This window comes from Oncorhynchus kisutch, linkage group LG14, assembly GCF_002021735.2.
Source record: "Oncorhynchus kisutch isolate 150728-3 linkage group LG14, Okis_V2, whole genome shotgun sequence".
NCBI lineage: Eukaryota > Metazoa > Chordata > Actinopteri > Salmoniformes > Salmonidae > Oncorhynchus > Oncorhynchus kisutch.
The window spans coordinates 70,536,329-70,608,417 of NC_034187.2; the positions used below are offsets into that span (position 1 = coordinate 70,536,329).

Below are 72,089 nucleotides of genomic sequence, written 5' to 3' on the forward strand. Positions count from 1 at the left end.
ACGTTGCAAAAATGCAACATTGTGCTTCAATGGTAGGAAACATTTGTGGAAAGAAAACTGTGAAATGTTATGGAAATCACATCAAAATGTGATGGGACATATGTTCTAGTGGTATATACAGTATATCACAAAAGTGAGTACACCCCTCACATTTTTGTAAATATTTGAGTATATCTTTTCATGTGACAACACTGAAGAAATGACACTTTGCTACAATGTAAAGTAGTGAGTGTACAGCTTGTATAACAGTGTAAATTTGCTGTCCCCTCAAAATAACTCAACACACAGGCATTAATGTCTAAACCGCTGGCAACAAAAGTGAGTACACCCCTAAGTGAAAATGTCCAAATTGGGCCCAAAGTGTCAATATTTTGTGTGGCCACCATCCTTTTCCACTGCAATGCAGTACCCTAGACCACTGCGCCACACAGGAGGCCCCCCTACAGACGGAATTTAGACCAAGTAATTCACACAATCTACATACAGTATAGATCACAGGATGTTGGTGGCACCTTCATTGGGGAGGACAGGCAGGTGGTAATGGCTGGAGCAGAATGGTATCATATACAGTACATTCAGAAAGTATTCAGACCCCTTGACTTTTTCCACATTTTGTTAAGTTACAGCCTTATTCTAAAATGGATTAAATCATTTTTCCCCCTTCATCAATCTACACACAATACCCCATAATGACAAAGCAAAAACAGGTTTATAGAAATGTTCACAAATGTATTACAAATAAAAAACAGAACATCACATTTACATAACTATTCAGACCCTTTACTCAGTACTTTGTTGAAGCACCTTTGGCAGCTATTACAGGATTTAGTCTTCTTGGGTATGACGCTACCAGCTTGGCACACCTGTATTTGGGGAGTTTATCCCATTCTTCTACACAGACCCTCTCAAGCTCTGTCAGGTTGGATGAGGAGCGTCGCTGCACAGCTATTTTCAGGTCTCTCTAGAGATGTTAGATCAGCTTCAAGTCCGGGCTCTGGCTGGGGCACTCAAGGACATTCAGAGACTTGTCCCGAAGCCACACCTGTGTTGTCTTTGCTTAGGATCGTTTTCATGTTGGAAGGTGAACTTTCACCCCCAGCTCTAGGAAGAGTCTTGGTGGGTCCAAACTTCTTCCATTTATGAATGAGGTCAATCTGTTCTTGGGGACCTTCAATGCTGTAGACATTTTTCGGTATCCTTCCCCAGATCTGTGCCTCGACACAATCCTGTCTCAGATCTCTACAGACCTCATGGCTTGGTTTTTGCTCTGACATGCACTGTGAGACAGGTGTGTGCCTTTTCAAATCTTGTCCAATCAATTGAATTTACCACAGATGGACTCCATTCCAGTTGTAGAAACATCTCAAAGATAATCAATGGAAACAGGATGCACCTGAGCTGAATTTTGAGTCTCATAACAAAGGGTCTGAATGCAAATAAGGTATCTGTTTTTTTAAATTTGGATAAATGTGCCAAAATGTCTAAAAACCTGTTTTCACTTTGTCATTATGGGTTATTGTGTGTAGATTGATGAGGAAAATGTCTTATTTCATCCATTTTACAATAAGGCTGTAATATATCAAAATGTGGAAAAAGTCTGAATACTTTCTGAATGCACTGTAAATCAAACACGTGGTTCCCATTAAAATGAGCCGTCCTCCCCTCATCAGCCTTCTGTGGTATAGATACAGTAAAAACAAATGAGCCGTCCTCCCCTCATCAGCCTTCTGTGGTATAGATACAGTAAAAACAAATGAGCCGTCCTCCCCTCATCAGCCTTCTGTGGTATAGATACAGTAAAAACAAATGAGCCATCCTCCCCTCATCAGCCTTCTGTGGTATAGACACAGTAAAAACAAATGAGCCGTCCTCCCCTCATCAGCCTTCTGTGGTATAGATACAGTAAAAAGAAATGAGCCGTCCTCCCCTCATCAGCCTTCTGTGGTATAGATACAGTAAAAACAAATGAGCCATCCTCCCCTCATCAGCCTTCTGTGGTATAGATACAGTAAAAACAAAACAATTATACATCATAAAAAAAGTCTATAATAAACTAATTTAAAGTAGAGGATATACAATATAAAGTGTTCAAAATATTCTAAACTAACTACGTTACTCTAAAAATGCGATGGCCCAGATTGATCTCTATTAGGTTATTATCGGGTTAAAACATTTTCATTTTCAATTTTTTTATTAACCCCTCCACCGACACCCCTCTTCAAATTTTCTGCTACATATACATACATTTTACATACACAGTACTTATATACAGCAATCACATAACAATAATACATTACCAAACATAAAACTCTGTAATCCCACCCCTCAGGCCATCCCACCTATCACCATAGACCTCAGCTCTGTAATCCCACCCCTCAGCCCCTCTCAGCCCATCCCACCTATCACCATAGACCTCAGCTCTGTAATCCCACCTCTCAGCCCATCCCACCTATCACCATAGACCTCAGCTCTGTAATCCCACCCCTCAGCCCATCCCACCTATCACCATAGACCTCAGCTCTGTAATCCCACCCCTCAGCCACTCTCAGCCCATCCCACCTATCACCATAGGCCTCAGCTCTGTAATCCCACCCCTCAGCCACTCTCAGCCCATCACAACTATCACCATAGACACCAGCTCTGTAATCCCACCCCTCAGCCCCTCTCAGCCCATCCCACCTATCACCAGACCTCAGCTCTGTAATCCCACCCCTCAGCCACTCTCAGACCATCACAACTACCACCATAGACCTCAACTCTGTAATCCCACCCCTCAGCCACTCTCAGCCCATCACAACTACCACCATAGACCTCAGCTCTGTAATCCCACCCCTCAGCCACTCTCAGCCCATCCCACCTATCACCATAGACCTCAGCTCTTTAATCCCACCCCTCAGCCACTCTCAGCACATCCCACCTATCACCATAGACCTCAACTCTGTAATCCCACCCCTCAGCCACTCTTAGCCCATCCCATCTATCACCATAGACCTCAGCTCTTTAATCCCACCCCTCAGCCACTCTCAGCACATCCCACCTATCACCATAGACCTCAACTCTGTAATCCCACCCCTCAGCCAATCCCTCCTATCACCATATACCCCCCTCGTTTGGTTTCCATGTGCCATATATTTTTCAGTTGAAAGGGTACTTCTTTAAGTTTAGTATTAGATCAAGGCATTAGCTTCACTTACAGCCAGTAAAAAACATCACGGAATGTTATGAGAAACAAACCTTGCATTTCATCAACACCTCCTCATCCTCTCCATCCTTCTCTTCCTGGAACTTCCTGCTCAGGTCCAGGTCTCTCCTCTTGTCAAAGTAATCCCCCAGAAGCCCTTGCTGCTTCAGGCTTTGCCGCTCGTCCGTGCAGAAAGTGCAGCTCTTGTATGAGACACTGCAGAGCGGCATACAGTGTGACCTTATCAAAAACACAATGCAAAAAGAGTAATAAACACATCATCCAAAAGATGCACAGTTGCATAAACTGATCTAGAAATATCAATGTCTTTAAACATACTCCAAGCACCATCGGGTTAACAGCTACAATAACAGGCCTATCAGACCATGTAACTCTGGTAACCAGGAGCCTCTTCAGTACCTTTTAGATGCTCTATGATACAATTTGGTGCTATATTTGTGTAGCCTAGTGCTGGTTAGAGTTCTTAATAGTGGTATATAGTGCAGGCTTTGAGCTGGTACAGCTTGGTGCTCTTCTGGGCCACCACTCTGCCATGCAGGAACTCACACACTCGGTCCATCTCGTCCGGGGTCAAGTCACCGTAGGAACGAAAATAGAAGGACAGGTTGGACAACTCCACCAAGACTCCTGGAAGACAGGATATACCCTATGAAGGACAGGTTGGACAACTCCACCAAGACTCCTGGAAGACAGGATATACCCTATGAAGGACAGGTTGGACAACTCCACCAAGACTCCTGGAAGACAGGATATACCCTATGAAGGACAGGTTGGACAACTCCACCAAGACTCCTGGAAGACAGGATATACCCTATGAAGGACAGGTTGGACAACTCCACAAGACAGGATATATATGATACGGAGATAGACGTATAATTATTTATCTTGAATGGATTTTTATCCAAACGTAACACTCATTCAGGCAGAATGTGACTCACTATGGTTTATTAACACACATTGTAATAACCAGTGCACACAATTGTGTGTGATACACATTTTTGACTATGCTCCACTGTAAATTGCATTTTTTCAACTATAGAAAACACACACACACACACCCGTTTGTGGCCCATTGTAGTTGTCTGAGACCTCTCTTCACCAGACCCAGCTGCCAGCCCATAGTGTCTGCCACCTCCACCACGTCAAAGCCCAGTGAATCACAAGCCTCCACTCCCTCCCCTGCCATCCATTTCCGGGCCAACACCACGGCAACAGGTGGGCAGCTGCCAATCAGACGGCACACACCAATCATCAACACCCCTCACCATAAACATTACTTATCTACAGCAAAGCGGTTGAAGCACCTGGTGAACATTAGTAATCTATTGCCTGAACATGAAAATAACAAACCACATGACAAACGTACCTGACTTTACTTGACCACAAAAACGTCACATGAGCAAATAATACACACCTACATACTATACACAAACACAACCTATCCAACACGACTTTGTTTCTTACAGGTAAACAGTCTACTGTAACAGACTGGCCAGGTGTTCGGAGTGAGTTTGCAGTACTTGTCGAGGTTCTGCAAACTGAAAATGCACACAGTTTAAAAATAAATATATACGGTGTGCCCTAATGAATGAACATGAGCCGGGTGTTGTGATGTTGCCCTACATCTAGGTGAGTTTGCAGAGCTGACCATCTTACAGGTGGAGAGGGTGGGGTGGAGCAGCTCTACCCCCTGCTGACAGTGCAGCTCCAGGTAGCACAGCAGAGTCTCCAAACCTGACAGACACACAGAGACAGAGGGGACCGTCTTTGACTTACAATGACTTACAAGTTACATTGTTACTCTGATGTCTGAAGGGCACTGGTCTTGACAGAAAAATATACATTAAACTGGGATTTCATTCTAATTACATATTTACTGTTTTCTGATCCTTGAATCAATTATCTGAGTGACACAATTGGCCGTTTTATTGAATTAAACAACAGACAAGACATTTCACCTGTCCTGTGTTAGGTATAGTGAGGTACTCACCTTCCTCAGTGATGTCCAGGGCTTCCACAGTGTCCTGCATAGGGATGGCCCTCTCACACCCTAGTCATGGGCCAATCATCACCTGCCCCTGGCCCCTCCTCCTCTTCCTGTTCGCCATCCCCTCTCCGGGGAAGTGGAACACTCAACTCTGGTGGTTCTTTCTGCTTCCCCTCTGATGGTTGAAGAGTTGGTACATCCTTGTCCTCAGTAGGGACTTTGGCCTGTTCCAACTGCTCAAAGGGGGTGTTTTGACTAGTCTCCTTTGTTTGTTCTGGTGCTGCAGCAGAGGTCTCATCACAGGTGTCCATCAGTTCCACCATTTCGGAGTCGTCAACCTCCTCCAGAGCCTAAGACAACGTGAAAGAAACAACTCCTCAAAAAGATATGCTTGGTTTATGTCCTACACAGAGACAAATTACATTACAATGAAGGAATTCTATTTCATTCTATGGTGCAATAAAACTTGTTCAAATAAACATTTTGACATGAATTCTAAATCAAGTCTTGCTTTTTTTAATGTCTTATAGATCCAATGCAGCCCTTTTAATTTTAATATCTAATCATTTATGGGTAACAATTAAGTACCTTGCTGTGAATGCAATTTCTCAAGGAAGAATTGAGCTAGTCTGAGTGGGTAGGGAAAAACGGAAAACGAGCTCTTGGCAGAGAGGTTTGGAACTCTCTTATTGGTCGGTTAACTAATTTGGTGACGTCACCAGGCAGGCCAAAACTCCATCCCACCAAAACAGGCTGAAATTGCAGGTGTTTTTTTTCCAAACAGCTCTTATACTAAAAAGGGCATTATCATCACAATTTCACAGAAGTATTCCAACCTCATAGTGTGGAAATATATATGAAACACAGGTGGCAAAATAAAATAAATAAATCAGGTTTCAGTGGACCTTTAATTAGGGTTCATATAATGAGTGTAGATGGAGAAACACAGCAGAGAGAGGTCAGGGCCCGTATTCAACAAAGCGTCTCATAGTAGAAGTGCTTCAAAACTCCTAATCTCCTATTGTCATCAAGCCAAACGCAAATCGATAGGTACCCACAAAGCTTTCTTCTTCTTCCCTATAGGGTTGTCATCTTCCTCCTGGCTGGCAACAGCACCCCCTGGAGGCAGGTCCTGAGCAGGGCAGATATACGGGTCGCCTCGTCTCTTCTGGTGCAGTAGACGATGACGGACTCCAGAGACCTGAACCTCTCTCCCTTCAGCAGACACCAGGGCCTGGACAGGGGAAAGGCACACGCAGCATCAAACCTGGGTTCAAATACTCAGGGCTTTATTTTTTTTAAGTTGAAAAATGTAAGAGCACACAAAGACATTTAGGAGCAGAATGAAAGTATTTGAGGAAGAGTGTTTTTATGATAAGAAATGACAAAAAGTTAATGAATAAAAGGTTTTTGGAGTGTTCCATGCTCAATCAAGCACAATGTATTCTCAAACATTTGAGTCACTTAGGTGAGACACATTTTTAGCTTCCCCTTTAAAAGGTGGGAGGTTACCGTGGTATGGGGAACTGGCATGTCTTGGTGCTTTCAAGACAATTGGGAGCTCGGGAAAACCATGATGTCAGTGATTTTCAGGTTGTAAAGTCAGCACTCTAGAAAGATGCACAAGTTTCTGACAGAGTTCCAAGTCAGGAGTTCGCTGTATTTCCCCGTTCACTCACTTCATAATTTCACATGATCATGAGAAAGACCCCACTGAACGATTTAGAAAATTAAGAATCATGTTTCTGGTCTGATCATTTAGATTGCTGCTGCCACCCACTATGATTAATCACACCGTAAGGGCGGTTTGCTATCAATATATCAATGAGCATAATATCTAACAAGTGGGCCAAGGCTAGGGAAAAAATATGAAACATTGGCAAGCATTCTGACTAAGTAACAGCAAACTTGGCTGCCCGCTGGAAGTTGAGGACAGACACACACCCCTCCGCTCGCTGCTACTAATCTGCAGCTTTTTTGCAGTGAGAATGTACAGGGAGGTATTTTGCCAACATCTATTTAGGAATATTAAAACACTTATTTTTTTTACAATTACAAGTATCATTTGATCTGCCTATCAACTGTCAATTTATGGATACGATTACGAGTATTTGCATGTCAACACCGCTAACCGCTAACCTCAATCGTATGCGTGTGTGTGTGTGTGTGTGTGTGTGCACGTTGCTATCCAACCTAGTCCTTGTCTCGGTCCATGGAGACAGACAGCTGCAGGTTGTCAGGCACGGCGGCCGAGCGGACAGCGATACCGTCCTGGTCAGTGATGTCCAGGTGTTGAGCGATGTCCAAGGCTGTGGACAGGGTGGCGGGGGCAGTCAGACCCAGCAGGCAACGCACGCCCAGAGGGTCCCTCAACACCTAGGAGATGGAACAGAGGTGGTTCAGTTAAAAACCTACCTGAGAGCTGAAGACTGGCGTTAGCTCCTTGAGCTACAGTAATGCCTAGGCTTTAGCTCAGCAGGCTAATATCGTCTAGTGGTGTGTAGATGACCTGGACGGTCCCTCAACACCTAGGAGACTGAACATACACTAAGAGGGCACTTTAACACTGAGGGGAAGAATGGCATTTACTGTATGTGTGTAACCATGTACAGCTATAATGGTAAGAGACATGCTCCTAATTTAGGAAAGGACTTAAAAAACATTGAGTTATTATATTCATTTTAAATGAGTTGTTTTAAATGTTTTATACAAAGAGGCCATTGGCGGTTCTATATATGAGAGAAGAGATGACATATCATTTGCTCCTACCAAAAATCTTTGGTTTTGCTTGTTTTTTGAGTTGAGTGGTTTTAGAGATTCCTGACAGTGAGTTACAATGGTTCACTTGTTTTGTGAGTTGAAAGTGGTTTTAGAGATTCCTGACAGTGAGTTACAATGGTTCACTTGTTTTGTGAGTTGAGAGTGGTTTTAGAGATTCATGACAGTGAGTTACAATGGTTCATTTGCAGACATGGAAACTAAGTGGAAAGAACAGAGCTTCTGCTCTTCTCTGATCTGACACTTACTTGACAGTTGCTGTTTATCATATATTGGGTGGTCAATGACCAGATCTCACCTTGCAGAGACGCAGGTAGCAGGGCCTGAAGTTGTGGGACCACTCTGAGACACAGTGGGCCTCGTCAATACAGGCAAAGGCCACCCGGGGGAGCTGGTCAGCTGGGGGCAGACAGCCAAAGCCAGAGTGACCTCCACCTACCAACGCCTCAGGGGACAGGAGCAGGAAAAGGACCTCACCTGCCTTAACCTGGAGGGAACACACAGACAGAGATACCCAAAGCATATACAATCAAATCAGGAAACGTTATTGTCATGAAAATCACCACCAACATCAATGCAAATATGACTGACACCATTGTAGTAGCAGCTTCATGGCATCACACAGACAGATGACACAGACAGATGACACAGACCGGTTATACATGAGCAAAAAGACATCACTGAGAGATATAGAACCCTAATGCCAGATCAACATGATAAACAGCTCAGTTGGTATGGTAGAGCAAGATTAACTAAGTCAGTTTGGATAAAAGCGTGTGGCATATTTAATTCAGTTCAAGTCTGAAATATATAAATGTTATGCAAAAATAGAGAGGATGTCAATGTTTAGGACTAGATAGAGCATAGTTTAACTAGGCAGATTGTAATCGGATGTCAGTACCTATTCAATGGTTGCCACCCTCTGTATTTTAGACATATTGGAGTGAATAGCAGCTGCTTTCAGTTTGGATGGGAGTCTAGATAGCTAAGGAGACAAAATAATTGACTGTCAGTATTTCATCCAATGACCTTTATTGAGACATTCACAAGACAGTGTCCGTATCAATAATGTGTTGTATAACTAGGGGACAGATATGTTACCTGATCGTCCATAAGAGATACCAGTGGTGATACCACCAGAGAGATACTGTTGGACCTCTGGACATAGAGGTAGGCAGGCAGCTGGTAGCACAGAGACTTCCCCATGCCTGTGGAGAGCACCACTAGAGTGGACAGACCTGGAGGGACACACACACAAAGTGAGCATCATGCTTGTAACAAACACAAATCTGCATGTGAGGAAGCGACCACTTGTTCGATCTCGACAATACCAATTTACCGAGGTAGTAAATTAAGTACTGTATAATTCTGTTCACTGTGTTTTACCCTCTACCTGCATACCTGATAGAATTCTCATGATGGCCTGTTCGTGCCCTGGTCTGAAAGACTTGTACCCAAAGTCTTTGAGTGCTTCAGAAACTTCAGAACGCGCCACTGCAGAAACAAAGTAAGAAAATAGGTATATAAACCCTACTGTACTAGTTATTTGATTCGCTGAATCAATCAACTAAATCAAATGTATTTTATAAAGCTATTTTTACATAAGCAGTTGTGCTTTACAGATACTAGGCCTAGAAACAATTAATTGAATAATTGTATTTACAACAAACAAACAAAAAAACTGGGTACCTTGTACTTTGTCGTCCTCCCCTAGGGGGTAGAGGGGCTGCATGGGGGGCGGAGAAGGAGGGCGTTTGTAGTCTGGCCTGATCACATTCAACAAGACCTCATCACCATCCTCCTGCTGCTTCTCTCCCTGACACTCATTCTCCTCTTTAACACTGGGGGGTGCCACTGTGTAACAGAGATAGACAGGTTACGTCCCAAATGTTACCCTATCCCCTTGATTTTACAATTATAAAAATAATAGGGAGTACTACACAGGGAACAGGGTGTACCATACAGGGAACAGGGTGTACTACACAGGGAACAGGGTGTACTATACAGGGAACAGGGTGTACCATACAGGGAACAGGGTGTACTACACAGGGAACAGGGTGTACTATACAGGGAACAGGGTGTACTATACAGGGAACAGGGTGTACTATACAGGGAACAGGGTGTACTATACAGGGAACAGGGTGTACTATACAGGGAACAGGGTGTACTATACAGGGAACAGGGTGTACCTATGAAGGGAACAGGGTGTACTATGAAGGGAACAGGTTGTACTATACAGGGAACAGGGTGTACCTATGAAGGGAACAGGGTGTACTATGAAGGGAATAGGGTGTAATATAAAGAGAATAAAGTGTACTATAAAGAGAATAGAGTGCACTATAAAGATAATAAAGTGTACTACACTGGGAATGGGGTGTAATATAAAGAGAATAGGGTGCACTATAAAGACAATAAAGTGTACTACACTGGGAATGGGGTGTAATATAAAGAGAATAGGGTGCACTATAAAGAGAATAAAGTGTACTACACTGGGAATGGGGTGTAATATAAAGAGAATAGGGTGTAATATAAAGAGAATAAAGTGTACTACACTGGGAATAGGGTGTAATATAAAGAGAATAGGGTGCACTATAAAGAGAATAAAGTGTACTACACTGGGAATGGGGTGTAATATAAAGAGAATAGAGTGCACTATAAAGAGAATAAAGTGTACTACACTGGGAATGGGGTGTAATATAAAGAGAATAGGGTGCACTATAAAGAGAATAAAGTGTACTATAAAGAGAATAGAGTGCACTATAAAGAGAATAAAGTGTACTACACAGGTAATAGGGTGCCCTATAAAGGGAATAGGGTGCACTGTAAAGAGAATAGGGTGCACTGTAAAGAGAATAGGGTGTACTATAAAGGGAATAGGGTGCACTGTAAAGGGAATAGGGTGCACTGTAAAGGGAATAGGGTGCACTGTAAAGGGAATAGGGTGCACTGTAAAGGGAATAGGGTGCACTGTAAAGAGAATAGGGTGCACTGTAAAGAGAATAGGGTGCACTGTAAAGGGAATAGGGTGTACTATAAAGAGAATAGGGTGAACTGTAAAGGGAATAGGGTGTCATTTGGGACATATCCATCGAGAGAGGGACCTCACGTACAGAGCTGTAATGACCTAATTCCACCACTGGTCTAGGGGTCAGCTTTGGTGTCGAGTTTGTTATGACTGAGGTTTGTATTGGAGTCGGGAGAAACTGAGCCTAAATCAGTTGTTGTTATGGGCAGGGAACTGGGAGGAAGTAACCGGAGTGAGAGAATTGCAGGGGGGCAAGCATGAGCTCTTTGACCTTTTGGCATGCAGGTTAGTTTAGTAGCATGACATCATTGCTTTGCCAGACAGTGGAGGAGCTGTTATGCTCATCTAGTTTTAAACTGTAGGTCTGCCTGTTCCGTCTTGGTTTAGAGGGGCCTCTGTTTCTGCCTGCACAATCACTCCAACGTTTGCTGGACATCGTCTGTGTGTGGGGCTGCATTTCACTCTATGTGCTTCCCAAATGGCACCCTATTCCCTACATTGTGCACTACTTCTGACCAGAGCTCTATGGGTTTCCTGGTCACAAGTAGTGCACTATATAGGGAACAGGGTGCCATTTGGGACACATTGCGTGCTATGAAAATGAGTGTTGAGCGTTCCGTGGGGACCCTACGTGATTGGTCTTACCAGTGACATTTTTCCCCCTTAAGTCCATGCTAGACACATCTTGCGGGCTCCGATGCCTTACAGTACAGACTGTATCCAGCAAAACTAAATAGCCGCTTGAGTTTGGAGTTGTGGTTTTATCTCCAGTTGGGATGTCTGGGGCCTGCGTTCAGACATGTGGAGAGTGGAGATGTATTACAGAGAGTGGAAAGACGGATGGTTTCCACTCTGTTGTGCTGGGTAGACACTGTGCCAGGGCCCGAGGCCTTCACCATAAAAGACTGCTTTTAACATCACAGGCACAGGACCAGCCCATTGTAACCCAAAGTGTGTGTGTGTTGTTTTTATTTATTTGTTGTGTTTCTACTAGTGAAACAGATGCTCTGGGCTACTGAAGGGAGTTAGACTTGGGTGAAATACTCACAGCTGACAGATACACTGTTAGAACCTCGCTTATCAACAAACTATATCAACTGGATCAACAAAGTTACTGAGTGTATGGGGAGGATTCTAATCAGTCACATTTCTACAAAGTTAGTGTCTATTTAGCCTATTGTAATGCTTCAAAGTATGCGTGTCCCAAATAGCATCCTATCCCCTTCACAGAGCCCTACTTTTGAGCAGGGCCAATAGGGCTAAGGTCAAAAGTAGTGCACAATATAGTGAATAGGGTGCCATTTGGTACGTATTTTGGGAATATTTTGATTGAGATTGAAGAGAGAATCTGCCTCAACATTTTCACTAAAGTAAATCTCATCACCAGACAGGGTGACAATGACATACCCAGAGGCTCGGAACGCAGAGTTCCTGTTGCCCGGGCAACCTCCTCCAAGGTTGGCAGCTCAAAGGGCTCCTCCTCAACCGCAGACGCCTCATCAGCAGCAGCACTGTCTACTGGAGCTGCAACTGGAAACAGGAGAGGCACACAAAAGGTTAAATAGGGGTTATATAACAGTCAATATATAACATTCACAGGGTACAGGGATGTATTCAATAGGGAGAAACTTACCAAATGTTGCAGACAGAAATGTCATGTAGAGAGCAAAAATTACTATTGTATAGGACAGAGAATCAGATCTGTTGAACAAAATACATTTCTATCTGAATGTCCTGTAATGTTGCACCTGATCTTGCTCAACAGACCTCAGGTGCATCAAAGAAAACCGTTTAGTACACTACTTTATATATCAACTTAAAGATAAGTAAAGCTAAGCATTATGTGGTAAATGAGACTAGTTTCTGAAGAACCAATCATCTAAACAAGCTAATTTTGCTACCACGGCTCATAGTGAGTTGTTGGTGTGTAGCATTCTTCAGTCGTCACACGACCGTGTACTGTATGTCCTGTGACCTCTCACCTCTGCCCTTGCAGTTCATAGCCCAGTGTCCTAACCTCTCACCTCTGCCCTTGCAGTTCATAGCCCAGTGTCCTGTGACCTCTCACCTCTGCAGTTCATAGCCCAACTGTCCTGTGTCCTCTCACCTCTGCCCTCGCAGTTCATAGCTCAGTGTCCTATGCCTCCACACTTGAAGCAGCTGTCACCTGGACGTTTGAACCCTCCGAAGCTGAAGCCCCCTCTAAACCTTGAGTCTGGCCCTCCAAACCTCTCCCCCTTTAGCTGGAACTTATCCATGGTCAACTGAAACGGAGAGAAAACAGGACAAATGCTGCTATCATATATACATACTGTCTTCCTAGGCAGGGACATTATGCTGTTCAACTAGTATGCTGTTCAACTGTACTCAAAACAGAGAATCAATAACTGTACTGTATGTATTTTGTAATGCTACTATTACTACTAAAGTTTTCTTACCTGCTTCCGTAGGCCAGCGGCCCTACATACGTATCATTTGACGTAAGGCTTCTTTTTCAGGTTGATCTTCACAAAGTTACCGTCCGAGTTCTTGGTGGCTCTGGATAGATGAATGGAGCAACAGAAAAATCACATTAATACAAAACAATTACATTTGTAAAATTAAGGTCCAGTTATATGACAATTACAGTCAATGAGGAATATGTATTTAAAGGGGCTCTTGCAAGTGCATAGGTCAATTTGTAAATATAAATAATATTATTTGTTGAAATATATTAGTAGTCTAAGGGTAATATAGAGTATAACCCACTTAGGTCTCATAGTGTTGCTCCCTCTGTTCCTGGCTTTGATTTCTTCCTCATCCACCTCTCCTAGCAGGTTCTCCTGTGGAACCCTTGGTTTCTGCTTCACCACTTCCTTCTCTGTGACATCACCATCCTCCTGATCGCTGACGTCTCCATCACCTGTCTTAGCCTTCTTCCTCGCTTGGGGGGCTTTATCTGTCCATCTCCTCTTTTTTCACCACCCACTCCTCTTTCCCCGTGCCTGCAGGGTTCTCTCCATCTGTGTCAGGATTCCTTTGTCTTTTTCACCACCCACTCCTCTTTCCCCATACCTGCAGGGTTCTCTCCATCTGTGTCAGGACTCCTTTGTCTTTTTCCACCCCTTTTCTTTGTACCCTTCTCCAATCCGTGCTCATCACCTTCGGCCTGCGGTGGCTGCGTTAACACTCTTGCCTCCTCCACATCCCCTCCTCCCGGGCCCTGTCTGGCCCTCACTCGAGATTTCTTGGCAGTGGTGGCGCCGACGGCGGTCTCTTCTATCATACCGCCCTCTGCTTGTCCTTTGAGACCTGATCTGGTTTCTTCATCCTCTCCTCCTCCAGAGCCAGACCCTAATGAGGAGCGTTGTCCAGTGGGCCACAGACTGGCTGGGTCTGTTGCAGACGTTACGCCACCACCAACCTGGGGCTGGTGCCTGTCAGGAGAAGGCAGATCCTGTGGCATGGTACTCTTGGAAGCCCTCTCCCCCAGGAGAGTTGTCCCTTTGTTCTGCCTGGAAGGTGTGACAAAGGATCTGGCGGCACGTCCTGCGATCTCTCCCTTGCCAGCACCTCCCCTTTTGGCGTGCGGCGAACTCATCGCCGCTTCCACGGCAAGAGACAAATTAACCACAACCGGCTACTCTGCGTCACCCACCTCATCAAATACAGAGGTCAGCCTCTTGGTGAAGGTCTGAGCTGGGCTCCTCCGGCAGCTGCTCTGGGTGTTCTGTCCCTGTCTGCATTGGAGAGGCCAGGGGGTCTTGACGTGTGTTGGCTGGCTTTGGTAGAGGGTATAACAGGGTATGTCTGTCTGCCCGCAGCTCCAGCTGCAGGGTATGTCTGTCTGCCCGCAGCTCCAGCTGCAGGGTAGGTCTGTCTGCCCGCAGCTCCAGCTGCAGGGTATGTCTGTCTGCCCGCAGCTCCAGCTGTAGGGTATGTCTGTCTGCCCGCAGCTCCAGCTGTAGGGTATGACTGTCTGCCCGCAGCTCCAGCTGTAGGGTATGACTGTCTGCCCACAGCTCCAGCTGTAGGGTGTCTGTCTGTCTGCCCGCAGTTCCAGCTGTAGGGTATGACTGTCTGCCCGCAGCTCCAGCTGTAGGGTATGACTGTCTGCCCGCAGCTCCAGCTGTAGGGTATGTCTGTTTGCCCGCAGCTCCAGCTGTAGGGTATGACTGTCTGCCCGCAGCTCCAGCTGTAGGGTATGTCTGTCTGCCCGCAGCTCCAGCTGTAGGGTATGACTGTCTGCCCGCAGCTCCAGCTGTAGGGTATGTCTGTCTGCCCGCAGCTCCAGCTGTAGGGTATGACTGTCTGCCCGCAGCTCCAGCTGTAGGGTATGACTGTCTGCCCGCAGCTCCAGCTGTAGGGTATGGCTGTCTGCAGCTCCAGCGTATGTCTGTCTGCCCGCAGCTCCAGCTGTAGGGTATGGCTGTCTGTAGCTCCAGCTGCAGGGTATGGCTGTCTGCAGCTCCAGCTGCAGGGTATGTCTGTCTGCCTGCAGCTCCAGCTGTAGGGTATGGCTGTCTGCAGCTCCAGTGTATGTCTGTCTGCCCGCAGCTCCAGCTGTAGGGTATGGCTGTCTGCAGCTCCAGCTGCAGGGTATGGGCTCTGGACATCTTTCCATGACTTCAGAGGTGTTCCACGAGGAGTGAACGGCTTCTTCAGAGAAACCGGTCTCTCCTACAAACAGTTTATAGTGCAGGAAAAAATGTATAAATGGCAGAGCTCCAAATTCTCCACATCTGATTCATGATTTCTTGCAATTGATGTTTGCATTTTACACTAAGTCTTCATCTATGCAAATCACATTTATGCTACAGAGTTTGCAAAACACAACATGTGGAACTGGACACACACAGACCGTACCTTTGTTAGAGCTCCCAGGTCCAGGTTTGACTTGAGTTTCATGCCAAAGTACTGGGCCGAGGCTTGGAGGGACTCCCTTTCTTTGGCTGTCAGAGTCAGTTTGGGGGCAGCCACCGGCATGCTCTTACAGTTCAGCTGAGTGCCCCAGCAACCTGAGTCCTTCAAAGACAAAACATATTAAAATGGGGAATCTGCAACAAAGCAGTCAATGGGTATACATCATTATTTGAAAAATCCCAAAATGTATGTACCAATCTCAAATTGCACCTTTAAGTACAGTTAATAAATTATAACTGGAGTTAAGGAGATTTATAACAATATAATTATACTGAACTGAATGTAACCTACCTTTTCAGATGATTGAGGCTGTGAGGTAGGTGTTGGGTCTGTGTGCCCATTTATTTGCTTGCTTGAGCGTTCGATATTCTTTGTGGAACACACGCAGAAACACAAAATATATAGCAACATATTTCAGTAACTGACATGAATTATAGGAGGATACCTGGGTCCTATTCAGTAGAAGTAAACGGACCAAAACGGAGAGACCTAGCTGAATTTGTCCAATAAGAAACACTTGTTTTTGTTTAACTGTTGCTAAACGTTTTGCTACAGTGTTCCTTAACGAATACAAGCCTAAGGACAGCAATATATTGATCATGTGTTTGAGATCTGTTAATGCAGGGAGTCCGTTGATTATTGATATGCACTTACTTTTAGTCTCTTCTGGGGCTCCTTCAATATCACCCTGAATAATAGAACAAGTCAGAGTGGGAAAGACAATATGTTAGTTACTGTAGTCTCTGAGTAATGCATGATACAAAAATTGAATAGATAACTAGCTACATAGCTAGATACCTTGTTAGGCTTTCTTTGATGTTCTTGAACAAATGACTGCTCCCAGGTTTTCAAAATAATCTTGACATCATTGTATCTAGCCATCACTTCCACAGATATTATCGACCTTGAAGGAATCCGTTTGCTGAGATGATGAATAAATAATATTATAGCCGGTAGCAATTTGTTGTAAATATGATATCTTAGACTAGAGTTCAGAGAGTTTGTGCAAGTGTGAAAGTGAACGGTAACGTTATCTATATAAATATATAAGTCAGTGATTTCAGCAGTATCCAAACAGCTGGCTCTCATGACAGTAATACTCCAAATCATTGTTAGCATTCAGTATGAACGTAGTATCTACCTAAGGTTTCAGACAAGAGCCACATATGAGAATGTAAACAACGTCAAATCAGAGAGCAGACACATCTAGCCTTAGCCATCTGGCTCTCTGAGCTAAAGCTACAACAGTGGGTTAAAAAAAGTCCCAAAAGGCCGTCATCTCAAACGAAATAAGTCTGACGTTTCTTACCTGACTGCGGGCAATAATAAATCATCCTAAACGCTGCCTTAAAGGGTTTAATTCAGCTTCTTACACCAGGAAAATGACATAGCTAACTATTGTACCGAGCAGTTATTTCCACAATTTTAGCGCGCTGTAAAAGTGACGTCCACCTATCTACCAATGGAAGGCTGCTGAGGAAGTAACAACCAATCAGAAGGAAGGATTACTTTTGAGGGCGGGTATATGTTGGTTATCCATAATCCTATTAGAGATGTAAAATGTCATTTAAAAATACGGAAGTACGTATTTATCAGCATGGAAAGGCGCATGAGGATGATGTGAGTGTGCTTTAACATTTTATCAACTTTACAGAACCACACGATCGTTTTTTTTAGGTACTTTGTTTTATATATTTTTAACATTCAAGAAAGTCGTGTGGTTGTGGATGAGTTCGAACCTAGCTTACGTTATCCTAATTTCGACCGACTAACTAGCTACAACGATCGAAATGACTCAAAGTGATGATCATGCATGAGTTTTAACACTATTTATTTTACTGACTATGTTGTGTCAGCTTGCTGGGGTTCTTGTTTTGGATACACCTCGCAACTGTCTTGTATGTTTATGTTGTGTTCTAGCTAGGTACATTATCTATTATTGCTTCTCGTTTTCCTCTCTCTCTCTTTGTAGATAGTTATCTTTACAGGTGATGAACTGTAACCCTGTGTCAACTTTGGGATTTCTTAAGATTTGGATTACAATATTTCTACTGACCACCAACATGCTGAGTGAGGTAGAGGCCAAAGAGCTGCTGTCCTTCCTCACACTGGACACCAGGCCAGACGTCAAGGGCCAGGCTACTGAGTACATCCTGGGCCTCTCTGGCAACAGGGACGGCTGTCGCTACCTACAGACAAAACCTGACTTCCTTAAAGCCTTGGTGACCCTCACTACCGACCCCTCCATCGCTATCGTCAAAGACTGTTACCACTCTCTCATCAACCTCTCGGCTGACGAGACCATGCACCAACCGCTGATCAAAGACTGTTACCACTCTCTCATCAACCTCTCGGCTGACGAGACCATGCACCAACCGCTGATCAAAGACTGTTACCACTCTCTCATCAACCTCTCGGCTGACGAGACCATGCACCAACCGCTGATCAAAGACTGTTACCACTCTCTCATCAACCTCTCGGCTGACGAGACCATGCACCAACCGCTGATCAAAGACTGTTACCACTCTCTCATCAACCTCTCGGCTGACGAGACCATGCACCAACCGCTGATCAAAGACTGTTACCACTCTCTCATCAACCTCTCGGCTGATGAGACCATGCACCAACCGCTGATCAAAGACTCGGACTTCCTCCCTATGTTGTTTAAAAACCTTCTGGACCCAGAATTTATGTTTGCGGACCGTATCTGTACGATCCTCACTAACCTGTCGCGGCACGTGAAGACGTGTAAAGAGGTGTTTAAGGCTATGCAGAAGCAGGAGATAGATTTGGCGCAGATAGTGGACATCTGCTGCACTGAGGGCTACAACAAGCAGGCATCGCTCCATTACCTGGGCCCCCTCCTCTCCAACCTCACACAGCTGCCTGAGACCAGACACTTTATCCTGGATAAGGAGAGGTCAGTGGCTGGGTGGTTAGCTCATGAGATACAGGGCTAGACTGTCTTTGACTTCTCTCATAATCCAGTAACACCAATGCTATACAGGCCTGGAGAGCTGTAAAATGATTTTAGAAGATAAACTGATTGTAGATCAGCAACACTCCTGAGACGCTTAATGTATATGGGCCTGGTGCTTTCTTTTGCTGATCATCCAGCATGTTGCCTATGGAAGACCACTCACTCTGTGTGTGTGTGTTTTAAAATGTTCCACAGGTGTGTAGTTCAGAGGCTCCTTCCCTACACCCAATACCAGGCCTCAACGATCAGACGAGGGGGAGTCATTGGCACTCTGAGAAATTGTTGCTTTGATCATGGTAGGGAAGACACAGAATCTTAATAGGTGTACGACAGTCAGTTTTAACCTTTGTGTTGAATTGAGTAGGATTAATTTCCGATAAATGCTCTAGATATGTAGAGCTTTTACCTTGTAATCAATGGGAAGATCTCAATTGCATACTCCAAACTTTTTTTTTCTTCCCAGCTCATCATGAGTGGTTGCTGAGTGACGCGGTGGACATTCTGCCTTTCCTGTTGCTGCCTCTCGCTGGGCCTGAGGAAATGTCTGACGAGGAAAATGAAGGTAAATCATTGTTCCTGTCTGAGTGACATTGCGGTTTAATCCCCCTGCAGTCGGCACATGTACGACCCCCCCCCCCCCCCCCCCACAAATCCAGGCATCTACCGGCCCCTACTCTATCTCCCATATCCCTGTTGTCTCTGGAAAAACAATAAAATACAGAATGATTTTTTAAAAATTAAAAAGGACTTGTGTCTGGGACATGACCATGTCTGCTGCAGTGGCCCTCTCGTCCATAGGGGGCAGTGTGTTTGTTCTGTACAGATGACAGGTGGAATTTCAGCGCACCACCCTATTATATTTAGCATTATGAGTAGATACAATTCGCTTCAGGCTAAAGTCAGATTAGAGGGGCCCCAAATGGAAACTGTTTTAGATCCTTCTAAGGAAGTTGTGCTGTACTCAGCGTCGGTTCAAAGGCGGTGAACACAAAAACAGATTTCTAACTATTTTATATGTTTCACTCTTGTGGAACATACTAATGTTAACCAGTCTTTATAGTAGCCTGAGATGCCGGAGAAGAGCCAAGCTCCTAGAGAGATGGTGGGCGTCACAAGGCCCACACTCAGGAGTGTAAACAACATAATACATACTGTGTGTGTATGTGGTATTTATTAGCTAGCTAAACATAAATATAGTGCCCTCTGAAAGTATTCAGACTGCTTGACTTTTCCACATTTTGCTACGTTACAGCCTTATTCTAAAGTTGATTGAATTGTTTTTATTCCTCAATCTACACACAATACCCCATAATGACAGCAAATGTGTTACAAATAAACTGAAATATCACAGTTATAACTATTCAGACACTTTACTCAGTACTTTGTTGAAGCACCTTTGGCAGCGATTACAGCATTGAGTCTTTGGTATGACACTACAAGCTTGGCACACCTGTATTTGGGGTGTTTCTCCCATTCTTCTCTGCACATCCTCTCAAGCTCTGTCAGGTTGGATGGGGAGTGTCACTGCACAGCTATTTTTAGGTCTCCAGAGATGTTTGATCGGGTTCAAGTCCGGGCTCTTGCTGGGCCACTAAAGGACATTCAGAAACTGCGTTCTTGGGGACCTTCAATGCTGCAGACATTTTTTTTTTGTACCCTTCCCCAGATCTGTGCCTCGACACAATCCTGTCTCTGAGCTCTACGGACAATTCCTTCGACCTCATGGCTTGGTTTTTGCTCTGACATTCAGTGTCAACTGTGGGACATTATATAAACAGGTGTGCTACTTTCCAAATCATGTCCAATACATTTAATTTACCACAGGTGGACTCCCAAGTTGTATAAACATCTCAAGGAGGATCAAAGGAAACAGGATGCACCTGAGCTCAATTTTGAGTCTCATAACAAAGGGTCTGAATACTTTCCGAAGACACCGTATATTGCTACTGCACTTCAAGATACCTGCATTGAAAATATAGCCGAGTACTGATGGTACTTTGTTCTTATTCATTGAAGGGTTACCCGTCGACCTCCAGTACTTACCAGAGGACAAGGAAAGAGAGGAGGATCCCGACATTCGCAAGATGCTCATTGAGACCATGATACTGGTTGGTGTCACCTGGAGTTTAAATTCTTTTTTTTTTAACTAGGCAAGTCAGTTAAGAACAAATTCTTATTTTCAATGACTGCCTAGGCACAGTCGGTTAACTGCCTTGTTCAGGGGCAGAAGTACAGATTTTGTACCTTGTCAGCTCGGGGATTCGATCTTGCAACCTTTCGGTTACTAGTCCAACACTAACCACTAGGCTACGCTGCCTCCCCAGAGTCAATGCCATGCTTCCACCAACACTTAACCATCTGTGTCACTGAACCAGTAAAGCTTTGTTTCTCTGTATAATCCAAACGGTTTTAACAGCAAAAAAAAAGTTTGCTTGCTGGAAATACTCATATCTTTACGTGTGTCCCTTTTGCACCCAGTTGACAGCTACCAAAGTAGGTAGGCAGATTCTGAAGGCCAAGAATGTCTATGCCATCATGAGGGAGTTCCACAACTGGGAAAAGGAGCCTCACGTGGCCACTGCTTGTGAGAAGCTCATACAGGTAAACTATGAATATAACTTCCATACATTGTTATGTTTGTACTAAGGTAAACCATAGTAAATCAATACAGAGCAACCTCATGGTGAGCTGCTGGTGATGTGTTATTCACAACCCAGTCCAGAGCTGGGGTGTCCCAGCTGTCGTCATGGCACCTTGGCAGTTATGTAGTGGTAGAAGAAAAAGGTGGGTATTACTATGATCATCCGGACGCAGTGAAAAAGGTAACTCTTACTATACTTTCAATGCATTTTTCAGCAAAAGGTTGAAAGAAAGAAATAAGTGCGTGAACTGCGTTTACTTGCGTTTACCCTCCATTGCACCTTGGTAACTGTTACATTCAGGAAGAACAACTATTTTCTTTTCATGACTTCTTATTGTGCTTGGTAAGACAACCCAGTCTATGGCGCCAATGAATCTCATGACATCTCAGTACTCTGAGTGCTGAAATTTACAGCATCGGCAGGTTTAAGAAAACAGAGTCCACGTTCCAAATGGCACCCTATTTCCTACATTATATGGGGTCCTATAGGCCCTGGCCAAAGGTAGCACACTATATAGGGAATAGGATGCCATTTGGGACGCAGGGCAGGATGTTCTGATTGGCTGGAAAAAGCTTCCACTGTTCCGTTCCTGCCTAGTGCCTGCTCTGCACTGCGGTGGCAGTCTTGTAGTGGGGAACGACCGAGTGGAAAAGATGTCACTCGGTCTCGCATAAAAATAAAACCCTGATACACTCCATAACAGCTCGGAGATCCCTTTTGAACTGTGGTCCAGAGGCACAAGTTCAGTCTTTAGCTACCCAGCCAGTTTTAATCACTGTCATAAAACGTTGAAATCCGAGCGTGATATTTATCCAAGACTAATGGGCTTTTTATGCTGAATCTTGTGGATAACAAGGCTGTAACGTTTTATCATATTACTTTCAAAAAATACAACTTTATTTCCACTTAAGTTTTTCTTCAATTGTTTGGAGCTTGTCCCGATGCCGTTCGGACATTTCTTGGGCTAATTTGTTGTCAATTACAGTCTGCGGTAATGTTGAGGATGTCATTGGAATATTTTGGTCTCTACTGTTTTTCACCTAAAGTAGCCAGAGGAAGATCTTAAAGCCAAGGCAGCATTCGACTGAGAGTTGGGGTTTTTGTGTGTTTTTATCCACGTGTGTATGCACATGTCTCTTCCAGGTGCTGATCGGGGACGAGCCAGAGCCAGACATGGAGAACCTGTTGGAGGTGGAGATTCCTGAGGACGTGGAGGTGAAGCTCAAAGACATGGATGCCAAGGAGCAGGAGCAGTTGGAGAAGGACCAAGAAGATCTGTTAAATCCAGACAAGTCCCAGCAGTGTGCTGGCATAGTGAGGATGATGTAGCAAGGTGGTCTTTTCTACATTTAAACTGGTAAACCATCTGATGAACAATGGAACCAACTGCTAACTCAAATTTAACAGAAAATGATTGACATCACGATAACAAACGGCATGAAATCAGGACTCGGAAGGACTGTGTGCAATCTGAAACCAATTGTATTTTCACACCATGTAATTTCGCACCACAAAGTCTTAAATCGATGAAAATAATACGAAAGGAGTATGTCCTTGATTTTGTTTTCTGTACGAATCCCAAAATGTTTCCATCACACTTGAATGAGCACATGGAAGAAGTCCATGGTTAGCAGCCCCCTAGGCTAGTACCGAGGAGTAGAACACCTCAGAAGGTGGTTGGGGGTGCGGCTGCTGTCAGCTTGCCTGAGGGGCTATGCAGCTGCCTGTTGGCCGCGCCAGGCTTCCTGAAGTTGGGGAGGTTGTGGAAGGGCTTTGGGGCGAAGGGAGGCCGGGGCCGGGTCATGAAGAGACGGTTGGTGTTGGTGCTCTGGCATTGGGTGGGTCTCATCAGGAGGCGACAGGGGGACACCAAGGGGGGCTTGGGGCAGGGCGGCTCCTCTCTCTTCTCCTGTGGCGGTTCACGGCGATGGCAGCCGGCGCTACTGTCCCCGGTGAGGTAGTGGGGGGCCACTACAGTTCGCTCGGGCCTCTCAGGCAGGCTGGTGTGTCTGAAGGATGAACGGGTGAGGGTGCCAGGGCCTGAGTGGCAGGAGCGGCCTGTTACACATCCAGTCGGATCTGTAATTCAACATGCCAGGTAGACTGACTTTATAACACATCCAGTCAGCTCTGTAATTCAACATGCCAGGTAGACTGACTTTATAACACATCCAGTCGGCTCTGTAATTCAACATGCCAGGTAGACTGACTTTATAACACATCCAGTCAGCTCTGTATTTCAACATGCCAGGTAGACTGACTTTTATAACATTTTAGTCTTGTGGAAAAGGGTTTCCAAAAGTCTGTCCGGGGCCCCCTGGGTGCACGTTTTGGTTTTTACTCTAGCACTACACAGCTGATTCAAATAATCAAAGCTTGATGATGATGATGAGTTGCTTATTTGACCAAACATGCACCCAAGGCGGGCCCCAGGACCGAATTTGCGAAGCCCTTATTTAGAAGACTTATCCAGAATGACTTACAGGAGCAATTAGGGTTGAGTGCCTTGCTCAAGGGCACAGCAACAGATTTTTCACCTAGTCGGCTCGGGGATTCAATCCAGCAACCTTTAGGTTACTGGCCCATGTTCTTAACCACTAGGCTACCTGCTGAAGCTGGTTTATATAGACAAAGAACCATAGTAGTAGTATTTCACATACTGCTAGATATCTAACTTACATGATGTATAAGTCATTTACAAAAATGTCATGCCATCTAAAATAATGATGGTGTTAACTTGCTTGAAAGAACCTGTTAACTTGCTTGAAAGAACTACAATGGCAAGAAAAGTATGTGAACCCTTTGGATTTCTGCATAAACTGCTCATGAAATTAGATCTGATCTTCATCTAAGTCACAACAACAGGCACACAGTCTGCTTAAACTAATAACACACATGGTTATATTTTTGGATAAAGTATGTGAACCCCGAGGCGAATTACTTCTCCAGAAGCTAATTGGAGTCAGGAGTCAGTTAACCGGGAATACAATCATTGAGATGAGATTGGAGATGTTGGTTAGAGCTGCCTTGCCCTATAAAAAACACTCACAAAATTAGAGTTTGCTATTCACAAGAAGCATTGCCTGATGTGAACCATGCCTTGAAAAAAAGAGTAAGAATTGTTGACTTGCATAAAGCTAAAAGGGGTTACAAAAGTATCTCTAAAAGCCTTGATGTTCATCAGTCCAAGGTAAGACAAATTGTTTATAAATGGAGAAAGTTCAGCACTGTTGCTACTCTCCCTAGGAGTGGCCGTCCTGCAAAGATGACTGCAAGATCACAGAATGATTAATAAGGTTAAGAATCTTAGTGTCAGCTAAAGACTTAGAAATCTCTGGGACATGCTAACATCTCTGTTGACAACACTAAACAAGAATGGTGTTCATGGGAGGACGCCACGGAAGAAGCCACTGCTGTCTGAAGTTTGCAAAAGAGCACCTGGATGTTCCACAGTGCTACTGGCAAAATATTCTCTGGACAAATGAAACTAAAGTTCAGTTGTTTGGAAGGAACACAACACTATGTGTGGAGAAATAAAAAGGCACAGAACACCAACATTAAAACCTCATCCCCACTGTAAAGTATGGTGGAGGGAGCATCATGGTTTGGAGCTGCTTTGCTGCCTCAGGGCCTGGACAGCTTGCTATCAACGGAAAAATGAATTCCCAAGTTTATCAAGACATTTTGCAGGAGAATGTAAGACTCCAGAATATATCTGTTAGGTAAGAAAAGGGAGTATGGGGAAACAAAATCATGGATCTCGTCAAATAAATATGGTTATTGCTATCTGGAATCATTGTCCTCCAAATTAAGCTCAACAGAAGTTGGTTGATGCAACAGGACAACGACCCAAAACACAGAAGTAAATCAACAACAGAATGGCTTCAACAAAAGAAAATACTCCTTCTGGATTGGCCCAGTCAGAGTCCTGACTTCAAACCGATTGAGATGCTGTGGCATGACCTCGAGATCCGTTCACACCAGACATTACAAGAATATTGCTGAACAAACAGTTTTGTAAAGATGAATGGTCCAAAATTCCTCCTGACCGTTGTCTGATCCGCAACTACAGAAAACGTTTGGTTGAGGTTATTGCTGCCAAAGTAGGCTCAACCAGTTATTAAAACCAAGGGTTCACATACTTTTTCCACCCTGCACTGTGAATGTTTACACAGTGTTCAATAAAGACATGAAAACGTATAATTGTTTGTGTGTTATTAGTTTAAGCAGACTGTCTATTGTTGTGACTTAGATGAAGATCAGATCAAATGTTATGACCAATTTAAGTCCAGGTAATTCCAAAGGGTTCACATACTTTTTCTTGCCACTGTAGATCGAAAATAGGGCACCATTTATGGAGTGACAGAGGGAACATCTCACCGTCTTTAAGCTTCTTGTCCAAGGCTTTGTTCTTGTGGGTGATGTCGCTCCTGGTGGCACGCAGCTTGTAGAGCGGGCCGGTCATGGATGGCATCATCCACTGGTGTGTGTTGACCTGGTCCAGAGGCAGGCGGGCGGTGGGCTGCCACTCTAACAGCTTCTTAATCAGGTCCTGGCAGCCTGGAGGGGCACAGACAGCCAGGGAACATTAGGACTGGAGCTTTTTATGGCAAAAGTATTTTTATTGACTTTAAAATAATACACATGTCAACAAGTAAAGACAGGCACACACCCTCCCCCCCCCAAAATCCACTTTGCATTACTATCGTTCTATAATAATCATACAGATGCTAATTTCAGAAATTGATGAGGGCATTTGTTTTTTTGAAGCTGGGCTGGAATGCGTTTGGGTACTCTTTCTTTCCAAAGCAAACAGTGTTATATATATTTTTTACCACATTTCTCAGACCAGGGCCGTATCCACAAAGCATCACAAAGTGGGAGTGCTGTTCTCGGTTCAGTCGTGTATCCTAAATCTTTAAATAATAAGATTGCATAGACACTGGGGACCTGATCCTAGATCAGCACTCCTACTCTGAGATGCTTTATGACTATGGCCCCTGTTCATTGTTGGCAGAATACCTGAAGAAACTGGGTGGTGGAACGGCAGCTCTTTCCTGATGAGTTGGACCAGTTTGCGGGGATGCTTCTCATGGTAGGGCAGCTTCCCCGTGACCATGGCATATAGAATCACCCCTCTGGAGATGGAGAGGAGATACATGGCCAACTAACTTCCATTAAGCAGAAGACAAACAGTTGTGTTCAAAACTATCACACTTGGGATATGTGATTGATTGATTCACTGATGTGGTCATCCTGTCTGGGTTAACAGTTTCAACTGTTCTGCCTTATTATTATTTGACCATGCTGGTCATTTATGAACATTTGAACATCTTGGCCATGTTCTGTTATAATCTCCACCCGGCACAGCCAGAAGAGGACTGGCCACCCCACATAGCCTGGTTCCTCTCTATGTTTCTTCTTAGGTTTTGGCCTTTCTAGGGAGTTTTTCCTAGCCACCGTGCTTCTACACCTGCATTGCTTGCTGTTTGGGGTTTTAGGCTGGGTTTCTGTACAGCAATTTGAGATATCAGCTGATGTACGAAGGGCTATATAAATACATTTGATTTGATTTGATGCCCCCTTGACAGTGATTATTTTTTTGATAACATGACTGTCAGTATATACAGTAAGCAACTAGTATGTAGGTGCACTGGGACCAATGAGAAAAGTTGTTCTGTAGAAGTTGTGGAATGAAACTCGTATAGCTATTTAACTAGGTGTGAGACTTGTGTCGAGGCTGTGTCCCAAATGACTCCCTAATCCATATAGTGCACTACTTTATACCAGGGCCCATGGTCAAAAGCAGAGCACTAAATAGGGAAAAGGGTGCCATTTTGGACAGAATGTATGTCTGATGACTCACAGGCTCCACAGGTCAGCTTGTTCTCCGTTGTATTTGCGAGACAGTAGGATCTCTGGGGCAGTGTAGGCCACGGAACCACAGAAGGTGTTCATCAGAGCACTCCTGTCTGTGTAGTGGTTGGCAAAGCCAAAGTCTGCCAGGCACAGCGCAAACGCGCAAACACACACACACACACACACACACACACACACACACACAGAGTCAGTGATGCACATGGTTTTACCATAGGCTGGATTTAAAACCTGTCTGGTGAGGTGGTTATTGGAGTGCATGGTTATTTTACCAGTTAATTTCACAAATCCTTGCTCGTCCAACAGTATGTTTTCACATTTCAGGTCTCTGAAAAGGAAAAGGACATCGTCATGGTGAATGCAAGACATATTGACATTACCTGTGACTATTGTGGGTGTGTCAGGCAGCAACAGTGCTTGATGACCTGTGTTTGGTTGCTGTGGTATTACTGTAAACTACAATATGTGATTGTTGTAGCAGTCATGCACTGTGGTTACTGTGGTATTACTGTAAACTACAATATGTGATTGTTGTAGCAGTCATGCACTAAGTGGTTACTGTGGTATTACTGTAAACTACGATATGTGATTGTTGTAGCAGTCATGCACTGTGGTTACTGTGGTATTACTGTAAACTACGATATGTGATTGTTGTAGCAGTCATGCACTGTGGTTACTGTGGTATTACTGTAAACTACGGTATGTGATTGTTGTAGCAGTCATGCACTGTGGTTGCTGTGGTATTACTGTACTCTATGTTGTGATTGTTGTAGCAGCTGTGGTATTACTGTAAACTACGATATGTGAGGTGTTACCTGTGTACTATGTGGTTGTTGTGACAGACAGTGAGGTGTTACCTGTGTACTATGTGGTTGTTGTGACAGACAGTGAGGTGTTACCTGTGTACTATGTGGTTGTTGTGACAGACAGTGAGGTGTTACCTGTGTACTATGTGGTTGTTGTGACAGACAGTGAGGTGTTACCTGTGTACTATGTGGTTGTTGTGACAGACAGTGAGGTGTTACCTGTGTACTATGTGGTTGTTGTGACAGACAGTGAGGTGTTACCTGTGTACTATGTGGTTGTTATGACAGACAGTGAGGTGTTACCTGTGTACTATGTGGTTGTTGTGACAGACAGTGAGGTGTTACCTGTGTACTATGTGGTTGTTGTGACAGACAGTGAGGTGTTACCTGTGTACTATGTGGTTGTTATGACAGACAGTGAGGTGTTACCTGTGTACTATGTGGTTGTTGTGACAGTGAGGTGTTACCTGTGTACTATGTGGTTGTTGTGACAGTGAGGTGTTACCTGTGTACTATGTGGTTGTTATGACAGACAGTGAGGTGTTACCTGTGTACTATGTGGTTGTTGTGACAGTGAGGTATTACCTGTGTACTATGTGGATGTTATGACAGACAGTGAGGTGTTACCTGTGTACTATGTGGTTGTTGTGACTGACAGTGAGGTATTACCTGTGTACTATGTGGATGTTATGACAGACAGTGAGGTGTTACCTGTGTACTATGTGGTTGTTGTGACTGACAGTGAGGTATTACCTGTGTTCTATGTGGATGTTATGACAGACAGTGAGGTGTTACCTGTGTACTATGTGGTTGTTGTGACTGACAGTGAGGTATTACCTGTGTACTATGTGGATGTTATGACAGACAGTGAGGTGTTACCTGTGTACTATGTGGTTGTTGTGACAGTGAGGTGTTACCTGTGTACTATGTGGTTGTTGTGACAGTGAGGTGTTACCTGTGTACTATGTGGTTGTTGTGACAGTGAGGTGTTACCTGTGTACTATGTGGTTGTTGTGACAGTGAGGTGTTACCTGTGTACTATGTGGTTGTTGTGACAGTGAGGTGTTACCTGTGTACTATGTGGTTGTTGTGACAGTGCATGACAGCGTTGACTATCTGTTTGAAGAGCCTGCGAGCCTCCTCTTCACTGAGGCCCGGGCTGCCCCTGCTATGGGACACGGCGTTGATGTGTTCTAAAAGGTCTCCGCTCAGAGCCAGCTCCAGAATCAGATAGAACCGCTTCAGTGAACGGAACATGTCATACAGCTGGACCTGTTCAAAAGTAGAGTACCCACCACATAAATATAATCTATTTACCTAATGATTCTACTTCTATGGTACACATTCTATGGTACACACTCTGGATGCAGGTGCATGCTTGACATCACATCAAAACCTTCTTGCAATACCATTTAGGTGTCTAAGGGCCAGTTTCCCGGAGCCAGATTAGGCCTATTCCTGGACTATAGGGCATGTTCAATGGAGATACCCAACTAGTCTAAAGGACAGTTTTATTGCTTCTTTAATCCGGACAGTTTACAATGATATATGAGTTTACAATGATAAAATGATACATTTGGATTAGCTAACACAATGTGCCGTTTGAACACAGGAGTGATGCTTGCTGATAATGGGCCTCTGAATGCCTATGTAGATATTCCATTAAAAATCATCCTTTTCCAGCTATAATAGTCATTTACAACATTAACAATGTCTACACTGTATGTCTGATCAATTTTATCTTATTTTAATGGACAAAAAATGAGCTTTCTAAGTGACCCCAAAATTTTGAATGGTAGTGTACAGTACCAGTCAAAAGTTTGGACACACCTAATCATTCAAGGGTTTTTCTTTATTTGTACTATTTTCTACATTGTAGAATAATAGTGAAGACATCAAAACTATGAAATAACACACATGGAATCATGTATTAACCGAATAAGTGCTAAACCAATCAAAATATATTTTATATTTGAGATTCTTCAAAGTAGCCACCCTTTGCCTTGATGACAGCTTTGCACACTCGTGGCATTCTCTCAACCAGCTTCACCTGGAATGCTTTTCCAACAGTCTTGAAGGAGTTCCCACATTTGCTGAGCTCTTGCTGCTTTTCCTTCACTCATCCCAAATGAGCGGTCTCATCCCAAACCATCTCAATTGGGTTGAGGTCGGGTGATTTTGGAGGCCAGGTCATCTGATGCAGCACTCCATCACTCTCCTTCTTGGTCAAATAGCCCTTACACAGCCTGGAGATGTGTTGGGTCATTGTCCTGTTGAAAAACAAATGATAGTCCCACTAAGCACAAACCAGGTGGGATGGTGCATTGCTGCAGAATGCTGTGGTAGCCATGCTGGTTAAGTGTGCCTTGAATTCTAAATAAATCAAAGACAGTGTCACCAGTAAAGCACCATCACACCTCCTCCATGCTTCACGGTGGGAACCACACAAGCGGAGATCATCTGTTCACCTACTCTGTGTTTTACAAAGACACAACAGTTGGAACCAAAAATCTCACATTTGGATTCATCAGACCAAAGGACAGATTTCCAGCGGTCTAATGTCCATTGCTCGTGTTTTTCTTGGCCCCAGCAAGTCTCTTCTTCATATTGGTGTCCTTGAGTAGTGGTTTCTTTGCAGCAATTCGACCATGAAGGCCTGATTCACACAGTCTCCTCTGAACAATTGATGTTGAGATTTGTTTGCTACTTGAACTCTGTGAAGCATTTATTTGGGCTGCAATTTCTGAGGCTGGTAACTCTAATGAACTTTTCCTCTGCAGCAGAGGTAACTCTGGGTCTTCCTTTCCTGTGGCGGTCCTCATGAGAGCCAGTTTCATCATAGCGCTTGATGTTTTTTGCAACTGCACTTAAAGTAATGTTCAAATTGAAACTTTCCGCATCGATTGACCTTCATGTCTTAATGTAATGATGGACTGTCATTTCTCTTTGCTTATTTGAGCTGTTCTTGCCATAATATGGACTTGGTATTTTACCAAATAGGGCTATCTTCTGTATACCACCCCTACCGTGTCACAACACAACTGATTGGCTCAAACGCATTCAAATGAACTTTTTATCAAGGCCCACCTGTTGATTGAAATGCATTACAGGTGACTACCTCATGAAGCTGGTTGAGAGAATGCCAAGAGTGTGCAAATCTGTCATCGAGGCAAAGGTTGGCTACTTTGAAGAATCTCATATGTAGATTTGTTTAACACTTTTTTGGTTACTACATTCTTCCATACAATGGGGAGAACAGGTATTTGATACACTGCCGATTTTGCGAGTTTTCCTACTTACAAAGCATGTAGAGGTCTGTAATTTTTATCAAACCGTAGTCTGGATTTTTAATGGCGGTTTTGGAGCAGTGGCTTCTTCCTTGCTGAGCGTTCTTTCAGGTTATGTCAATATTGGACTCGTTTTACTGTGGATATACAGTGGGGAGAACAAATATTTGATACTCTGCCGATTTTGCAGGTTTTCCTACTTACAAAGCATGTAGAGGTCTGTAATTTTAAGGTACACTTCAACTGTGAGAGACGGAATCTAAAACAAAAATCCAGAATATCACATTGTATGATTTTTAAGTAATTAATTTGAATTTTATTGCATGACATAAGTATTTGATACATCAGAAAAGCAGAACTTAATATTTGGTACAGAAACCTTTGTTTGCAATTACAGAGATCATACGTTTCCTGTAGTTCTTGACCAGGTTTACACACACTGCAGCAGGGATTTTGGCCCACTCCTCCATACAGACCTTCTCTGGATCTTTCAGGTTTCGGGGCTGTCACTGGGCAATACGGACTTTCAGCTCCCTCCAAAGATTTTCTATTGGGTTCAGGTCTGGAGACTGGCTAGGCCACTCCAGGACCTTGAGATGCTTCTTACGGAGCCACTCCTTAGTTGCCCTGGCTGTGTGTTTCGGGTCGTTGTCATGCTGGAAGACCCAGCCACGACCCATCTTCAATGCTCTTACTGAGGTAAGGAGGTTGCTGGCCAAGATCTCGCAATACATGGCCCCACCCACCCTCCCCTCAATACGGTGCAGCCGTCCTGTCCCCTTTGCAGAAAAGCATCCTCAAAGAATGATCTTTCCACCTCCATGCTTCACCGTTGGGATGTTGTTCTCGGGGTTGTACTCATCCTTCTTCTTCCTCCAAACACGGCGAGTGGAGTTTAGACCAAAAAGCTCTATTTTTGTCTCATCAGACCACATTACCTTCTCCCGTTCCTCCTCTGGATCATCCAGATGGTCATTGGCAAACTTCAGACGGGCCTGGACATGTGCTGGCTTGAGCAGGGGGACCTTGCGTGCGCTGTGTGTTACTAATGGTTTTCTTTGAGACTGTGGTCCCAGCTCTCTTCAGGTCATTGACCAGGTCCTGCCGTGTAGTTCTGAGCTGATCTCTCACCTTCCTCATGATCATTGATGCCCATCGAGGTGAGATCTTGCATGACCGAGGGTGATTGACCGTCATCTTGAACTTCTTCCATTTTCTAATAATTGCGCCAACAGTTGTTGCCTTCTCACCAAGCTGCTTGCCTATTGTCCTGTAGCCCATCCCAGCCTAATGCAGGTCTACAATTTTATCCCTGATGTCCTTACACAGCTCTCTGGTCTTGGCCATTGTGGAGAGGTTTGAGTGTGTGGACAGGTGTCTTTTATACAGGTAACGAGTTCAAACAGGTGCAGTTAATACAGGTAATGAGTGGAGAACAGGAGGGCTTCTTAAAGAAAAAACTAACAGGTCTGTAAGAGCTGGAATTCTTACTGGTTGGTTGGTGATCAAATACTTATGTCATGTAATACAATGCAAATTAATTACTTAAAAATCATACAATGTGATTTTCTGGATTTTTGTTTTAGATTCAGTCTCTCACAGTTGAAGTGTACCTATGATAAAAATTAAAGACCTCTACATGCTTTGTACGTAGGAAAACCTGTAAAATCGGCAGTGTATCAAATACTTGTTCTCCCCACTGTATGTGTTATTTCATAGGTTTGATGTCTTCACTATTATTCTACAATGTAGAAAATAGTAAAAATAAAGAAAAACCCTTGAATGAGGAGGTGTGTCCAAACGTTTGACTGGTACTGTATATCAATCTGAAGTTTTAGGTGTTTGATACCTTAACAACACTCACCACCCCTGGGTGTCTGTACGTGGCGTTCAGAGCATATATCTCTCTGTGTAGGAATTTCTTGGAGTATTCTAGGGGAGCCTCGTTGATAGAGATGATTTTGATAGCCACCTGAACAATTTATGGTTGTATGGGTGAACATCCTCATCCACACAGTTCACAAAAATGACAGCAAGGTTGTTTTTAAGTGTCACTACAGTGCTAGTCTTAGTTAGATACTATTGTTATAAAACATGTCCAACAAATATAAAGGTCTGGATATTTTTAAAGTGCTAGTATTATGCACATTAAATGAAGTTGAGAATGTCTTTTAAAATGATTTACCATGGTAAACATGTGTCAGACAAACAGTACTTTACCATATTGTGGTTCTTGCTCCTCAGGTCATTGGCCAGCTTGTAGTTCTTACTGATCTTATTTGGGGTAGCGTACCCCAGGTAGACCTTGGAGAAAGCACCTGTCCCAATCTTCTTGCCAGAGAGAAGGTAGCCATTCTCTCGACACTCTATGGTCCTCTCATGAAGCGACTTCCCAGAGTCCTTTACTCTCGTGCCAGTTGCACTCATACTAAAGTGCAGTATATAACTTCAATCCACTTCTTCTCCTAATGGCTGCATCTCTTTTCCTGTGCATCTCAGATTAGGCTCCCTATTAAATCATTTTATGCATGACAGATATTTGATATTCATCTTTGTTATTTTTAGCTATAACCATGCCCACACAAAAGGTGTGAACTGTCTGAAATGAGGACAATGCATTTGGAAGCTTCTCCATGGCAACATGAATGCTACAGTACAAACAAATTCTAAAATAGAATGTTAAGGGGGTTCTCTTTGCTTTTACATGAATGGAATGGAACCCTTTGCTAATAATCCATTGTTCCACTCTTACATGCTGGAGTATAATATTTTGTAGCTCATAACTCCTTGCTCTAGCTGCAGTACTGTAGTTATTTAGACAGGCTATAACAGTGCATTCAGTGCTTCACAACTCCACATTTTCCTTCCACGAATCATCTCATTCTCTAAGCCAAAGTTGAGCTAAATAGAGGGATGATTTCAAATGGTATTAATCAAACTTAGACAAGTCTGGCCAGAGGGGCGAGCGATGACTTGTGAGACCAGCTCATTAGGAATGCATGACAATAGGAAAACATTATGGCCCAAATGGCACCCTATTCCCTTTTTAGTGCACTACTTTTATCCAGGGACCATAGGGCTCTGGTCAAAAGAAGCTGCCATTTGGGACATCGCCAATGGCCCTGGCCCAGATTAATACAGGGCTGAAAACAATTAAGGAGTCTATTAAATTGACTTAGTTATTCCTGCTGGAGAGGCCAGCTTGAGGAAGAGACACTTCATAAGTGTAAGTGATATATCAATAGCTCATGGCTCACCATCCAGGCCAATTTAGTTTCAACACTACATGCCTGGGCCAAGGAGAGAGAGTTGTTCTGGCTTAAGTGATACTGGGGCCATAATACATTAGCCTTTTATTTTGTGTAATTGCTTAGATGAATACTGATTTGCATACGGCCTAGCAAGTAAAATGGAAAAGAAACGGAGGTGAGGATTCCACTCAACAAGCTCATCTCTCAGATTGTATTTATCCAACCTACCTTTGTCAAGGCACTATATTATTTTAAACTTCTATGATATATCTACAATGCACATTTATTTATCTTTTTTGACTGTTCCGCAATAACATTCACAGACATACAAGAGGTCAGTGTTTTTAGCCATTGGTTGTTATATGTCACCCTCTAGTGGACATCTACGAAGGTATTTTATCTGACCGGTATGTATTTGCTTGCCCCAGCTACAAGGAAAAAAACATTCCACCTGAGATATGTGAAGGATTAGTTTGAATAATATCAGCACATTCTCCAGGTTCATGGAATCTACCTCAAAATGTCTATAGTAGATCATATAGTGCTGTGCTTCCTCTCTGAAGTACTCTAAATATGCCCCCTATCATGGTAAAAACATTTAATATTTCCACTAGGGCTTTGCTTGACTACCAGAGGACTCTGAACACCTCATCCGGAAGACGTAGGGGGTAGGGTTCCTCCCAAATGGCACCGTATTCCCTATACAGTGCATTCTGAAAGATAAAAATTTTGTTACGTTACAGCCTTATTCTAAAATGTAATGAATAGTTTTTCCCCCTTCATCAATCTACACACAATACCTCATAACAAAGCAAAAACAGGTCGTTAGACATTTTTGCTAATTTATGACAATATACCATTTACATAAGGATTCAAACCAAACCAGTATTCAAGCACCTTTGGCAGCGATTGCAGCCTCGAGTCTTCTTGGTTATGACGCTACAAGCTTGGCACACCTGTATTTGGGGAGTTTCTCCCTTCTCTACAGATCCTCTCAAGCTCTGTCAGGTTGGATGGGGAGCGTCGCTGCACAGCTATTTTCAGGTCTCTCCAAAGATGTTAGATCGGGTTCAAGTCCGGGCTCTGGCTGGGCCACTCAAGGACATCCAGAAGCCGCTCCTGCGTTGACTTGGCTGTGTGCTTAGCGTTGTTGTCCTGTTGGAAGGGGAACCTTTTCCCCAGTCTGAGGTCCTGAGTGCTCTGGAGCAGGTTTTCATCAAGGATCTCTGTACTTGGTTCCGTTCATCTTTCCCTCGATCCTGACTAGTCCCTGCCACTGAAAACATCCTCACAGCATGCTTCACCGTACGGATGGTGCCAGGTTTCCTCCAGACATGACGCTTGGCATTCAGGAAAAAGAGTTCAATCTTGGTTTCATCAGACCAGATAATCCTGTTTCTCATGGTCTGAGAGTCCTTTAGGTGCCTTTTGGCAAACTCCAAGTGGGCTCTCATGTGCCTTTTACAGAATAGTGCCTTCCGTCTGGTCACTCCACCATAAAGGCCTGATATGCAGAGTGCTGCAAGGATGGTTGTCCTTCTGGAAGGTTCTCCCATCTCCACAGAGGAACTCTGGAGCTCTGTCAGAGTGACCATCGGGTTCTTGGTCACCTCCCTGGCCAAGGCCCTTCTCCAATGATTGTTCAGTTTGGCCGTGCGGCCAGCTCTAGGAAGATTCTTGGTGGTTCCAAACTTCTTCCATTTGAGAATGATGGAGGCCACTGTGTTCTTGGGGACATTCAACGCTGCAGACATTTTTTGATACCCTTCCCCAGATCTGTGCCTCGGCACAATCCTGTCTCGGAGCTCTATGGACAATTCCTTCAACCTCATGGCTTGGTTTTTGCCCTGACATGCACTGTCAACTGTGGGACCTTATATAGACAGGTGTGTTGCCTTCCAAACCATGTCGAATCAATTGAATTTACCACAGGTGAACTCCAATCAAGTTGTAGAAACATCTCAAGGATGATCAATGGAAACAGGATGTACCTGAGCTCAATTTCGAGTCTCATAGCAAAGGGTCTGGATACTTATGTCAGTAAGGTATTTCTGTAATCTATTTTTAATACATTTAGCAAAAAATGATTAAAAACTTGTTTTCCCTTTGTCATAATGGGTTATTGTGTGTAGATTGATGAGGAAAAGGCTGTAACAAAATGTGGAGAAAGGGAAAGTATTCAGACCCCTTCCGAGTGCATTACTTCTGGCCAGGGCGCCATTTGAAATGCAACCATAGACAAGGAAGGAGAGCCGCAAAACGTTGCATTACTCTCCTTTCACCATTGCTCTCCACACCTAGTTTTTCTCTTGGCTCCTGCAGGAGCTGGAAATGACACTTTCTACTGTACTTAGTAGAACCCTGGTTCACTTTGGAGCTTTAATTGTTGAAACTGATGACCAGGAAAGAAATCTTGGGCTTTGATCCGCTAATAGCAGATTTACCATCACCTGAACGTTAATGCTCTCCAAACGAACTTGAAACCTTGAGAGAGGCTGGATTCCAGGGGAGAGACTGGTCGGACTGTTTGACTTTGATGACATAGGTGTTCATCATCCTATGTGAACAGAAAACGGTGTGAAATTCGATATTGGACTATGTGTATCTAGTACGAACAGAACGCACTGAGTCTGCATGTAGTATCATGCTACTTTATTCTGTTTAGCGTTTTTCATTACAAAGAGAATCTCAAAGACGCCTTAATATCAAAACTAAAGCAACTGTGGGTTCAAGCAGTGGCAGGTCTTGACTTAGGCGATGGTCTTCCACAACTGAAAGGATGTTGAGGCAGTTCAGAATGCCAGGAGTTGTCAATGGAATAATTAGGGCCAGGAGTTTTTCCTGACCTTGTGAGCTGACCAACAACAACTCTGGGACTCAGTTACAGGATTCAACTAGGGCCCAGAGTGTTACAGTAATATACTTCAACTAGGGCCCAGAGTGTTTCAGTTACAGGCTACAACTAGGGCCCAGAGTGTTACAGGCTTCAACAAGGGCCCAGGGTGTTGCCAACTCCTCCCTTAATTTGTGATTCCTTCTTGATAAAAAAAACGGACATTTGTTTCACACATGAATCACCAACACTGTTGTGTTTTTGTGGGGACCTATTTTGTGCAGCCCCTGTGTTTTACAGTGAAATTGCGGTTTGATAAACTCTCCTCAACATAGGGCTAAGAGTAGCGTAGCGTCGTAGACTAAACTTATGTGGAGATGGAACAGGTGGTAAGAGTATTATCCAGAAAGAACTTGGAAACCAGATGGACACACGCCACCGAAAACAATCTCCAGCGATTCATGCGGCAGGACAGGGTAAACGAGGAAGAATAACAAATTACATAAAGTAAAATCGGGTTCTGCTAAAATAAACGTTGAATAAGTTTAGCTTCTTTTTCAGCGACTGGACCATCATCCAGGTGGGTTGTGGAGGTGCAGGAGTAGTGATACTTCTGTTTTCCTTTGATTATGTGCCCCCTCCACTCCCTCCTTCCCCTCCATCTCTCTCTCGCCCCCCTCCCTAACTTCCTCCCACTGCCAAACCATGGAGGTGGAGGGGTTACCTGGAGGCAAAGCCCTTTGACAGACAGACAGTGTGCTGCTGTTACTCCACCATACACTGTCCAGACAAGTGAAACACTAGTAGCTACCTCACTATCACCACTAAAAATACTTTCATACTGGCACACAGCTCTTCAGACTGAAGACGGCGGTTTTCACTCAGTCTCTCAAACAAGAAGAGATGCTGCCTGCCCGGCCCACAGCCTGAGAAACCTGGTCTGCATCTGAAATGACATTTCAATACCATTTTCATTTTTCAAATGTCATTTCAGACTAGTCAAAAGTAGTAAACTATATAGGGAATGGGATGCCATTTTATCTGCAGCCACAGGGAAATCCCTGAGCTGGTGCCCCGGGTTGCTCTTCCAGAGTATGTATTTCAGGGGATGGCTCGGGGGAATGAAGGTGAAACGCTCTCAAAATATTTGCACTACAGGATGAACAAACAGAGTGTATGTAATGGAGAAAAAAGCAGCCTGAAAAATGAGCATGCAATTAGGTCGAACAAAGTCCGACTCCAGGTCCCAAATCAGGATTTTTGTACTACGGAAAACTGCGCAGTCCAATTTCAGCGCCCTAACTGTGAACGTACACTGAGCAGAGGCGACGGGTAATATATTTCAGAAATTCTCCTTCACCTTCTCATGAGTTGTGACCTAAATTTGACACTTCTCATATCATAAACCCTGTCTGTTCATAAATGTGAGGAACACCAGTGTTTGGGCCTTGCCCATAGAGCTCCTGTTTCTCCCAGAAACTCAGGCAGCCTCCTTCCTTGCCAAATGGCTCCACATCGACTCAAGGCTACTTTTCTGGCAAACTCACCGTGCACTTTAGCACTGCACTGGTTTTACTACCTAATTGGGCTTTCTCTTATTGACCACAGAGAAAATATCACTGTGTTTAAACAGCTGTTAACTACAATTCACTATCTCTGGAGTACTGTCAACACTTTGAGAAGAACGAGGGTCCTTACCCAGACCGGGTTCTCACCCAGTCGCCTCACTGACTTATACCTGACAGTTCCTAAATCACTAGATTTGCATCATACCGGCAGTATTTCTGTATTTTGAAAGTTATACATCTTGAAAACTTGATTGCTGACATGCACAACATCTTGTGACTATATCAACAATACCAAAATATAGTTTTGGGGTGGAATTGTTCTTTAAATGACCCATGGCATCAACTAAACTATAACCATAATTGAAATTCTCCACCTCCTGTGTGATATTGGCTTGCCTAAAGTCTGACTGACATGTTGTGACAATGTGTAATAGTGTTTGGATAATCAAGCCCTTAATTGCCAGTTAAATCTCCAAAAGCAATAACTCATTCTTCCACTTTCCTGTCGGAAAAGTGTATATTTACACTGGTTACTAAAGGCCCTAAAATGTACTGTTAAGCATAGTTGTCTTGAGGTTTAGAAAAATTAAGTGACAGGATGGAGTTCGATTTCATTGTTAAACATGAAGAAAATATCTGTCCATATATTTAACAAGAGGCTACATTGGCATGCATCCATCCAGTTGCATGGACGGATAAGTACATAAATAAATAATAAATCAACTTCCTATCACTAAGTTATGGCTGTTTCTGCTGCCTGAAACAGTGAGCCATATGAAAACCATATGTGTAGCATATTAGCATCATAGGTCTGAGTCCTGTGTCACTCTGCTCTGTCGAGGTTCACATCCTGATCTGCCTGCTCCCGCTGGCCTATCGCCAGGGGTAAATGACAGTGACACAGCTGAGGGGTCCGATCCCTGGCTTGGTGGGGTCTCAGGTTCGAAATCCTGTAGAGCTGTGAACGGACCGTGTCACAGAGGGCCGATGAAGATGGATAGAAGGTCCACAGTGGAGGGAGGGTCAGAGCCGGGCCAGCGCCAGGGTTATTTCCTCTCTATTATATTATGACAGACCAGCTAGATCTACTGTCTCTATTATATTATGACAGACCAGCTAGATCTACTGTCTCTATTATATTATGACAGACCAGCTAGATCTACTGTCTCTATTATATTATGACAGACCAGCTAGATCTACTGTCTCTATTATAATATGACAGACCAGCTAGATCTACTGTCTCTATTATATTATGACAGACCAGCTAGATCTACTGTCTCTATTATAATTGACAGACCAGCTAGATCTACTGTCTCTATTATATTATGACAGACCAGCTAGATCTACTGTCTCTATTATATTATGACAGACCAGCTAGATCTACTGTCTCTATATATTATGACAGACCAGCTAGATCTACTGTCTCTATTATATTATGACAGACCAGCTAGATCTACTGTCTCTATTATATTATGACAGACCAGCTAGATCTACTGTCTCTATTATATATGACAGACCAGCTAGATCTACTGTCTCTATTATATTATGACAGACCAGCTAGATCTACTGTCTCTATTATATATGACAGACCAGCTAGATCTACTGTCTCTATTATATTATGACAGACCAGCTAGATCTACTGTCTCTATTATATTATGACAGACCAGCTAGATCTACTGTCTCTATTATTTATGACAGACCAGCTAGATCTACTGTCTCTATTATATTATGACAGACCAGCTAGATCTACTGTCTCTATTATATTATGACAGACCAGCTAGATCTACTGTCTCTATTATATTATGACAGACCAGCTAGATCTACTGTCTCTATTATATTATGACAGACCAGCTAGATCTACTGTCTCTATTATTTATGACAGACCAGCTAGATCTACTGTCTCTATATATTATGACAGACCAGCTAGATCTACTGTCTCTATTATTATGACAGACCAGCTAGATCTACTGTCTCTATTATATTATGACAGACCAGCTAGATCTACTGTCTCTATTATATTATGACAGACCAGCTAGATCTACTGTCTCTATTATATATGACAGACCAGCTAGATCTACTGTCTCTATTATATTATGACAGACCAGCTAGATCTACTGTCTCTATTATATTATGACAGACCAGCTAGATCTACTGTCTCTATTATATTATGACAGACCAGCTAGATCTACTGTCTCTATTATATTATGACAGACCAGCTAGATCTACTGTCTCTATTATATTATGACAGACCAGCTAGATCTACTGTCTCTATTATATTATGACAGACCAGCTAGATCTACTGTCTCTATTATATTATGACAGACCAGCTAGATCTACTGTCTCTATTATATATGACAGACCAGCTAGATCTACTGTCTCTATTATATTATGACAGACCAGCTAGATCTACTGTCTCTATTATATTATGACAGACCAGCTAGATCTACTGTCTCTATTATATTATGACAGACCAGCTAGATCTACTGTCTCTATTATATTATGACAGACCAGCTAGATCTACTGTCTCTATTATATTATGACAGACCAGCTAGATCTACTGTCTCTATTATATTATGACAGACCAGCTAGATCTACTGTCTCTATTATATTATGACAGACCAGCTAGATCTACTGTCTCTATATATTATGACAGACCAGCTAGATCTACTGTCTCTATTTATTATGACAGACCAGCTAGATCTACTGTCTCTATTATATTATGACAGACCAGCTAGATCTACTGTCTCTATTATATTATGACAGACAGAGCGATCTACTGTCTCTATTATTATGACAGACCAGCTAGATCTACTGTCTCTATTATATTATGACAGACCAGCTAGATCTACTGTCTCTATTATATTATACAGACCAGCTAGATCTACTGTCTCTATTATATATGACAGACCAGCTAGATCTACTGTCTCTATTATATTATGACAGACCAGCTAGATCTACTGTCTCTATTATATTATGACAGACCAGCTAGATCTACTGTCTCTATTATATTATGACAGACCAGCTAGATCTACTGTCTCTATTATATTATGACAGACCAGCTAGATCTACTGTCTCTATTATATTATGACAGACCAGCTAGATCTACTGTCTCTATTATATTATGACAGACCAGCTAGATCTACTGTCTCTATTATATTGACAGACCAGCTAGATCTACTGTCTCTATTATATTATGACAGACCAGCTAGATCTACTGTCTCTATTATATTATGACAGACCAGCTAGATCTACTGTCTCTATTATATTATGACAGACCAGCTAGATCTACTGTCTCTATTATATTATGACAGACCAGCTAGATCTACTGTCTCTATTATATTATGACAGACCAGCTAGATCTACTGTCTCTATTATATATGACAGACCAGCTAGATCTACTGTCTCTATTATATATGACAGACCAGCTAGATCTACTGTCTCTATTATATTATGACAGACCAGCTAGATCTACTGTCTCTATTATATTATGACAGACCAGCTAGATCTACTGTCTCTATTATATTATGACAGACCAGCTAGATCTACTCTCTATTATATTATGACAGACCAGCTAGATCTACTGTCTCTATTATATATGACAGACCAGCTAGATCTACTGTCTCTATATATTATGACAGACCAGCTAGATCTACTGTCTCTATTATATTATGACAGACCAGCTAGATCTACTGTCTCTATTATATTATGACAGACCAGCTAGATCTACTGTCTCTATTATATTATGACAGACCAGCTAGATCTACTGTCTCTATTATATTATGACAGACCAGCTAGATCTACTGTCTCTATTATATTATGACAGACCAGCTAGATCTACTGTCTCTATTATATTATGACAGACCAGCTAGATCTACTGTCTCTATTATATTATGACAGACCAGCTAGATCTACTGTCTCTATTAATTATGACAGACCAGCTAGATCTACTGTCTCTATTATATTATGACAGACCAGCTAGATCTACTGTCTCTATTATATTATGACAGACCAGCTAGATCTACTGTCTCTATTATATTATGACAGACCAGCTAGATCTACTGTCTCTATTATATTATGACAGACCAGCTAGATCTACTGTCTCTATTATATTATGACAGACCAGCTAGATCTACTGTCTCTATTATATTATGACAGACCAGCTAGATCTACTGTCTATATATTATGACAGACCAGCTAGATCTACTGTCTCTATTATATTAACAGACCAGCTAGATCTACTGTCTCTATTATATTATGACAGACCAGCTAGATCTACTGTCTCTATTATATTATGACAGACCAGCTAGATCTACTGTCTCTATTATATTATGACAGACCAGCTAGATCTACTGTCTCTATTATATTATGACAGACCAGCTAGATCTACTGTCTCTATTATATTATGACAGACCAGCTAGATCTACTGTCTCTATTATATTATGACAGACCAGCTAGATCTACTGTCTCTATTATATTATGACAGACCAGCTAGATCTACTGTCTCTATTATATTATGACAGACCAGCTAGATCTACTGTCTCTATTATATTATGACAGACCAGCTAGATCTACTGTCTCTATTATATTATGACAGACCAGCTAGATCTACTGTCTCTATTATATTATGACAGACCAGCTAGATCTACTGTCTCTATTATTTATGACAGACCAGCTAGATCTACTGTCTCTATTATATTATGACAGACCAGCTAGATCTACTGTCTCTATTATATTATGACAGACCAGCTAGATCTACTGTCTCTATTATATTATGACACCAGCTAGATCTACTGTCTCTATTATATTATGACAGACCAGCTAGATCTACTGTCTCTATTATATTATGACAGACCAGCTAGATCTACTGTCTCTATTATATTATGACAGACCAGCTAGATCTACTGTCTCTATTATATATGACAGACCAGCTAGATCTACTGTCTCTATTATATTATGACAGACCAGCTAGATCTACTGTCTCTATTATATTATGACAGACCAGCTAGATCTACTGTCTCTATTATATTATGACAGACCAGCTAGATCTACTGTCTCTATTATATATGACAGACCAGCTAGATCTGTCTCTCTATATATTATGACAGACCAGCTAGATCTACTGTCTCTATTATATTATGACAGACCAGCTAGATCTACTGTCTCTATTATATTATGACAGACCAGCTAGATCTACTGTCTCTATAATTATGACAGACCAGCTAGATCTACTGTCTCTATTATATTATGACAGACCAGCTAGATCTACTGTCTCTATTATATATGACAGACCAGCTAGATCTACTGTCTCTATTATATTGACAGACCAGCTAGATCTACTGTCTCTATTATATTATGACAGACCAGCTAGATCTACTGTCTCTATTATATTATGACAGACCAGCTAGATCTACTGTCTCTATTATATTATGACAGACCAGCTAGATCTACTGTCTCTATTATATTATGACAGACCAGCTAGATCTACTGTCTCTATTATAATATGACAGACCAGCTAGATCTACTGTCTCTATTATATTATGACAGACCAGCTAGATCTACTGTCTCTATTATATATGACAGACCAGCTAGATCTACTGTCTCTATTATATTATGACAGACCAGCTAGATCTACTGTCTCTATTATATTATGACAGACCAGCTAGATCTACTGTCTCTATTATATTATGACAGACCAGCTAGATCTACTGTCTCTATTATATATGACAGACCAGCTAGATCTACTGTCTCTATTATATTATGACAGACCAGCTAGATCTACTGTCTCTATTATATTATGACAGACCAGCTAGATCTACTGTCTCTATTATTATGACAGACCAGCTAGATCTACTGTCTCTATTATATTATGACAGACCAGCTAGATCTACTGTCTCTATTTATTATGACAGACCAGCTAGATCTACTGTCTCTATTATATTATGACAGACCAGCTAGATCTACTGTCTCTATTATATATGACAGACCAGCTAGATCTACTGTCTCTATTATATTATGACAGACCAGCTAGATCTACTGTCTCTATTATTTATGACAGACCAGCTAGATCTACTGTCTCTATTATATTATGACAGACCAGCTAGATCTACTGTCTCTATTATATTATGACAGACCAGCTAGATCTACTGTCTCTATTATATTATGACAGACCAGCTAGATCTACTGTCTCTATTATATTATGACAGACCAGCTAGATCTACTGTCTCTATTATATTATGACAGACCAGCTAGATCTACTGTCTCTATTATATTATGACAGACCAGCTAGATCTACTGTCTCTATTATATTATGACAGACCAGCTAGATCTACTGTCTCTATTATAATATGACAGACCAGCTAGATCTACTGTCTCTATTATATTATGACAGACCAGCTAGATACTGTCTCTATTATATATGACAGACCAGCTAGATCTACTGTCTCTATTATATTATGACAGACCAGCTAGATCTACTGTCTCTATTATATTATGACAGACCAGCTAGATCTACTGTCTCTATTATATTATGACAGACCAGCTAGATCTACTGTCTCTATTATATTATGACAGACCAGCTAGATCTACTGTCTCTATTATATTATGACAGACCAGCTAGATCTACTGTCTCTATTATATTATGACAGACCAGCTAGATCTACTCTCTCTTATATTATGACAGACCAGCTAGATCTACTGTCTCTATTATATTATGACAGACCAGCTAGATCTACTGTCTCTATTATATTATGACAGACCAGCTAGATCTACTGTCTCTATTATTTATGACAGACCAGCTAGATCTACTGTCTCTATTATATTATGACAGACCAGCTAGATCTACTGTCTCTATTATATTATGACAGACCAGCTAGATCTACTGTCTCTATTATATTATGACAGACCAGCTAGATCTACTGTCTCTATTATATTATGACAGACCAGCTAGATCTACTGTCTCTATTATATTATGACAGACCAGCTATCTACTGTCTCTATTATATTATGACAGACCAGCTAGATCTACTGTCTCTATTATATTATGACAGACCAGCTAGATCTACTGTCTCTATTATATTATGACAGACCAGCTAGATCTACTGTCTCTATTATATTATGACAGACCAGCTAGATCTACTGTCTCTATTATATTATGACAGACCAGCTAGATCTACTGTCTCTATTATATTATGACAGACCAGCTAGATCTACTGTCTCTATTATATTATGACAGACCAGCTAGATCTACTGTCTCTATTTATTTATGACAGACCAGCTAGATCTACTGTCTCTATTATATATGACAGACCAGCTAGATCTACTGTCTCTATTATATATGACAGACCAGCTAGATCTACTGTCTCTATTATATTATGACAGACCAGCTAGATCTACTGTCTCTATTATATATGACAGACCAGCTAGATCTACTGTCTCTATTATATTATGACAGACCAGCTAGATCTACTGTCTCTATTATATTATGACAGACCAGCTAGATCTACTGTCTCTATTATATTATGACAGACCAGCTAGATCTACTGTCTCTATTATATTATGACAGACCAGCTAGATCTACTGTCTCTATTATTATGACAGACCAGCTAGATCTACTGTCTCTATTATATTATGACAGACCAGCTAGATCTACTGTCTCTATTATATTATGACAGACCAGCTAGATCTACTGTCTCTATTATATTATGACAGACCAGCTAGATCTACTGTCTCTATTATATTATGACAGACCAGCTAGATCTACTGTCTCTATTATATTATGACAGACCAGCTAGATCTACTGTCTCTATTATATTATGACAGACCAGCTAGATCTACTGTCTCTATTATATTATGACAGACCAGCTAGATCTACTGTCTCTATTATATTATGACAGACCAGCTAGATCTACTGTCTCTATTATTTATGACAGACCAGCTAGATCTACTGTCTCTATTATATTATGACAGACCAGCTAGATCTACTGTCTCTATTATATTATGACAGACCAGCTAGATCTACTGTCTCTATTATATTATGACAGACCAGCTAGATCTACTGTCTCTATTATATTATGACAGACCAGCTAGATCTACTGTCTCTATTATTATGACAGACCAGCTAGATCTACTGTCTCTATTATATTATGACAGACCAGCTAGATCTACTGTCTCTATTATATTATGACAGACCAGCTAGATCTACTGTCTCTATTATTATGACAGACCAGCTAGATCTACTGTCTCTATTATATTGACAGACCAGCTAGATCTACTGTCTCTATTATATTATGACAGACCAGCTAGATCTACTGTCTCTATTATATTATGACAGACCAGCTAGATCTACTGTCTCTATTATATTATGACAGACCAGCTAGATCTACTGTCTCTATTATATTATGACAGACCAGCTAGATCTACTGTCTCTATTATATTATGACAGACCAGCTAGATCTACTGTCTCTATTATATTATGACAGACCAGCTAGATCTACTGTCTCTATTATATTATGACAGACCAGCTAGATCTACTGTCTCTATTATATTATGACAGACCAGCTAGATCTACTGTCTCTATTATATTATGACAGACCAGCTAGATCTACTGTCTCTATTATATTATGACAGACCAGCTAGATCTACTGTCTCTATTATATTATGACAGACCAGCTAGATCTACTGTCTCTATTATATTATGACAGACCAGCTAGATCTACTGTCTCTATTATTATGACAGACCAGCTAGATCTACTGTCTCTATTATATTATGACAGACCAGCTAGATCTACTGTCTCTATTATTATGACAGACCAGCTAGATCTACTGTCTCTATTATATTATGACAGACCAGCTAGATCTACTGTCTCTATTATATTATGACAGACCAGCTAGATCTACTGTCTCTATTATATTATGACAGACCAGCTAGATCTACTGTCTCTATTATATATGACAGACCAGCTAGATCTACTGTCTCTATTATATATGACAGACCAGCTAGATCTACTGTCTCTATTATATTATGACAGACCAGCTAGATCTACTGTCTCTATTATATTATGACAGACCAGCTAGATCTACTGTCTCTATTATATTATGACAGACCAGCTAGATCTACTGTCTCTATTATATATGACAGACCAGCTAGATCTACTGTCTCTATTATATTATGACAGACCAGCTAGATCTACTGTCTCTATTATAATGACAGACCAGCTAGATCTACTGTCTCTATTATATTATGACAGACCAGCTAGATCTACTCTCTATTATATTATGACAGACCAGCTAGATCTACTGTCTCTATTATATATGACAGACCAGCTAGATCTACTGTCTCTATTATATTATGACAGACCAGCTAGATCTACTGTCTCTATTATATTATGACAGACCAGCTAGATCTACTGTCTCTATTATATTATGACAGACCAGCTAGATCTACTGTCTCTATTATAATATGACAGACCAGCTAGATCTACTGTCTCTATATATTATGACAGACCAGCTAGATCTACTGTCTCTATTATATTATGACAGACCAGCTAGATCTACTGTCTCTATTATTTATGACAGACCAGCTAGATCTACTGTCTCTATTATATTATGACAGACCAGCTAGATCTACTGTCTCTATTATATTATGACAGACCAGCTAGATCTACTGTCTCTATTATATTATGACAGACCAGCTAGATCTACTGTCTCTATTATATTATGACAGACCAGCTAGATCTACTGTCTCTATTATATTATGACAGACCAGCTAGATCTACTGTCTCTATTATATTATGACAGACCAGCTAGATCTACTGTCTCTATTATATTATGACAGACCAGCTAGATCTACTGTCTCTATTATATTATGACAGACCCTAGATCTACTGTCTCTATTATATTATGACAGACCAGCTAGATCTACTGTCTCTATTATATTATGACAGACCAGCTAGATCTACTGTCTCTATTATATTATGACAGACCAGCTAGATCTACTGTCTCTATTATATTATGACAGACCAGCTAGATCTACTGTCTCTATTATATTATGACAGACCAGCTAGATCTACTGTCTCTATTATTTATGACAGACCAGCTAGATCTACTGTCTCTATTATATTATGACAGACCAGCTAGATCTACTGTCTCTATTATATTATGACAGACCAGCTAGATCTACTGTCTCTATTATATTATGACAGACCAGCTAGATCTACTGTCTCTATTATATTATGACAGACCAGCTAGATCTACTGTCTCTATTATATTATGACAGACCAGCTAGATCTACTGTCTCTATTATATTATGACAGACCAGCTAGATCTACTGTCTCTATTATATTATGACAGACCAGCTAGATCTACTGTCTCTATTATATTATGACAGACCAGCTAGATCTACTGTCTCTATTATATTATGACAGACCAGCTAGATCTACTGTCTCTATTATATTATGACAGACCAGCTAGATCTACTGTCTCTATTATTATGACAGACCAGCTAGATCTACTGTCTCTATTATATTATGACAGACCAGCTAGATCTACTGTCTCTATTATATTATGACAGACCAGCTAGATCTACTGTCTCTATTATATTTGACAGACCAGCTAGATCTACTGTCTCTATTATATTATGACAGACCAGCTAGATCTACTGTCTCTATTATATTATGACAGACCAGCTAGATCTACTGTCTCTATTATATTATGACAGACCAGCTAGATCTACTGTCTCTATTATATTATGACAGACCAGCTAGATCTACTGTCTCTATTATATTATGACAGACCAGCTAGATCTACTGTCTCTATTATATTATGACAGACCAGCTAGATCTACTGTCTCTATTATATTATGACAGACCAGCTAGATCTACTGTCTCTATTATATATGACAGACCAGCTAGATCTACTGTCTCTATATATATGACAGACCAGCTAGATCTACTCTCTATTATATTATGACAGACCAGCTAGATCTACTGTCTCTATTATATTATGACAGACCAGCTAGATCTACTGTCTCTATTATATTATGACAGACCAGCTAGATCTACTGTCTCTATTATATTATGACAGACCAGCTAGATCTACTGTCTCTATTATATTATGACAGACCAGCTAGATCTACTGTCTCTATTATATTATGACAGACCATAGATCTACTGTCTCTATTATATTATGACAGACCAGCTAGATCTACTGTCTCTATTATATTATGACAGACCAGCTAGATCTACTGTCTCTATTATATTATGACAGACCAGCTAGATCTACTGTCTCTATTATATTATGACAGACCAGCTAGATCTACTGTCTCTATTATATGACAGACCAGCTAGATCTACTGTCTCTATTATATATGACAGACCAGCTAGATCTACTGTCTCTATTATATTATGACAGACCAGCTAGATCTACTGTCTCTATTATATTATGACAGACCAGCTAGATCTACTGTCTCTATTATATATGACAGACCAGCTAGATCTACTGTCTCTATTATATTATGACAGACCAGCTAGATCTACTGTCTCTATTATTATGACAGACCAGCTAGATCTACTGTCTCTATTATATTATGACAGACCAGCTAGATCTACTTCTCTATTATATTATGACAGACCAGCTAGATCTACTGTCTCTATTATATTATGACAGACCAGCTAGATCTACTGTCTCTATTATATTATGACAGACCAGCTAGATCTACTGTCTCTATTATATTATGACAGACCAGCTAGATCTACTGTCTCTATTATTTATGACAGACCAGCTAGATCTACTGTCTCTATTATATTATGACAGACCAGCTAGATCTACTGTCTCTATTATATTATGACAGACCAGCTAGATCTACTGTCTCTATTATATTATGACAGACCAGCTAGATCTACTGTCTCTATTATAATGACAGACCAGCTAGATCTACTGTCTCTATTATATTATGACAGACCAGCTAGATCTACTGTCTCTATTATATTATGACAGACCAGCTAGATCTACTGTCTCTATTATATTATGACAGACCAGCTAGATCTACTGTCTCTATTATATTATGACAGACCAGCTAGATCTACTGTCTCTATTATATTTATGACAGACCAGCTAGATCTACTGTCTCTATTATATTATGACAGACCAGCTAGATCTACTGTCTCTATTATATTATGACAGACCAGCTAGATCTACTGTCTCTATTATATTATGACAGACCAGCTAGATCTACTGTCTCTATTATATTATGACAGACCAGCTAGATCTACTGTCTCTATTATATTATGACAGACCAGCTAGATCTACTGTCTCTATTATATTATGACAGACCAGCTAGATCTACTGTCTCTATTATATTATGACAGACCAGCTAGATCTACTGTCTCTATTATATTATGACAGACCAGCTAGATCTACTGTCTCTATTATATTATGACAGACCAGCTAGATCTACTGTCTCTATTATATTATGACAGACCAGCTAGATCTACTGTCTCTATTATATTATGACAGACCAGCTAGATCTACTGTCTCTATTATATTATGACAGACCAGCTAGATCTACTGTCTCTATTATATTATGACAGACCAGCTAGATCTACTGTCTCTATTATATTATGACAGACCAGCTAGATCTACTGTCTCTATTATATTATGACAGACCAGCTAGATCTACTGTCTCTATTATATTATGACAGACCAGCTAGATCTACTGTCTCTATTATATTATGACAGACCAGCTAGATCTACTGTCTCTATTATATATGACAGACCAGCTAGATCTACTGTCTCTATTATATATGACAGACCAGCTAGATCTACTGTCTCTATTATATTGACAGACCAGCTAGATCTACTGTCTCTATTATATTATGACAGACCAGCTAGAGATCTACTGTCTCTATTATATTATGACAGACCAGCTAGATCTACTGTCTCTATTATATTATGACAGACCAGCTAGATCTACTGTCTCTATTATATTATGACAGACCAGCTAGATCTACTGTCTCTATTATATTATGACAGACCAGCTAGATCTACTGTCTCTATTATATTATGACAGACCAGCTAGATCTACTGTCTCTATTATATTATGACAGACCAGCTAGATCTACTGTCTCTATTATATTATGACAGACCAGCTAGATCTACTGTCTCTATTATATTATGACAGACCAGCTAGATCTACTGTCTCTATTATATTATGACAGACCAGCTAGATCTACTGTCTCTATTATATTATGACAGACCAGCTAGATCTACTGTCTCTATTATATTATGACAGACCAGCTAGATCTACTGTCTCTATTATATTATGACAGACCAGCTAGATCTACTGTCTCTATTATATTATGACAGACCAGCTAGATCTACTGTCTCTATTATATTATGACAGACCAGCTAGATCTACTGTCTCTATTATATTATGACAGACCAGCTAGATCTACTGTCTCTATTATATTATGACAGACCAGCTAGATCTACTGTCTCTATTATATTATGACAGACCAGCTAGATCTACTGTCTCTATTATATTATGACAGACCAGCTAGATCTACTGTCTCTATATATATGACAGACCAGCTAGATCTACTGTCTCTATTATATTATGACAGACCAGCTAGATCTACTGTCTCTATTATATTATGACAGACCAGCTAGATCTACTGTCTCTATTATATTATGACAGACCAGCTAGATCTACTGTCTCTATTATATTATGACAGACCAGCTAGATCTACTGTCTCTATTATATTATGACAGACCAGCTAGATCTACTGTCTCTATTATATTATGACAGACCAGCTAGATCTACTGTCTCTATTATATTATGACAGACCAGCTAGATCTACTGTCTCTATTATATTATGACAGACCAGCTAGATCTACTGTCTCTATTATATTATGACAGACCAGCTAGATCTACTGTCTCTATTATATTATGACAGACCAGCTAGATCTACTGTCTCTATTATATTATGACAGACCAGCTAGATCTACTGTCTCTATTATATTATGACAGACCAGCTAGATCTACTGTCTCTATTATATTATGACAGACCAGCTAGATCTACTGTCTCTATTATATTATGACAGACCAGCTAGATCTACTGTCTCTATTATATTATGACAGACCAGCTAGATCTACTGTCTCTATTATATATGACAGACCAGCTAGATCTACTGTCTCTATTATATTATGACAGACCAGCTAGATCTACTGTCTCTATTATAATATGACAGACCAGCTAGATCTACTGTCTCTATTATATTATGACAGACCAGCTAGATCTACTGTCTCTATTATAATATGACAGACCAGCTAGATCTACTGTCTCTATTATATTATGACAGACCAGCTAGATCTACTGTCTCTATTATATATGACAGACCAGCTAGATCTACTGTCTCTATTATATTATGACAGACCAGCTAGATCTACTGTCTCTATTATATTATGACAGACCAGCTAGATCTACTGTCTCTATTATATATGACAGACCAGCTAGATCTACTGTCTCTATTATATTATGACAGACCAGCTAGATCTACTGTCTCTATTATATTATGACAGACCAGCTAGATCTACTGTCTCTATTATATTATGACAGACCAGCTAGATCTACTGTCTCTATTATATTATGACAGACCAGCTAGATCTACTGTCTCTATTATATTATGACAGACCAGCTAGATCTACTGTCTCTATTATATATGACAGACCAGCTAGATCTACTGTCTCTATTATATTATGACAGACCAGCTAGATCTACTGTCTCTATTATATTATGACAGACCAGCTAGATCTACTGTCTCTATTATATTATGACAGACCAGCTAGATCTACTGTCTCTATTATATTATGACAGACCAGCTAGATCTACTGTCTCTATTATATTATGACAGACCAGCTAGATCTACTGTCTCTATTATATTATGACAGACCAGCTAGATCTACTGTCTCTATTATATTATGACAGACCAGCTAGATCTACTGTCTCTATTATATTATGACAGACCAGCTAGATCTACTGTCTCTATTATATTATGACAGACCAGCTAGATCTACTGTCTCTATTATATTATGACAGACCAGCTAGATCTACTGTCTCTATTATATATGACAGACCAGCTAGATCTACTGTCTCTATTATATATGACAGACCAGCTAGATCTACTGTCTCTATTATATTATGACAGACCAGCTAGATCTACTGTCTCTATTATATTATGACAGACCAGCTAGATCTACTGTCTCTATTATATTATGACAGACCAGCTAGATCTACTGTCTCTATTATATTATGACAGACCAGCTAGATCTACTGTCTCTATTATATTATGACAGACCAGCTAGATCTACTGTCTCTATTATATTATGACAGACCAGCTAGATCTACTGTCTCTATTATATTATTAGACAGACCAGCTAGATCTACTGTCTCTATTATATTATGACAGACCAGCTAGATCTACTGTCTCTATTATATTATGACAGACCAGCTAGATCTACTGTCTCTATTATATTATGACAGACCAGCTAGATCTACTGTCTCTATTATATTATGACAGACCAGCTAGATCTACTGTCTCTATTATATTATGACAGACCAGCTAGATCTACTGTCTCTATTATATTATGACAGACCAGCTAGATCTACTGTCTCTATTATATTATGACAGACCAGCTAGATCTACTGTCTCTATTATATTATGACAGACCAGCTAGATCTACTGTCTCTATTATAAATGACAGACCAGCTAGATCTACTGTCTCTATTATATTATGACAGACCAGCTAGATCTACTGTCTCTATTATAATATGACAGACCAGCTAGATCTACTGTCTCTATTATATTATGACAGACCAGCTAGATCTACTGTCTCTATTATATTATGACAGACCAGCTAGATCTACTGTCTCTATTATATTATGACAGACCAGCTAGATCTACTGTCTCTATTATAATATGACAGACCAGCTAGATCTACTGTCTCTATTATATTATGACAGACCAGAGATGTCTACTGTCTCTATTATATTATGACAGACCAGCTAGATCTACTGTCTCTATTATATTATGACAGACCAGCTAGATCTACTGTCTATTATATTATGACAGACCAGCTAGATCTACTGTCTCTATTATATTATGACAGACCAGCTAGATCTACTGTCTCTATTATATTATGACAGACCAGCTAGATCTACTGTCTCTATTATATTGACAGACCAGCTAGATCTACTGTCTCTATTATATTATGACAGACCAGCTAGATCTACTGTCTCTATTATAATATGACAGACCAGCTAGATCTACTGTCTCTATTATATTATGACAGACCAGCTAGATCTACTGTCTCTATTATATTATGACCAGCTAGATCTACTGTCTCTATTATATTATGACAGACCAGCTAGATCTACTGTCTCTATTATATTATGACAGACCAGCTAGATCTACTGTCTCTATTATATTATGACAGACCAGCTAGATCTACTGTCTCTATTATATATGACAGACCAGCTAGATCTACTGTCTCTATTATATTATGACAGACCAGCTAGATCTACTGTCTCTATTATATTATGACAGACCAGCTAGATCTACTGTCTCTATATTATATTATGACAGACCAGCTAGATCTACTGTCTCTATTATATTATGACAGACCAGCTAGATCTACTGTCTCTATTATATTATGACAGACCAGCTAGATCTACTGTCTCTATTATAATATGACGACCAGTAGATCTACTGTCTCTATTATATTATGACAGACCAGCTAGATCTACTGTCCTTTATATTATGACAGACCAGCTAGATCTACTGTCTCTATTATATTATGACAGACCAGCTAGATCTACTGTCTCTATTATATTATGACAGACCAGCTAGATCTACTGTCTCTATTATATTATGACAGACCAGCTAGATCTACTGTCTCTATTATATTATGACAGACCAGCTAGATCTACTGTCTCTATTATATTATGACAGACCAGCTAGATCTACTGTCTCTATTATATTATGACAGACCAGCTAGATCTACTGTCTCTATTATATTATGACAGACCAGCTAGATCTACTGTCTCTATATATGACAGACCAGCTAGATCTACTGTCTCTATTATATTATGACAGACCAGCTAGATCTACTGTCTCTATATAATATGACAGACCAGCTAGATCTACTGTCCTATTATAATTATGACAGACCAGCTAGATCTACTGTCTCTATTATATTATGACAGACCAGCTAGATCTACTGTCTCTATTATATTATGACAGACCAGCTAGATCTACTGTCTCTATTATATTATGACAGACCAGCTAGATCTACTGTCTCTATTATATATGACAGACCAGCTAGATCTACTGTCTCTATTATATTATGACAGACCAGCTAGATCTACTGTCTCTATTATATTATGACAGACCCAGCTAGATCTACTGTCTCTATTATATTATGACAGACCAGCTAGATCTACTGTCTCTATTATATTATGACAGACCAGCTAGATCTACTGTCTCTATTATATTATGACAGACCAGCTAGATCTACTGTCTCTATTATATTATGACAGACCAGCTAGATCTACTGTCTCTATATATTTATGACAGACCGCTAGATCTACTGTCTCTATTATATTATGACAGACCAGCTAGATCTACTGTCTCTATTATATTATGACAGACCAGCTAGATCTACTGTCTCTATTATATTATGACAGACCAGCTAGATCTACTGTCTCTATTATATTATGACAGACCAGCTAGATCTACTGTCTCTATTATATTATGACAGACCAGCTAGATCTACTGTCTCTATTATATTATGACAGACCAGCTAGATCTACTGTCTCTATTATTTATGACAGACCAGCTAGATCTACTGTCTCTATTATATTATGACAGACCAGCTAGATCTACTGTCTCTATTATATTATGACAGACCAGCTAGATCTACTGTCTCTATTATATTATGACAGACCAGCTAGATCTACTGTCTCTATTATATTATGACAGACCAGCTAGATCTACTGTCTCTATTATATTATGACAGACCAGCTAGATCTACTGTCTCTATTATATTATGACAGACCAGCTAGATCTACTGTCTCTATTATATTATGACAGACCAGCTAGATCTACTGTCTCTATTATATTATGACAGACCAGCTAGATCTACTGTCTCTATTATATTATGACAGACCAGCTAGATCTACTGTCTCTATTATATTATGACAGACCAGCTAGATCTACTGTCTCTATTATATTATGACAGACCAGCTAGATCTACTGTCTCTATTATATTATGACAGACCAGCTAGATCTACTGTCTCATTATTATATGACAGACCAGCTAGATCTACTGTCTCTATTATATTATGACAGACCAGCTAGATCTACTGTCTCTATTATATTATGACAGACCAGCTAGATCTACTGTCTCTATTATATTATGACAGACCAGCTAGATCTACTTCTCTATTATATTATGACAGACCAGCTAGATCTACTGTCTCTATATATTATGACAGACCAGCTAGATCTACTGTCTCTATTATATTATGACAGACCAGCTAGATCTACTGTCTCTATTATATTATGACAGACCAGCTAGATCTACTGTCTCTATTATATTATGACAGACCAGCTAGATCTACTGTCTCTATTATATTATGACAGACCAGCTAGATCTACTGTCTCTATTATATTATGACAGACCAGCTAGATCTACTGTCTCTATTATATTATGACAGACCAGCTAGATCTACTGTCTCTATTATATTATGACAGACCAGCTAGATCTACTGTCTCTATTATATTATGACAGACCAGCTAGATCTACTGTCTCTATTATAATATGACAGACCAGCTAGATCTATTCTGTCTCTATTATATATGACAGACCAGCTAGATCTACTGTCTCTATTATATTATGACAGACCAGCTAGATCTACTGTCTCTATTATATTATGACAGACCAGCTAGATCTACTGTCTCTATTATATTATGACAGACCAGCTAGATCTACTGTCTCTATTATATTATGACAGACCAGCTAGATCTACTGTCTCTATTATATTATGACAGACCAGCTAGATCTATGTCTCTATTATATTATGACAGACCAGCTAGATCTACTGTCTCTATTATATTATGACAGACCAGCTAGATCTACTGTCTCTATTATATTATGACAGACCAGCTAGATTATACTGTCTCTATTATATTATGACAGACCAGCTAGATCTACTGTCTCTATTATATTATGACAGACCAGCTAGATCTACTGTCTCTATTATATTATGACAGACCAGCTAGATCTACTGTCTCTATTATATTATGACAGACCAGCTAGATCTACTGTCTCTATTATATATGACAGACCAGCTAGATCTACTGTCTCTATTATATTATGACAGACCAGCTAGATCTACTGTCTCTATTATATATGACAGACCAGCTAGATCTACTGTCTCTATTATATTATGACAGACCAGCTAGATCTACTGTCTCTATTATATTATGACAGACCAGCTAGATCTACTGTCTCTATTATATTATGACAGACCAGCTAGATCTACTGTCTCTATTATATTATGACAGACCAGCTAGATCTACTGTCTCTATTTATTATGACAGACCAGCTAGATCTACTGTCTCTATTATATTATGACAGACCAGCTAGATCTACTGTCTCTATTATATTATGACAGACCAGCTAGATCTACTGTCTCTATTATATTATGACAGACAGCGATCTACTGTCTTAAAATTGCCCTCGCTAGAAGCATGTGTTTCAGACATAAGGAAGTGGATGCCTGCAAACTTTCTACTTTTAAACTCGGACAAAACAGAGATGCTTTTCTAGGTCCCAAGAAACAAAGAGATCTTCTGTTGAATCTGACAATTAATCTTAATGGTTGTACAGTCGTCTCAAATAAAACTGTGAAGGACCTCGGCGTTACTCTGGACCCTGATCTCTCTTTTGAAGAACATATCAAGACCATTTCGAGACAGCTTTTTCCATCTACGTAACATTGCAAAAATCAGAAACTTTCTGTCCAAAAATTATGCTGAAAAATTAATCCATGCTTTTGTCACTTCTAGGTTAGACTACTGCAATGCTCTATTTTCCGGCTACCCGGATAAAGCACTAAATAAACTTCAGTTAGTGCTAAAATACGGCTGCTAGAATCCTGACTAGAACCCCAAAATTTTATCATATTACTCCAGTGCTAGCCTCTCTACACTGGCTTCCTGTCAAAGCAAGGGCTGATTTCAAGGTTTTACTGCTAACCTACAAAGCATTACATGGGCTTGCTCCTACCTATCTCTCTGATTTGGTCCTGCCGTACATACCTACACGTACGCTACGGTCACAAGACGCAGGCCTCCTAATTGTCCCTAGAATTTCTAAGCAAACAGCTGGAGGCAGGGCTTTCTCCTATAGAGCTCAATTTTTATGGAACGGTCTGCCTACCCATGTCAGAGACGCAAACTCGGTCTCAACCTTTAATTCTTTACTGAAGACTCATCTCTTCAGTGGGTCATATGATTGAGTGTAGTCTGGCCCAGGAGTGGGAAGGTGAACGGAAAGGCTCTGGAGCAACGAACCGCCCTTGCTGTCTCTGCCTGGCCGGTTCCCCTCTTTCCACTGGGATTCTCTGCCTCTAACCCTATTACAGGGGCTGAGTCACTGGCTTGCTGGGGCTCTCTCATGCCGTCCCTGGAGGGGGTGCGTCACCTGAGTGGGTTGATTCACTGTTGTGGTCATCCTGTCTGGGTTGGCGCCCCCCCCCCTTGGGTTGTGCCGTGGCGGAGATCTTTGTGGGCTATACTCAGCCTTGTCTCAGGATGGTAAGTTGGTGGTTGAAGATATCCCTCTAGTGGTGTGGGTGCTGTGCTTTGGCAAAGTGGGTGGGGTTATATCCTTCCTGTTTGGCCCTGTCCGGGGGTGTCCTCGGATGGGGCCACAGTGTCTCCTGACCCCTCCTGTCTCAGCCTCCAGTATTTATGCTGCAGTAGTTTATGTGTCGGGGGGCTGGGGTCAGTTTGTTATATCTGGAGTACTTCTCCTGTCCTATTCGGTGTCCTGTGTGAATCTAAGTGTGCGTTCTCTAACTCTCTCCTTCTCTCTTTCTTTCTCTCTCTCGGAGGACCTGAGCCCTAGGACCATGCCCCAGGACTACCTGACATGATGACTCCTTGCTGTCCCCAGTCCACCTGGCCATGCTGCTGCTCCAGTTTCAACTTCCACCTGACTGTGCTGCTGCTCCAGTTTCAACTGTTCTGCCTTATTATTATTCGACCATGCTGGTCATTTATGAACATTTGAACATCTTGGCCATGTTCTGTTATAATCTCCACCCGGCACAGCCAGAAGAGGACTGGCCACCCCACATAGCCTGGTTCCTCTCTAGGTTTCTTCCTAGGTATTGGCCTTTCTAGGGAGTTTTTCCTAGCCACCGTGCTTCTACACCTGCATTGCTTGCTGTTTGGGGTTTTAGGCTGGGTTTCTGTACAGCACTTTGAGATATCAGCTGATGTACGAAGGGCTATATAAATACATTTGATTTGATATATAAATATACATTTTATTTATATTTTTCGATATGTATACTTTGACAATGTAAGTAATAATGAAGTCAAGTCAATTGAATTTAAATGAATTGAGAGAGACACACAGCGAGAGAGCGAGAGAGAGCGAGAGAGACACACAGCGAGAGAGCGAGAGAGTGAGAGAGAAAGAAACACAGCGAGAGAGAGAGAGCGAGAGAGACACACAGCGAAAGAGAGAGAGAGAGAGAGTGAGAGAGAAAGAAACACAGCGAGAGAGAGAGAGACACAGCGAGAGAGAGAGAGACACTGCGAGAGAGAGACACAGCGAGAGAGAGAGCGTGAGAGACACAGCGAGAGAGAGAGCGCGAGAGAGACAGCGAAACACACAGCGAGAGAGAGAGACACAGCGAGAGAGAGAGAGAGACACAGCGAGAGAGAGAGACACAGCGAGAGAGAGAGACACAGCGAGAGAGAGAGAGAGAGACACAGCGAGAGAGAGAGAGACACAGCGAGAGAGAGAGAGAGACACAGCGAGAGAGAGACACTGCGAGAGAGAGACACAGCGAGAGAGAGAGAGACACTGCGAGAGAGACACAGTGAGAGAGAGAGCGAGAGAGACACAGCGAGAGAGAGAGATTGAAACACACAGCGAGAGAGAGAGACACAGCGAGGGAGACAGCGAAACACACAGCGCGAGAGAGAGAGAGAGAAAGAAACACAGTGAGAGAGAGAAAGAGAGAGAGAGCGAGAGAGACACACAGCGAGAGAGAGAGAGAGAGAGAGAGAGAGAGAGACACAGCGAGAGAGCGAGAGAGAAAGAAACACAGCGAGAGAGAGAGAGAGAGAGCGAGAGAGACACACAGCGAAAGAGAGAGAGAGTGAGAGAGAAAGAAACACCAGCGAGAGAGAGAGAGAGAGAGCGAGAGAGAGAGAGAGAGCGAGAGAGACACACAGCGAAAGAGAGAGAGAGAGAGAGTGAGAGAGAAAGAAACACAGCGAGAGAGAGAGAGAGAGAGAGCGAGAGAGACACACAGCGAGGAGAGCGAGAGAGTGAGAGAGAAAGAAACACAGCGAGAGAGAGAGAGCGAGAGAGACACACAGCGAAAGAGAGAGAGAGAGAGTGAGAGAGAAAGAAACACAGCGAGAGAGAGAGAGACACAGCGAGAGAGAGAGAGAGACACAGCGAGAGAGAGAGAGAGACACAGCGAGAGAGACACTGCGAGAGAGAGACACAGCGAGAGAGAGACACAGCGAGAGAGAGACACTGCGAGAGAGAGACACCGAGAGAGAGAGAGCGCGAGAGACACAGCGAGAGAGAGAGCGCGAGAGACACAGCGAGAGAGAGAGCGCGAGAGAGACAGCGAAACACACAGCGAGAGAGAGAGACACAGCGAGAGAGACAGCGAAACACACAGCGAGAGAGAGAGACACAGCGAGAGAGAGAGCACGAGAGACAGCGAAACACAGCGAGAGAGAGAGTCATAGCGAGAGAGAGAGCGCGAGAGAGACAGCGAAACACACAGCGAGAAAGAGAGAGACACAGCGAGAGAGAGAGCGCGAGAGAGACAGCGAAACACACAGCGAGAGAGAGAGAGACACAGCGAGAGAGAGCACGAGAGAGACAGCGAAACACACAGTGAGAGAGACACAGCGAGAGACAGAGACAGCGAGAGAGAGAGAGAGACACAGCGAGAGAGAGAGAGTGAGACAGCGAGAGAGAGAGAGAGAGAGACACAGCGAGAGACACAGCGAGAGAGAGAGAGACACAGCGAGAGAGAGAGAGACACAGCGAGAGAGAGAGAGACACAGCGAGAGAGAGAGAGAGAGAGACACAGCGAGAGAGAGAGAGAGACACAGCGAGAGAGAGAGAGAGACACAGCGAGAGAGAGAGAGACACAGCGAGAGAGACACAGCGAGAGAGACACTGCGAGAGAGAGACACAGCGAGAGAGAGACACAGCGAGAGAGAGAGAGACACTGCGAGAGAGAGACACAGCGAGAGACACAGCGAGAGAGAGAGCGCGAGAGAGACAGCGAAACACACAGCGAGAGAGAGAGACACAGCGAGAGAGACAGCGAAACACACAGCGAGAGAGAGAGACACAGCGAGAGAGAGAGCACGAGAGAGACAGCGAGACACACAGCGAGAGAGAGAGAGTCATAGCGAGAGAGAGAGCGCGAGAGAGACAGTGAAACACACAGCGAGAGAGAGAGACACAGCGAGAGAGACAGCGAAACACACAGCGAGAGAGAGAGACACAGCGAGAGAGAGAGCACGAGAGAGACAGCGAAACACACAGCGAGAGAGAGAGAGTCATAGCGAGAGAGAGAGCGCGAGAGAGACAGCGAAACACACAGCGAGAGAGAGAGAGACACAGACCTCTTCATTATGTAACCCCACAGACGAGCAACCCCCAGCGGAGAGTCAACCTCCCAGCACAGATTACTACTCCCTCATTGAAATGAAGGATAAATTCACCCAGCTGGAGGTAAGGCAGGAGGAGCTGGAACAGCAGGTGATTACACTCCAGTCAGCACAGACCCAGACAACAGTCCAGCACAACAACACCCCCTTAACCAGACCCGGAATGCTGGAGATGGAGAGAGACATATCTGCACTCTGGACAGTGGTGAGACAACTTCAACAGGAGAAAGAGCAGGATCAGGAGAAGAACAGAGCACTAGAGGAGAGGATCAGACAGCTGGTGGAGGAGAGGTTGAGGGGGATGGAGGAGAGCGTGAGGGGGACGGAGGAGAGGTTGAGGGGGACAGCGTGTGACAGAGAACAACCCACTAGAGAGGTGGCCACCCCCACAGAGAAGCCAGCAGAACAGCCCACCTCAGCACCCGACAAAAGTCTTGACACCACAGCAGAACAGTCCACACCAGACCCCGACCATAGAGTCGACCTCACAGCAGAACAGACAAAAGTGGAGACAAATCAGACCCCAATAATTAAATTACAGGGGAATTTGCGTAAACAGCAACTTGCGAAAGGTTTTCTATAGCATTTTGAATTCAAGAATTAGTAAATGTCAAATTGGCTTTCTCCCCAACCTTCGCACTACTGACCATATATACACACCTTACACACACTAATTAATAAACACCATGGTAGTAGTAGTTGTAGTACTAATGTAATGGTGGTAGTTGTAGTACTAATGTAATGATGGTAGTTGTAGTACTGATGTAATGATGGTAGTTGTAGTACTGATGTAATGATGGTAGTTGTAGTACTGATGTAATGATGGTAGTAGTAGTGCTGATGTAAGGATGGTAGTAGTAGTAGTAGTAGTAGTAGTAGTAGTAGTAGTAGTAGTAGTAGTAGTGATGATGATGATGATGATGTAGTAATGATGTAATGATGGTGGTGGTAGTAGAAGTAGTAATAGTAGTAGTAGTAGTGATGATGGTAGTTGTAGTAATGATGGTGGTAGTAGTAGTAGTAATGATGGTGGTAGTTGTAGTACTGATGTAATGATGGTGGTTGTAGTAGAGGTAGTAATGATGATGTAGATGTAGTACTGATGTAATGATGGTGGTGGAAGTAGTAGTAGAAGTAGTAGTAATGATGGTAGTAGTAGTAGTAGTAGTAGTAGTAGTAGTAGTAGTAATGACGATGGTAGTTGTAGTAGTAGTAGTAATGATGATGGTAGTAGTAGTAATGATGATGGTAGTTGTAGTAGTAGTAGTAATGATGATGGTAGTTGTAGTAGTAGTAGTAATGATGATGGTAGTTGTTGTAGTAGTAGTAGTGATGGTGGTAGTTGTAGTACTGATGTAATGATGGTAGTAGTAGTAGTAGTAGTAGTAGTAGTAGTAGTAGTAGTAGTGATCATGGTAGTTGTAGTAATGGTGGTCGTAGTAGTAGTAGTAATGATGATGGTAGTTGTAGTAGTAGTAGTAATGATGATGGTAGTTGTTGTAGTAGTAGTAGTGATGATGGTAGTTGTAGTACTGATGTAATGATGGTAGTAGTAGTAGTAGTAGTAATGATCATGGTAGTTGTAGTAGTGGTGGTCGTAGTAGTAGTAGTAGTAATGATGATGGTAGTTGTAGTATTGATGTAATGATGGTGGTAGTAGTAGTTGTTGTCGTAGTAGTAATGATCATGGTAGTTGTAGTATTGATGTAATGATGATGGTAGTAGTAGTAGTAGTAGTCATAGTAGTAATGATCATGGTAGTTGTAGTAATGATGGTAGTAGTAGTAGTAGTAGTAGTAGTAGTAGTAATGATGGTAGTTGTAGTAATGATGATGGTAGTTGTAGTAGTAATGATGGTGGTAGTAGTTGTAGTAATGATGATGGTAGTTGTAGTAATGATGATGGTAGTTGTAGTAATGATGATGGTAGTAGTAGTAATGATGATGGTAGTAGTAGTAATGATGATGGTAGTAGTAGTAATGATGATGGTAGTAGTAGTAATGATGATGGTAGTAGTAGTAATGATGATGGTAGTAGTAATGATGATGGTAGTAGTAGTAATGATGATGGTAGTAGTAGTAATGATGATGGTAGTAGTAATGATGATGGTAGTAGTAGTCGTAGTAGTAGTAGTAGTAATGATGATGGTAGTAGTAGTAATGATGATGGTAGTTGTAGTAGTAGTAGTAATGATGATGGTAGTAGTAGTAGTAGTAGTAGTAGTAGTAGTAGTAATGATGATGGTAGTTGTAGTAGTACTAGTAGTAATGATAATGGTAGTTGTAGTAGTAATGATGATGGTAGTTGTTGTAGTAGTAGTAATGATGATGGTAGTTGTTGTAGTAGTAGTAGTAGTGATGGTGGGTAGTAGTAATGGTGATGGTAGTTGTAGTAATGATGATGGTAGTTGTAGTAGTAGTAGTAGTAATGATGATGGTAGTTGTAGTAGTAGTAATGATGATGGTAGTTGTAGTAGTAATGATGATGGTAGTTGTAGTACTGATGCAATGGTGAAGATGACAGTTATTTAGTTATAGATTAATTTTCCATGTTCAGCCTTTTATATTTATTACATTTCTAATATATTGTTGTTATTTTGGTATTTAATTTTGTATCATTATTTACTACCATTTTATATTATTATTTGTTATTGCTAATCATTTTATTACAATGTATATTGTATACAATGTTGCCTTGTTCATGCCAATAAAGCAGATTGAATTTGAGACACCAGTTTATAGTGTGGCGTTGCATCGTGCCTGAGAACAGCCTTAAGACGTGGTATATTGGCCATATACCACAACCCCTCGTGTCTTTTTGCTTAATTATAAACTGGTTACAGTAGTTATTGGTTAACCCCATACACTACACTACAAAATCATTCTGTCCGTCAACACATACAGTATGTTCAGTGATGAAGACACAGACACCTCAAAACAGAGGAGGGGGAGGATTTTAAGAGAGCACCCATTAGGAGGAAAGAGACTGTTGGAGGAGGAGACTTACAAGCACACAGCCACCAGGCAGACGGCCGGGTTGGGGTTCCACGCCACGCTCTTCACAGCTCCGCCCACCTCCAGAGTCTTCATGCAGCGCCCTGTGTTGACCTCCCAGAAGCGCACCGTGAAATCGTCTGAGCCTGGAGGGAGAGAGAGGGTCAAAGGTCAGACTACAGGGTTAACATGGGGCCCTTAACAGCAATGTGTGTGTGTGATTGTGTGAGGGAATGTGTATGCGAGCGTGCGCAAGCGTAAGTGTGTGTGCCTGTGTTCATACATGCATCACAGTCACACTTACGCCAGTCAGTAAGATGGTCAGCTCAGCCCCAGCAGCAGCAGGTGTGGTCTCCGGACACCGCGCGTCGTTGAGTTACCACAGCGTGAAAGTCTTAAAGTGGCTCATAAATAAACTGGGAAAGCTCTGAGCTAGCAGGCTGACGAACCTCAATGAGAGGGGAGCAGAAACTAAATGGTGGTAGGACGGAGGAGGAGGAGGAGGAGGAGAGTAGAGGAGGAGTAGAACAGAGGAGGAGAGTAGAGGATGAGTAGAGTAGAGGATGAGTAGAGTAGAGGATGAGTAGAGTAGAGTAGAGTAGAGTAGAGGAGGAGGAGGAGGAGGAGGAGAGTAGAGGAGGAGTAGAACAGAGGAGGAGAGTAGAGGAGAGTAGAGGAGGAGGAGAGTAGAGTAGAGGAGAAGGGTAGAGTAGAGGAGGAGAGTAGAGGAGGAGGAGAAGGAGAGTAGAGGAGAAGGGTAGAGTAGAGGAGGAGAGTAGAGGAGGAGGGGAAGGAGAGTAGAGGAGGAGGAGAGTATAGGAGGATGGGGAGGAGAGTAGAGGAGGAGAGTAGAGTAGAGGAGAAGGGTAGAGTAGAGGAGGAGGGGAAGGAGAGTAGAGGAGGAGGAGAGGAGAGTAGAGGAGAAGGGTAGAGTAGAGGAGGAGAGTAGAGGAGGAGGAGAAGGAGAGTAGAGGAGGAGGAGAGTAGAGGAGGAGGGGGAGGAGAGTAGAGGAGGAGAGTAGAGTAGAGGAGAAGGGTAGAGTAGAGGAGGAGAGTAGAGTAGAGGAGGAGGAGAAGGAGAGTAGAGGAGGAGGAGAGTAGAGGAGGAGGGGGAGGAGAGTAGAGGAGGAGGAGAGTAGAGTAGAGGAGAAGGGTAGAGTAGAGGAGAAGGGTAGAGTAGAGGAGGAGAGTAGAGGAGGAGGAGAAGGAGAGTAGAGGAGGAGGGGAGTAGAGGAGGAGTAGAGTAGAGGAGAAGGGTAGAGTAGAGGAGGAGAGTAGAGGAGGAGGAGAAGGAGAGTAGAGGAGAAGGGTAGAGTAGAGGAGGAGAGTAGAGGAGGAGGAGAAGGAGAGTAGAGGAGGAGGAGAGTAGAGGAGGAGGGGGAGGAGAGTAGAGGAGGAGGAGAGTAGAGGAGGAGGAGAGTAGAGGAGGAGGAGAGTAGAGGAGGAGGGGGAGGAGAGTAGAGGAGGAGGAGAGTAGAGGAGGAGGGGGAGGAGAGTAGAGGAGGAGGAGAGTAGAGTAGAGTAGAGTAGAGGGGGAGGAGAGTAGAGGAGGAGGAGAGTAGAGTAGAGGAGAAGGGTAGAGTAGAGGAGGAGAGTAGAGTAGAGGAGGAAGAGAGTAGAGGAGGAGAGTAGAGGAGGAGGAGAAGGAGAGTAGAGGAGAAGGGTAGAGTAGAGGAGGAGAGTAGAGTAGAGGAGAAGGGTAGAGTAGAGGAGGAGGAGAGTAGAGGAGGAGGGTAGAGTAGAGGAGAAGGGTAGAGTAGAGGAGGAGAGTAGAGTAGAGGAGAAGGGTAGAGTAGAGGAGGAGAGTAGAGTAGAGGAGAAGGGTAGAGTAGAGGAGGAGAGTAGAGTAGAGTAGAGGAGGAGGAGAGTAGAGGAGGAGAGTAGAGGAGGAGGAGAAGGAGAGTAGAGGAGAAGGGTAGAGAAGAGGAGGAGAGTAGAGTAGAGGAGAAGGGTAGAGTAGAGGAGGAGAGTAGAGGAGGAGGGGGAGGAGAGTAGAGGAGGAGGAGAGTAGAGTAGAGGAGAAGGGTAGAGTAGAGGAGGAGAGTAGAGGAGGAGGAGAAGGAGAGTAGAGGAGAAGGGTAGAGTAGAGGAGGAGAGTAGAGGAGGAGGAGAAGGAGAGTAGAGGAGGAGGAGAGTAGAGGAGGAGGAGAGTAGAGGAGGAGGGGGAGGAGAGTAGAGGAGGAGGAGAGTAGAGTAGAGGAGAAGGGTAGAGTAGAGGAGGAGAGTAGAGGAGGAGGAGAAGGAGAGTAGAGAGGGGGAGAGTAGAGGAGGAGGGAGAGGAGAATAGAGGAGGAGGAGAGTAGAGTAGAGTAGAGTAGAGTAGAGGGGGAGGAGAGTAGAGGAGAAGGGTAGAGTAGAGGAGGAGAGTAGAGTAGAGGAGGAGGAGAAGGAGAGTAGAGGAGGAGGAGAGTAGAGGAGGAGGGGAGTAGAGGAGGAGTAGAGGAGGAGGAGGAGAGTAGAACAGAGGAGGAGAGTAGAGGAGTAGAGGAAGGTAGAGTAGAGTAGGAGGAGAGTAGAGGAGGAGGAGGAGGAGGAGAGTAGAGGAGGAGGAGGGGGAGAGTAGAGGAGGAGGAGAGTAGAGGAGAAGGGTTAGAGTAGGAGAGTAGAGGAGGAGGAGAGTAAAGGAGGAGAGTAGAGGAGGAGGAGGAGGAGGGGAGTAGAGGAGGAGGGGGAGGAGGAGAGTAGAGCAGGGGAGTAGAGGAGGAGGGGAGTAGAGGAGGAGGGGAGTAGAGGAGGAGGGGGAGGAGGAGAGTAGAGCAGGGGAGTAGAGGAGGAGGGGAGTAGAGGAGGAGGGGAGTAGAGGAGGAGGGGGAGGAGGAGAGTAGAGCAGGGGAGTAGAGGAGGAGGGGAGTAGAGGAGGAGGGGAGTAGAGGAGGAGGAGAGTAGAGGAGGAGGGGAGTAGAGGAGGAGGAGAGTAGAGCAGGGGAGTAGAGGAGGAGGGGAGTAGAGGAGGAGGAGAGTAGAGGAGTTACAGGGGTTTAGGAGTTAGTGGGGGTTTAGTTGATGGGGAGGCTGTGTTGATGAATAATAGTGATATACAGTAACAGGGGGAAAGAGCAGATAAAACCTAAAGGTAATGTAGCTTATCTTTATCTCAAAAATAGAATATACACCTCTTCACTACATTATCAATACCTTGTGTGAGTGTGTGGTTCACATGCGTTAAAAGTTATCTGTGTGAGTGTGTATAATACACATCATAAGTAGCCAGACATGACGGGTCGGGACAGATTTCCTGGCCAGCCTACTGCTCATCAGCTGAGTGAAAACAGACGCTCTCTCTGCCTCTCCAACTGTCGGTCACAATGTGTGCATCCCCAAATGGCACCCTATTCCCTATATAGTGAACTAGTTTGGACCAGAGTCCATAGGGCCTCGTGGGACACAGCCAATGACACATCACGGGCCTCTCTGCACACACTAACTCACTAATGCCTTCTGGGAGCGCATGCAGTATCACAGACTACAGCCAAAGGATCATTTGCATTTGACAGGCTTCTTCTCTGCCACTATACCTCTACGGGCTCCATCTACATGTACCTCCGTCTACATGTACCTCCGTCTACATCCGCCTCCGTCTACATCCACCTCCGTCTACATCCACCTCCGTCTACATCCACCTCCGTCTACATCCACCTCCGTCTACATCCACCTCCGTCTACATCCACCCCCGTCTACATGTACCCCCGTCTACATGTACCCCCGTCTACATGTCCCCTCGTCTACATGTACCTCCGTCTACATGTACCTCCGTCTACATCCACCCCCGTCTACATGTACCCCCGTCTACATGTACCCAGTCTACATCCACCTCCGTCTACATCTACCCCCGTCTACATCTACCCCCGTCTACATCTACCCCCGTCTACATCTACCCCCGTCTACATCTACCCCCGTCTACATCTACCCCCGTTTACATGTACCCCCGTCTACATGTACCTCCGTCTACATGTACCCCTGTCTACATGTACCCCCGTCTACATGTACCCCCGTCTACATGTACCCCCGTCTACATCTACCTCCGTCTACATGTACCTCCATCTACATGTACCTCCGCCTACATGTACCTCCGTCTACCTCCATCTACATGTACCTCCATCTACATGTTATGGACATGGAGAGGTTGTATTTCTAGTAACCTCCTGTATTGGTCTATTAGGAGCCATTGCTCAGTGAGATTTCTCAACCTTTCTTTTGGACAATACTTTGGCATGAAAGAACTGTAGCGTCCGTTGCTCTTCCCTTTCCTGTTGAGGTTGGTTTGAGAAAGAAACATTCAGGTCCTAATCAGAACCCCAGGAGCCAATCGCTCCTTACTGCTGGCACACAATACGGACACCTGGGAACTCAGACTCTACGCAAACCAACCACCTTCGATAACACCACCACCGACGCTCAACCGCTCCAGCGTCAGAGTGAGAGGTAGTAGTAAAATAGTTTTATTTTAACTTCTATACCGGAACGCTCCATAAATGCAAGGAAAACACAGAGGGAAGAACAGATCCTGGACAGAGGGTGGAGTGTAATAACTCAAAAACCATAATCCATTTGAAGTACTGAGCTCTCTGGCAGAAACAGATATAGAACTTGAGGGACAGGCCCGACCCATCCGGGAGGTTGTATCCAGGGCTGCTGGTGGTTTAGAGACAGAGGGAAAGAGTGAGAGTCACATTGAGAGTGAGAGAACCCCGTCCGTCAGGCGGCACAGGCGTTGGAAAGGAATCACTAGTGTATGAGGAGAGGTCTAGAGCCGTGAAACCGTTAAGAAATCACAACTATGCTGTTCCTTTTCTACTGAGGGACTTCCTTCATTCATTCATTCAACCTCAATGGTTTACTCTGAAACACACCCAGGAGTGTGCTTACTCGCCTACTTGAGAATACGACAAGCAGAATATTTTTATGACAATCTGACATAAATACAAGGCTCTGTCACTGGACAGGATGAGAGCATTTAGCAAATGTAGGGAATAAAACTAAAACGGATGCGTGGTTTGTAAACCTCAGAGCACAGTTCAAGGCTCAGTTGTCGAGGGCAAACCACAATGTAAGTCAACAGATGGGAGCAGCGCTATTGGTCAGCACGATCAACTGAGGCTCCAGGGGGAGGTACTTTGATGGACTGGGGACTTTCTAGGACACCTTGGTTTGAAAGCCCAGGTCGTAACAGCATTACACTCCTCTCCTCTTTCTAGGACACCTTGGTTTGAAAGCCCAGGTCGTAACAGCATTACACTACTCTCCTCTTTCTAGGACACCTTGGATTGAAAGCCCAGGTCGTAACAGCTTTACACTCCTCTCCTCTTTCTAGGACACCTTGGATTGAAAGCCCAGGTCGTAACAGCATTACACTCCTCTCCTCTTTCTAGGACACCTTGGATTGAAAGCCCAGGTCGTAACAGCATTACACTCCTCTCCCCTTTCTAGGACACCTTGGATTGAAAGCCCAGGTCGTAACAGCATTACACTCCTCTCCTCTTTCTAGGACACCTTGGTTTGAAAGCCCAGGTCGTAACAGCATTACACTACTCTCCTCTTTATAGGACACCTTGGATTGAAAGACCAGGTCGTAACAGCATTACACTCCTCTCCTCTTTCTAGGACACCTTGGTTTGAAAGCCCAGGTCGTAACAGCATTACACTACTCTCCTCTTTATAGGACACCTTGGATTGAAAGACCAGGTCGTAACAGCATTACACTCCTCTCCTCTTTCTAGCGCCAAACAAAAACAGACCTGCGAATCAATATCCAAATGATGATTGCAGGTTTTGGCCTAAGTATGAACCCTGTAATGGCAGTAAGTAGAAGTGGAACACAACACAATGGTGACCATCTGTGTGAGCACCAAATGACACAGCCAACCAGCTGTCACAAAAACATGTCCATCAGTTAATGGTAGGTAGCCTCTTGGTAGTGTTGTTGCTCTCTGGTTTACAGGGCTGTGTTCTTCCTGTTGT

The 72,089-nt window shown here is 42.5% G+C and overlaps 4 protein-coding genes across 15 annotated transcripts in view; 1 reads left to right on the top strand and 3 right to left on the bottom strand.

Annotated features, from left to right (window-relative positions):
* Nucleotides 1–1,534: 1,534 nt before the first annotated feature.
* LOC109904402 (ATP-dependent DNA helicase Q4) lies at nt 1,535–17,316 on the bottom strand. 10 transcript variants are annotated; one of them, XM_031788866.1, is made up of 22 exons: nt 17,204–17,316; nt 16,693–16,816; nt 16,549–16,582; nt 16,186–16,263; nt 15,838–15,996; nt 13,741–15,651; nt 13,431–13,530; nt 13,100–13,256; nt 12,400–12,522; nt 9,657–9,821; nt 9,369–9,461; nt 9,069–9,205; nt 8,266–8,454; nt 7,383–7,565; nt 6,244–6,423; nt 5,193–5,539; nt 4,826–4,936; nt 4,667–4,740; nt 4,261–4,425; nt 3,749–3,994; nt 3,235–3,421; nt 1,535–1,992 (listed from the first exon to the last, which is right to left on the bottom strand). In XM_031788866.1, the coding sequence occupies exons 8-14, from the start codon at nt 13,116–13,118 to the stop codon at nt 7,383–7,385; spliced, it is 909 nt and encodes a 302-aa protein (XP_031644726.1). In that variant the 5' UTR covers nt 13,119–13,256; nt 13,431–13,530; nt 13,741–15,651; nt 15,838–15,996; nt 16,186–16,263; nt 16,549–16,582; nt 16,693–16,816; nt 17,204–17,316; the 3' UTR covers nt 1,535–1,992; nt 3,235–3,421; nt 3,749–3,994; nt 4,261–4,425; nt 4,667–4,740; nt 4,826–4,936; nt 5,193–5,539; nt 6,244–6,423. The 10 variants fall into 10 exon arrangements, with proteins under 10 accessions (XP_031644726.1, XP_031644728.1, XP_031644725.1 ...); XM_031788868.1 differs by lacking the exon at nt 4,667–4,740 and having other exon boundaries at nt 4,859–4,936; XM_031788865.1 differs by lacking the exon at nt 4,667–4,740.
* Nucleotides 17,317–17,460: 144 nt separating this feature from the next.
* On the top strand, nt 17,461–23,069 carry LOC109903413 (protein HGH1 homolog). 2 transcript variants are annotated; one of them, XM_020500098.2, is made up of 7 exons: nt 17,461–17,514; nt 17,867–18,814; nt 19,070–19,170; nt 19,338–19,436; nt 20,891–20,982; nt 21,353–21,475; nt 22,660–23,069. In XM_020500098.2, exons 2-7 carry the CDS (start codon nt 17,886–17,888, stop codon nt 22,843–22,845), a joined length of 1,530 nt encoding a protein of 509 aa, XP_020355687.2. In that variant the 5' UTR covers nt 17,461–17,514; nt 17,867–17,885; the 3' UTR covers nt 22,846–23,069. The 2 variants fall into 2 exon arrangements, with proteins under 2 accessions (XP_020355687.2, XP_031644730.1); XM_031788870.1 differs by having other exon boundaries at nt 17,484–17,514; nt 17,925–18,814.
* A 113-nt stretch (nt 23,070–23,182) lies between these two features.
* LOC109904401 (testis-specific serine/threonine-protein kinase 5-like) lies at nt 23,183–33,913 on the bottom strand. Its single transcript, XM_031789258.1, has 8 exons — nt 33,707–33,913; nt 33,351–33,458; nt 29,269–29,471; nt 27,666–27,721; nt 27,383–27,515; nt 26,539–26,654; nt 25,897–26,076; nt 23,183–23,556 (listed from the first exon to the last, which is right to left on the bottom strand). The coding sequence occupies exons 1-8, from the start codon at nt 33,911–33,913 to the stop codon at nt 23,183–23,185; spliced, it is 1,377 nt and encodes a 458-aa protein (XP_031645118.1).
* A 32,212-nt stretch (nt 33,914–66,125) lies between these two features.
* LOC109903411 (ribosome biogenesis protein bop1) overlaps nt 66,126–72,089 on the bottom strand; it is a 111,063-nt gene continuing 105,099 nt past the window's right edge. For both annotated transcript variants that reach the window (XM_031788872.1, XM_031788871.1), the window contains exon 11: nt 66,126–66,277. In XM_031788872.1, coding sequence (XP_031644732.1) covers nt 66,141–66,277 — 137 coding nt within the window. In that variant the 3' untranslated portion in view covers nt 66,126–66,140. The remainder of the gene's footprint in view (nt 66,278–72,089) is intronic.

Bases quoted from the DNA above. Each gene is read 5' to 3' on its own strand.
- LOC109904402 (XM_020501647.2), bottom strand. From the start codon at position 15,957: ATGCCGGTGGCTGCCCCCAAACTGACTCTGACAGCCAAAGAAAGGGAG. The intron at 15,652-15,837 runs GTACGGTCTGTG...AACTGTTTGTAG, and splicing joins ACCTGGGAGCTCTAACAAAG to GAGAGACCGGTTTCTCTGAA.
- LOC109903413 (XM_020500098.2), top strand. From the start codon at position 17,886: ATGAACTGTAACCCTGTGTCAACTTTGGGATTTCTTAAGATTTGGATT. The intron at 19,437-20,890 runs GTAAATCATTGT...TATTCATTGAAG, and splicing joins GTCTGACGAGGAAAATGAAG to GGTTACCCGTCGACCTCCAG. The intron at 21,476-22,659 runs GTAAACTATGAA...TGTCTCTTCCAG, and splicing joins CTTGTGAGAAGCTCATACAG to GTGCTGATCGGGGACGAGCC.
- LOC109904401 (XM_031789258.1), bottom strand. From the start codon at position 33,913: ATGAGTGCAACTGGCACGAGAGTAAAGGACTCTGGGAAGTCGCTTCAT. The intron at 27,722-29,268 runs GTAACACCTCAC...TTTCCTTTTCAG, and splicing joins AACAACCACATAGTACACAG to AGACCTGAAATGTGAAAACA. The intron at 26,655-27,382 runs GTGAGTCATCAG...CTCCATCTCCAG, and splicing joins CAAGCTGACCTGTGGAGCCT to AGGGGTGATTCTATATGCCA.